Raw genomic sequence first — 72,089 nt, 5'->3', positions numbered from 1 at the left:
TGGAAAGAGCCAAATGTGCACGTGTGAAAGTGTACATTAATGTTTGTGCAAGTGTGGGTTGTCTGCTAATCAGAACTCCAATTAGCGAAGATGGATGATGTTTTGGCAACTTCTTCATTATTTTTTTTTTGATCAGCCAATCAATGGCACCTCAAGTATTTATTTTGCACATAAACAGGGATAAACATGTAATTCTATAAATGCACATGTTAAAACTAGACGTATGTTTCATTATTTTCTCAAACAAAAACATTTTAATAAAATTCTATATTAATTTGTGGGAGAAAAAACAGCCATTGATTTTACAATGTACATGATATTCCCTAATGTACAGTACATTATACCACTTCCACATATTTATTGGTATCTTCACATTATTTTACCCAATTTTTTTACAGAAGTTTTTGGTCCTGTTTGCTGTTCAGAAAACAGTTTGCACCTTCAATCAGAGAAAAAGCAGACACTTTTTGACTTGTGGTTTCATCACATGTCGCTGTGTGGCTACAGTACTGGGACTCGTGTCTGAGATCTCATGAATGAAAGAGTTTCAGTGAACTGGGACATGCACCAATAGACTGCAAATGCTTTAAAAAAAACCCCTGGTCTTCTTATTTCACATTCAATAATGGACCTTTTCTCTATTTGTCTGCACTGTGGCCTCTTCTGTTGGAGTTTTTTTTCTAATCAATCCCACTGGGGCTCCACCTGTCAGTGATCAGTGTGTGAGGACATGACAGTGGGTGTTTAAAGCTATGAAAAAAGACTTACGTCTCTCACATTTATGTCTGACTGGGTATGATGCAACAATGACATCACTTTATACTTCTGCTTATCGCTAGATTTACAAGAAAACTTCTCTTTTATATATTGAATGACTTCCGGTCTTCTGTTCCTGCTGATGAAATTTTACACCATTTTGCATTTGCGATACGAGCTTTGGCACATGACACTCTAGTAAACACAACACACAGATTTAGAAGATGGAGAAGCTGTCACACATCGAGGCAATGTAGAATATTTTTCAGAGACTGAAACCCCAGAATAAATTAAAGTGACTCACACAACTTGACCTGTATAGACTAAAACAGCTCTCCCAGCACAAACAAGGGGAAAATATGCAAAGTCTGCACAGAAATGGATGCAAACCCGGAACCGCCTTGCTGTGTACCACAAGCACCACAAGCCATCTTGCTTGCCCCCTCGCCACCTACGCACACTCTGTTTATATAAAATTTACAAGAGCTCTAAAGCATTTAGCTACAGTTAAATTATGTTTAACAGATTGGATTTCAAAGTCAATGATATAAACTCCTTTTGCTCCCAGTAAAGAACTTCACAAATGAAACTCTAGCAAAACAAAAGCTTTGGAGACTGCCATTATGATCTGACCTAACGAAATTGTTCTCAACTGTTCTATCCAATAGCACCTTCATCGTCAGCATATAAACTTGCTGCGTGTTCTTAAATATGTCTTTCTCCATTCCTGTTGTTCTTTTTTAGTGCTGTTTTATGGACCGTCCACCTCCCTGTTAACACCGAGTCTTCCCTGATTTGAAAACGTTATCTTTTACCACAGCCACCATGAATCAGTCTGCAGGGACTTGGCTTGGGAACTGGAAGGTGGCCAGTTCAAAACTGTATCAAGTGTGGACTTGTATCTAGAGAGGTGCCCTTGAGCAAGACACCTGGAACCCTTAACTCCTCTCATGGCACTGCCGCCATCCTTTCTATCACTTCATATATCTTTTGACCTACAGCTTTTAGCCTATATGTGTATAAAATTATACTAGGGTGGAAAAAAAAGCAATTTCTCCACTGAGAAAATGGGTAAAACATCCATCCACCTATGACTTATTATCAATTGTTATTGGATGTAATATACAGTACAAGTTACTAGTCTCCCCTTATTGAAATATTTGTAAGAGAGGCAATGAATAGGAAGGGAGATGGTGATTGTGGGGGTTTTCTTCTTGATTTCTATCTTTCATGCTTGTATTTTAGTAGCGAGTACTTCTTACAGTTACTTGTACCATGATTCATAAAAGCACGCTAACATATAGACAAAAGTTTGATTCTGTATCAAAGTTTTATTTGTGCATTGATTACATCCATTAGAAGTTTAGGTAGGACATAAGGTTTAAAGGTTTAAACTGTGGTACTCAATTACAGAAGTTGTAGAGGGGATGTTTCATTATATGTAAGTCAAGAGGAAACAACATTAATAACCCCGGGCCTTGTGTAGAAGTGATAGAAGTTTCAGACCCCACTCTGCACCCCATTAATTTTTCTATAGTCCCTTGTAATCAATATCAAATTGTGTCTACAGACCATGCTGCAGCACAGCCTTTGATATAATGAATTACATAAAGATGAAAAAACTGCCTTGTCTTACAGTGTTGATTCTTTTTTGTATTCATTCCAATAATCTACAAAAATCTCAACTGTCATTAAGATTTTATATAATGTTAATCCTTGAGAGGAGGAAAGAGATGATTAAATTTGAGAAAGGGACATAGTTGTTTGAGTGACTACTATCCATTTCTCCATTTAAAAGTCTTTTGGGATCCTTTTGGGGAGGTTGGTCAATCAATAACCTGTCAGATGAAAAGCCCTTTCACTTTTTGGCCTCTACACCTGCTCCTTCTCAACTCAACTCAATCCAGCTCTCGGCTTGTTTTCGGCTTTTCTCTGAAACCCATGTTATTACCTTGGCTCTATTGAGTGGGCCTGCCAGCTCAAAGAAACATTGTTCTCTCTTACACTGCTCAGACTCTTAATAAAAGATGGGTCACAATGTCAGAGATGCTCAGCAAATTGGATGGTGGAAAAACCTCACATTACAAAGTATTAAGTAACTCCTGTAAAAACAAACCTCCTCCATGCCTCTTTCTACGTGTCACTTCCTAACAGCATTTCCTGCAGTTTTGACTTTTGATGAGACTGATGAGATTTTATTGCTTTAAAATTGACTGCTTGACCACTGAAATGATTTGTGAGCCTATAAACTGCAAAGGTTTAGAAACATTTAGGCAATATCTAAAAATATGAGCTAATTTTTCATATTCGACTTTAACATAGTAAAGAGTTTTCATAAATCATAAATCCCTTGCGCATTCGCGCATCAACACGCGCAGCTTCACCTCATCGCAGATTTTTAGTAGGTAATCACGTGATGCCGTACGCACATTCTATTGGCTGATGGCACCTTGAAGTGCGCTGCGTTAGTGAGTCTCGGAACGCGGCGCACTTCCGTGAGACATAAAAGTGCTTTAAATAGTCTATAAGAGTGTGGAAAAAGGTAATACAGATAGAAGGTGGTTTAATATCATTATAGGGAGTGTTCATAAATGTTTATATCACCGTAAATAATAAGATAAATAGTTTGTCGCTATATTGCGGAATTTTATGTTTGGAGGTGGTTCCTGGAACGCATTAACCGCGAGTAATGAGGAATCACTGAAATATCAAATACCAAATTACAGGTGCTTCAAACAAATGTATACCACCTGCAAATTGCAGAAAAATCATGGGTACATTATCATGGGTTTATCGGGCCTTTTGCAGTTGCAATCATCAACATAAAAAGCATGGCCAGAGCTGCTTTTTTTTTTAGTAGTCTAGGTGGTGCTGTGGAGACAACTTGCCACAATCAATCCTGTAACCCCTATGAGGTTGGGAGAAAATAATAATAATAATAATGGATTCAGAGTAAGTGCTTTTTAGGAGCTCAAAGCACTGTTACACTGAATCCATTATTCATTGAGGGTAAACTAGATCCACAGTTGCCCGGGAGCACAATGACAGAAACATGGCTGCTCTCCGACCTTCAGCAGACATACATTCACATTCATACAATGTGAGCGATAATGGAGGCAAAGTGGGTGAAGTGGAACTATATTACTTCCTGCTTCCACTGGGTTGTGCTGTGACTTCTATCAAATTTTGCTGTTGAGTCGTGATCAGGGTGTGATGTTTAGGGCAGAAAGGGTGAATGGACATAAATTGTGATATTTTCTGTTGCAAGTATGTGCTGCTTTGAATGTTTGCCAAAGTGTGATCCATGGATGTCTTCAGGGCAGTTTGGTAAAGATTAGGGTATACAGAGTTCAGTTATGACAACTTCCTGTTTCATGGCAAACATCAAACATTCAGCGCATGGCCACAACCCCTACATTCAATTAAAACCTTGCTGTTTGAGGTTAAGATTAGTCTTAAAATTTCAATTTGATAGGGTAACAACTCTGTGATTAGTTGTTATTGTTTGGAGGTTGCAGCAAATAGAAAATAAGCACCTAAGCAAAAAATCTTTTAACCTGGCTTAATTCTCGGCTGGCCTAACACACCTGATTACAGTCTTTGACTAACATCTCTAATATGCTATTCTTCTAAGGTCTCTCTGTAGCTGTTTACAACGGGCCATTCCTAAATATTCTATACCAAATAGTGGCAGGCACAAAAGAGTTAATTGAATTTACTGCATGAGTCATTTTCAAACAAATGGCCAAGTTGTCTGATGGGCATCAATATTTCTGTTTTCCCCCTGCCAGGCATGCTCCTGGATTTTTCCATTTTGAGTTGTTTTTCTTGTGGTTTTTCTTTGTTCATGTGCATTTTGGGCTCTACTTTTTTGATTTTGCGGTGCGGATTTACTGTTTGGATTCCTGTATTGGGCTTGGGTTTTTTTTGTACTTTTTCCTAGCTCTCATTATGTTTGCATTTGAATCCTGTGTTTTGAATCTAACTTGCTACTGATTCAAAAACTTTGCCACAAAATGAAAAATCCAGCAAGTACAACCACTCTTTCCAAGCGACAAGGCTACCTCTCGAAAACCAATTAAAACCTTCTTGAAATTTAATCTTTTCTCTTAATTCACTGTCTTCTCTTATCATAATAAATGCAGTCTATCCAAAGACAACAAAACCTATTGAATTAAAAATATTCAAATAAAAGACATATTTGCAAAAATGTAAATTATATACCTCATGTTTACTTGATTTCCTGAAAGACCTAACTAGACCTTAAACTCTGGTGAGTTATTTCAACTTAATTTGGAAATATCAATAAAGACAGTAAATGAATGAACAATAAATAAAACTGTTACTGAAATATCACTGAGACCAGTTAATGAAAGGTCAGAGGATTGCAAAGCACTAAGATGCATAATTATAATTTTAATATTCACTGATTAACCTTAAATACTAGGTAAAAGCTACGGTTTAATTATAAGCTTATCTGATCATTTCAAAACACATTGCAAAAAAAAAAAAAAAGAGAGTCAATATTTAAACAAAGCTTGAGAAAAATTCAGTCAGAAAGACAATTAGTTAGGGCATAAATTATTTCAGATTCATAAATTTTGATCATATTCAGTCTTGATTTTCTAATACACTTAAAGCCTGCATATTTGCCATGAATTCTATTGTAGCTAATTAGCTGCAATTCATCTAGAGGATGTCCTCAATCAATGGGAGTGAATGGAGCTGAAAAACTAAACTTGTTTTCATCTACTTCTAGACAAAAGGTAAGCATTCATTTAAGTTTGTACAATTAGAGTAATTATATCAGAACTCAAATGAAAGTGCTCCTATGTCCTTTTGTTTTCCTTGCAAGGAATATAATTCTGCTCACAATCTAAGAGCATTCTGCAACTGAATGCTGATTGGTCACTTAATGGTTTATGACGGTTTGTGATCCAGCACCCTTTATCAAAAGTTGCAAAGAGTCTCCTCAAGTAGGAATTAAATTAAATGAACATCTAAACAAAGACCAGACGGACTCTTGTTTTTGACAACCAGATACAGAGCTTACGTTTCTTTTAGCAGAGACATTCCATCATATGTTAATGCTGGGCAGCACGGTCGTGCAGTGCGTAGCGCTTCTGCCTGACAGCAAGATGGTTCTGGGTCCAAGTCCCATTCTTGTATGTTCTCGACATGGATTCTCTGGGTTGTCCGGCTTTCTCCCACCTCCAAAAACATGCACCTTAGGGGAATTGATCATTCCAAATTGCCTGTAGGCGTAAGTGTGTGTGTGAGTGGTTCTTTGTCTAGACTGTGGCTCCACATTGCCCTGGCATCATGCTCGGAGTGACCCCCCTCTCACCGGTCAGTCGGCTGGGAGAGGCTCCAGCAATCCCTGTGATCCAAGAAAGCAGAACAAGGGGTGGGAAATGAATGTTAATGCTGTAAAGCGGCTTGTAGTGCCGTGCTGTAAAGCGGCTTGTAGTGCCAGAGACAACTACCAATGCAACAACAACGCCTGGCAAGAGATTATGGAATTATAATTATATTTTGCCACTCTTGGAGGATGTTCCTTCAGTTGTTTGATTTTGAAAAAAAAAAAAAAACGTAACACAGATATGCCACAAAACCTTTACTATCAAAAATGACAACCTTTTGGATGTAAGACACAATTTTCAAAAATTGTGGAAATCAGTTAAACCATTTTTTTTTTAGATCAAGCAGATGAAAAAAATATACAGTGTATAGAATCATTCAATTATGGAACCATTATGTACTGTTCAGTTCAAAAATAAATACCTGCATGAGATTCAATCTGCTCATTTGTCTGCAGTTTTTACAACTTCTTCATGGAATGTTGCAACAGGTGTGGGTTGTTCCCAGTAAGTTGTAAAATAAAAGTTTTAAAATTTCAAAAGAGGCATACTGGTGGAGGAAGGGAGACACCAAAACATTAAAGCAGAAAATTTGAAGTAATACGTCTTGAAAACAGAAAATGAACAATCAAACAAATGGACAGAAACGGGAGTCAGTGACAGAATTGTAATACATTGCCTGAAGGAAATGGGATTTCAATACAAAAAAGCCAAACAAAACTCATCATTAACACCTAGACAGAAAAAAGCAAGACTACAGTGGGTCAAGAAAATCAATCATGGCCTATGGCTGACTGGATGAAAGCGGTATTCAGTGATGAATCTTAAATCTGCAAGGTGATGCTGGAAATTGTATTTGGTAATGTTCCAATGAAATTGATTAAAATGACTTCCTCATGAAAACATGTAAATTGCTGCCTGTCAGGTCAAAATTGGGGGGGGGGGGCTGTCAATAAATGCACAATTTTGGATAAGTTTCTTATTCCATTAATTGAAAGTACTTTTAGTGGTGAAGTCATCATTTTTCAACATGTTAATCGATCTTGCAATAGTGTAACAGACGTGACAGCTGTCCTCCAAGAAATACATATAATGTCAATGGCATGGCCTCCAAATGGTATAACTCTATATTTGACTGAGAAACCTATGGTGGAAATTGAGGGAACTGATGTATGACAATGCTCCAACCTACAAAGCTGATCTGACAGCAATACGAGATAGCTGGAGCCGGATTGATGAAGAATACTGTCTGCCAATAGTTAAGTTCAATCAGAGAATTCAAGCTGTTCGAAAAGCCAGAGGTGAAGTAACAAAGTGCATTTGGTACAGTGTTTTCCCTCGTGCTTCCATAATATTTCAGTCAGAATAGAGTGTTTCCGTATATTTTTCCTCTGCTTGATGTAAAAACAAAAAAAAAGCAGTTTAACAGACTGCAACAGTTTTTCTATCTTTTTATCGCAGATCTTAAAACATTGGAGCATAATTGTTCCTAGAAGATGTTTGTAAGCTCAATTGTTTGTGTTTTGTTGTTTACTAAATTTCAATCTATAATCGCCATTTGAGGTCATTTAAATGTCGTTAATACTCTAAATATAAAAGTAGTATTTCTTAAGTTACCAGAAAAATTACAGAACTGTAAAAACAACGCAAAAATGAAACAAAATGTCTACATCTACTGAATACATTTTATTCTCAGGGATGTAGAGGCCAAGCTTTAAACCACTGAGGTATTCCACCACACTTAAATAAATTATGAGCTGATGTCCTTCCTAGTCATCAAAAGTCTGACACGACCGTTTATTTTTGATTACGCTGTTTTATTCATTTATTCATCTTCTTGAACCCGGAACCGCCTTGCTGTGCGGCGACAGCACTACCCACTGCGCCACCATGCCGCCTACTCTGTTTTATTTCCATTGAATTTCTCAGTTAACTCAACCAATAGTTAACATCAAATAGCAACACATTCAGAGTTCAGCGTTCAGCAGTTAATGCTCTCAGGCAGAAAACTAACGTGGCCAATATTGGTTCCTGCATCATTCAGCACCTACAGCGTGACGACCCCATCAATAATTAAAAAATATATATATATGAAACAACAGGTCAGTTGTTACAGAGTTTTTTTTAAAGGAAGTTTATAGTCTACATTCCTGGCTCTAATTCCGGCCCAAACTGTCGGCTGCCTCGATGCTCGTGAACGTCCCCATGAACATAAATACATTACACGTTCATTTCCTGCTCAGGACATTGAGATATAGATAAAAGGACGAAACAGATGAAAACCACATGAAGCCCAACATCAGAGCATGTGACGTGTGAAATCTTAATCTATGGGGTGTTCATGTTGTGCTTTTGGTCATGGGTTGCAGCAGAAAGGGGAACTACAGAAGTCGGACATATCGGCGCATGGTTGTTCAAATCTATGAATGTTCGTACGTCGGAAGTTTGTATTATGAGGACTACCTGTGTGTACTCCTCATAATGTGTGTGTGAGTGAGTGTGTGTGTGTGTGTGTGTGTGTGTGTGTGTGTATAGATTTATTTTTGTATATTTTGTATACATATTTACACACACAGCCTTTGTCTTATATAGTATATACATAATATAATGTGTGTATAACATTATGTAATATAATATAATATATATAATATAATACAGAAAATATTTTATCCTTATATATTCATTTTAATGTTTTATAATGCATCTTTCATTTTGGACTGAGATTTGATATTTGCAGTTCATTTCAGCTTTTCTTATCTATCCAGCGATACAGCAACACACCTTAATCAGCTGATCAATAACATGGTGACATGCTGCTTTTGTTGATCAATCATATTGCTGCTGTCTTGAACGAGAATTCTCTCTGTATTTGTAGATACTTCATCCCCCCTTCACTACCCAGTCTTCAATTTTACCAACCTCATCTGTTCATCAGCCTCATCTTCATCTCCACATCCATCATCACCACAGCTACCACCATTGTCTGGGCTCCTGGGGGACTTATCATGTTTTTATTGCTTAGATTCTTCACCCCGAAGAATCTAAGCAATAAAGATTTTCTGACAAACTAATGTTTTAACTGACACAAATGACTCTATTTCATTAAGGAATTAATAAATTAATGATTTGTTTGTGTTTTTGTTTGTTTGGTTGTTAGTTTTTTGTGTTTGTTTTTCTTTGTTTGTACGTTTTACTATAATATTAGTTGTACACTTCACCGTGCTCATCCAGGATTAACAGCTAACAACACGAGCTACTGAAATAAAGAACTGCTGCACGCAGTCGATCATTTTGACAACTGAGTTTTATATATTTATTATCATTTATTTTCCTCTGTCCATCTAAGGTCATCTTGCAATCTGAGCGAACAGAGAAAAACCCCAGGGATGTTTACCCTCAAGAAGAGAAACGCCCCTCATCTCAGGTAATCATCAGCTGTCAATCATCCATCACTCGTAGCCTGTCACCAGTGTAAGGCATCACATCATTTAGATGATTGATGACCACTTGGGTTGAAAAAACACAATCTGTCCTACAATCTATTTGTTAGAAAAATATACCGGGTAACCCTGTACAGTTCATGCAGATACAAAGATGGTAATGCATGAAAATAAACTTGCAGCAGTGCAACATAGCAGCTATTACACAGCACTGACACAATTAGTCATAAACAAAACCTGTTTATCTGTAGTGTTCCTACTATTTATATGAGAATGAAAGATGAAAACAAGGTTTTTCTTGTCATTTGCAAACAGAGAAAAATATGAAGAACTCTAGGACTGCGTGCAATTACTCCTTCCTCTCTGTGGTTTTGGTTCATTTGTCTCTTTCTTTCAGTATGTGAATCAATTCCTGTTAAATCTGTAAAATTCTCTTCTTTTGTTGTGAACTCATCAGTGGTCAATGTAATGTTACTCCGCTTTTTTTCTTATTTGTGTATTTAGATCTGTGGTCTGCTGTTATCTACATCAGAAAGGAAAGGAGAGGAAAGGAAAGGAAAGGAAAGGAAAGGAAAGGAAAGGAGAGGAAAGGAAAGGAAAGGAAAGGAAAGGAAAGGAAAGGAAAGGAAAGGAAAGGAAAGGAAAGGAAAGGAAAGGAAAGGAGAGGAAAGGAAAGGAAAGGAGAGGAAAGGAAAGGAAAGGAAAGGAAAGGAAAGGAAAGGAAAGGAAAGGAAAGGAAAGGAAAGGAAAGGAAAGGAAAGGAAAGGAAAGGAAAGGAAGGACACTAACAGAGTAACATCTTTGGTGTATACAGTCTGCTACAGTGTGTATGTGTGTGTGTGTGTGTGTGTGTGTGTGTGTGTGTGTGTGTGTGTGTGTGTGTGTGTGTGTGTGTGTGTGTGTGTGTGTGTGTGTGTGTGTGTGTGTGTGTGTGTGTGTGTGTGTGTGCGTGCGTGCATGCGTGTGTGTCTGTGATTCATAAACATCAGCCCAGAAGCTGCTGATCACCATCATTTGTGTAGATGATGAATTCCAACGAATGAATGTTTGAAGGTATTTGAAGGTATAATAAAATGATGGACCCTGCAATGATTGGACCAAAATGCAATTTGATTTGCTTTAGTCTTAGGTTGGTTCATTTTTTTCAAAAGAGTTGGACAGAAGAAAAGATGTTTCTGGAGACAGAAACATCTTTTCTAAATAAGATTTGATGTAACGACAATTTACGGTATCTCAAGTGCTTGATCTCACATTGCAGCCCTGAGAGAAACATTACATTACATTAACATTAATTAAGTATTAAACATGCATCTGGTTATATCTGGTTATACTAGCATTAGGTAAGCTATGGCTACATTATATAATTTTATTCGAATGTCAGATCACATATTTGAAGCTATTAAAAAACTATGAGTGTAGAATAGAGCGATGATTACTAAATCAAAGCCATCAAAATAATAGTTTCCTGACATCAGATTGACACAAACGTAAACTAATATCTTAAATAGACATTTATATTGATGTAACATTTGTAATTAAGTGGAGTTTTTTATTATACAACACCATGCATCTTGTAAGGTGGGCCAATGCCAACTTTGTGGTTTTTGGGAAGCTGCCACTGAACACAATTTGGCAATTCAGCTAGATCAATTTTGTGAAAGATTTAAATCATCACAAATTATGATGCTGAGTGGCTTCATGGTGTCATCGTTAATTTTATCTTTTTGATTTTTGTGTTGTAACCAGTATTGACTAATAATACACTGATGGATACGCATTCAATGTGGTATATGTTTGCGATAACCTGATAAACTCTGTATGAAACCCAACTAATGTATTACACAAACACACAAATATATCCCCGGAAAAGGTGACTGTTAAGCCAAGCACGCTCTTTCATCGACCCACACAAATGCCTGAAAGCACATTGACCACAGTAACCCAGTGGGACTGCAGAGTCAATATAAACCAACAGGCGCGATGATTGATTGATCTTTGCCACCCTACTCTCTGTCTCATCATGCTTTTTTCCAGTGCCCCACCTCCCTCCCCCTGTAGTCTCTGAGGGCTTGTTCAGATGTGGTAACTTCATTTCAAATAAATCCAAAGTGGTTCAAGATCCAGTGGAATAGAGATTACAATTCACATCTGATGTTTGGAGACCTCTATGACCACACCAATGCTAAAACTCACTCATTGTTGGACTTCCATCTATGAGCCACTGGACTCATGGATGGAATATGATATGAATTTTTTTTTAAATATTATACTGCTACATGGCAGTTAGATCACAAAAAATTATACTAAATCGTATGTAAATAAGCACTAATTTAACCATTCATCTTCAGTGTGTGACCCTGAAGAGCATGATGGGAGTGCTACCACAGCTGAGTAACAATGTAGTGCTTGTCATTATGGCTACGTGTTGGTTGTGATGCACAGTTTGACTTTTTTCTGACAGAACAGGAAGACGGAGAGCTCATCTGACATTTCAGTGAGGGTGAAAACCTTTGTAAAAGCATCCTTTATATCTTACGTGAGGCCAACATCTCTGCACAGAACATTCATATCAATCTCAGAGTGGCCATGGTCAAACTACGGTACCTTATTAGAATTAATTTTCCTGATTAAATTTGATTTCTTGATATCAGTTACAACAAACAGAAGAAAATGCAACTGTCCCATTTTCAAATCAGATGTCAGTGGCTATGTTGTGTCTTTCCTCAATATATGAAAAGATATTTTGTGAAATTTGGAATCATTTTCACACTTTCTAAATGTATTTTGAAAGTGTGAAATAATTATTTATTTAAATAACTATTTATCTTATTATTTACGGTAATTTAAACATTTATGATCCTCCGCATACTGATATTAAACCATTTTCAGTCTGTATTACCTTTTCCCACACTCTTATCGACTGTTTGAAGCAGTTTTGTGTCTCACGTTAGTCCGAGACTCACAGAACCGAGAGCACTTCCGGATTCCGTCAGCCAATCGAATGCGTGTACGATATCACGTGACTGCCTACCAAAAATCGGCAATGAGGTCAAGTCACGAGCGGTAATGCGCAAATGCTCGAGGGCGCACCGTATATATACAGTATATATAGATGCATGCATACTAACCTGTGTGTAGAGTGGACTCTTAATTTCCCTTCGGAGATTATAACAGCTAATAAAATTTAAAAAATTTAAATTAAATTTTTTTAAAAATTGCCAGCATGGGGCCAATAACTGGAACTGACATAGAAATCGTGGTTCATGGTGAACTCCCATCTGGACCTATTTTGTCAGGATACATATTTTGATGAGCCAAACACAGAAAGAGACACAGGAAGAGAGGTCAGCTTTAAACACAGTGATTAACACTTCAAAGTAAACAACCAGGGTTTCATCTACCATTCTCCCCATTGGCTAGGCTGTCCCTCCTCTTACTCCCACGTCGCTCATCTTCAAACAGCCCCAGTAGAGGGTAGTGGGAGAGGGATGGCCTCTCCTGGTTTAACCTACAGGGTGCATTGATGGCAGGAGGATGGAAGGTTGGAGGGCATCTTTGTTGCCTGCTTGGCCTCTCCCCTTGCTGGGCAGTGATTAAATCATGGCACTGTGTGGGGCCCTTTTCCGGGGCATCAGTGGGATTCTTTGTCCCATGAGCTCTGATGTGTTCTTGAAATGAGATGCTACAAAGTGTCTGCTATTTGTTTTCTGAATTTATACTCATTGTAGTTACCTCCCTCAGAGAATGCTGATGTGGTAAACCTTCTGGATGATTTAATGATTTTGATGCTCTGAAGAGATTTGTTATAGATATTACACAAAAAGTTACAAGTCTGGAGTGACACAAACCACATTTGACTGAGAAATTATGAATTTTTTACGTCATGTTGAAACAACAGAGCTTTGGTTCTTTGTAAAAGTAGCCTAAAGATTAGAAAGTACAGTTCATGTATAATTTTACACTAAAAAATAGTTGTGGGGAAAACTGCTTCCCTTCTTTCATTCTTTCTTTTCTCTGTTCACAAAATCGCAAAAATTTCAAAACAATCTCCCATGATTTGCAAAAAATCTTGAAAATGCTGGAGTACGCATGCCAGGTCATTAATGGTACGTAGTTGTGTAGAACAAACAGTTGTGTTCTTCTTTTTTGTTTATTTATTTCTCTGTTCATGATGGTCTGTATGCATATGCAAATTACAATCCAAATTAAACTGGGAACATAATAGGCATGCACTAAGATAGGCATGACTATTTCCAGAGGAAATACCAACTTCCCTTTCAAACAGTGACAGTAGAGTGACAATTTCAGGCCGCTAGGACACTGTTGTTGTGTTAAAAACTGCCAAAAATGTTACAAAAATTTACTGTTTTTTTGAACTGTCATGTAAATTGCCCTGGAGACTTCAGGGCAGGATTTGTAAATCATAGTTGGGTTTAAATTAGCTGTCCCTCTGCAGCCACCAGCAGCATTTTTCACACAAAGATTGCATTATAACTATGCAGCAAAGACCCTTGGCTACAACATTTTTATTTACTCTGAACAAAACAATAGAGTAACACATCTCCAATGTATGCTGGAGTTGCACAAGCAAAAGAAGCATGATCATGAGGGTCCACTGTGTCATTTTACATATGCATTGAGCAGCATTTTGTAAAAAAAAAAAGAAAAAATAATCATAATAATAGCATGTAATATACCATTTTGTTATTTATTTATCCCTCCCTATTTGTATCTCATCCTCCTCTGGGAGGGTTAGAAGCTCCTGGACATGCTGTCTCCTCAGATTAAAGCTTTATTGATCTTTTTTTCTTCTTCTTCTTCTTCTTTGAATAATCTGCTGACTGCTGCTTGGTGCATTTTAAATCTGTAATATGTGGGATGCATAATTAATCAATTATCAAAATGGTACACCTACCACCTTACTATCACTGGATGGTAAAATCTGTGTTTTTAATATCTCTGCTGCTAAACAACAACGTCCCCTGTATGCATTTGCAGAGTTTCCACAGAATGATGACACACAATACGATTCCACCTTGAACAGACTGTTGAAAAGGCACTATTGAAGTACATATAAGGCAGCACAGAGGAGCAGTGGGTAGCGTTGTTGCCTCACAGTAAGAAGGTCCTGGGTTCAATTCTACCTGGGGCCTTTCCGTACAGAGTTTGTATGTTCTCCCTGTGTCTGCATGAGTTCTTTATAGGTTCTTTGGCTTCCTACCACCTCCAAAAACTTGCAGCTTAGGTGAACTGGCCAATCTAATTTAACCATAGGTGTGAGTGTGTGCATGAGTGGATCTTTGTCTCGCTATGTGGCCTTGCAATAAACTGTCCGAAGTATCCGATGTCAGCTCTGTGAGGCTCCAGCAACTAGCTAAAGATGAGACAATTACGGATTGTCTCCTCTTTAATGAACACATGAATGAAATACCAAGTGGCACAGTGGCACAGTTGATAGCGCTGTTGCCTCACAGCAAGAAGATTCCGAGATGTATACCTTTCTGTGCAGTTTGTAGTTTTTCCTTGTGTCTGTGTGGGCTCTCCCAATGTTCTCCAGCTTCCTCCCACTACCTAAAATTTGAAATTTAGGTGAATAAATCATTCAAAATTATCTGAGGTGTGAGTGGGAATGTGAGTGATTGCTTGTCTTTCATGTGTCCCCTCGATGCCCTGGCGGATCGTCCAGGACGTATACCTCCTCTCTCCTCCAGGACTTGTATGTCCTCTGGGATACGGTCCAGCAACACCAGTGACCAGAAAAGCGGCTGAAGGCGACACAGATTACAGTTGCAAGATGGATGGATGGATGGATGGATGGACAGACGGACGAACGGATGGATAAATGACATATCTTTAAAGGTCCCATATTAAACTGTTTTTAATCAATCTCACACAGCTGTCAGACATCCAGCTACACTGTATTCATAATGTTTTGCCCCAAACTGATCCGTGGTCCTGAATTTCAGCTGTCTAAAAGTCACTCAAATCATCTCGACTCAGAACAGACTGTTTCGGTACCTGCACCATTAAATGCTAATGAGCTCCGTCTGTCAACTCCTACCTTGCCTGTTACACACCACTCTCACAAAGAGGATGTGGCTATTGATAACATGGCTAATGTTTATGGAGGGTGTATCACTATGGCTTGCAGTCATGGATGCTGTTGTTCAACCAGTTTGAACCCGAATCGGTACCAGAAGAAGAGGCTCCTAAAGAGACAGGCTCTGCAGCTGCAGCAGGACGTTTCAGAATGGTTAGTTTGTCTGAATGTAAAGTGGTTCTCACGCACAAACAAACTCGTAGGCAACATAGTCAGCATGTTGTTATCAAAAATGAAATGCAGTCACGGTCTCTTCTGTTCTTCCTTGGCTGGGACAGTTGATTTGTACAACCAACAACTGAGAATCTTGCGTGTCTAACTCTGAGCGACGACATTGCGACACATCACTACCGTACCGTTAAACACACCTGACTTTACTTCGGAGATTAACTCCCCTTATCTGGAACAGGGGAGTGTTTTCATGCAGATTTGGCTGGGCTATGTCAATCACTCCTTTCATTACATCACCAAAGGAGTCTGATTAGTGTGTTGGAACACTGTTTTCAGGAGTTCACAAGTTGAACATGCAGTTCCTTTTCTCATGCCTGTCAACTGCAATAAACCTTCAAAGAAGAAGAAGACTCAATAATTGACCAATCACAGTGCATGCTGATTTTGGAGGTATTGTTTGGAGGTCCTAACAATAGACCTCCCAAACAAGTGTTCTGTGATCAGAACACCTGTTCTGATCACAGAACACCTGTTTGGTGTTGATGGAAATTAATGTAACTGTATGAATGTGAGACTATGGTGCTGAAAAAAATCAGGTATGTTCAGATAATTCCCCTGCTCTTAAAAAAAGATATGTGCTCTGAAAGAAAAATGTGAGTATTTTATATACAGTAATGCCTCGCATATTAACGCTTCAAGATGCCCATTTTCACCTCATCGCAGATATGTAGTAGGTATTCATGTGATACCGTACGCGCATTCTATTGGCTGACAGCAAAAGTGCGCTGCGTTCCAAGAGTCCCGGAACGCAGCGCACTTCTGTGTATTAAAGAAATAATCTATAAAAGTGGTTTAATATCAGTATGGGGAAGGTTAATAAAGGTTTAAATTACCATAAATAGTAAAATATTGGTAAATTTTGTCATTTGTGGGTGGTCCTGGAACGCATTAACCGTGAGTAACGAAGGATCACTGTATTGATACTTTATCGGTGATTGATTGCTGCACCCCAGGTCTTGTTCTGTTGCCTGTTGGATTGAGTGAAAGAAGGTGGAATTAATTCAATAAAAGCATTCCTTTGTAATTCGTCTAAAAATTCAAAAACATCTTCATCTTGAATGTTAACTTTTGGGACATTCTAAATCCCTCCCGGCGAACAATAGCAGCATTGATTGCTGTGCCCCAGGTTCTGTTTCTGATGGCTTGACAGAGAGCATGGAGATACGCATTTAGAGAGACTCATCATTTATCCCTGTGTAATTACTCTGAAATCAAGGTGCTGAAATAGCTGTACTAAGGCTGACAGAAGCCCCCGAAGGACTCTTTGAAACTTACACTGCCATAGAAATGAAGAGAAGGTGAAGAGGAGCAAATTGGAGAAAGAAAAGTGGAACAAAGAGGGAGGGATAAGGAGGAATGATGAATAAAAGTCAACACAAGGTCAAACAGTTTTAAAAGACATGGTCTATTAAGCAGTAAGATACAATGATTACTCAACAGACTAATGAAGAGTGGAGTATAACAAAGTGTAAGAGAATGTATACTTTCATTAAGATTGAGCAATTTCTTGGATGAAAACTGAGAATGTATTTCTTTATGACTTTGTGAAACTGAAAACTGATGTTTCTTCCTTAACAATGATTAAAACAATCTTATATATACTGTATATGAGTTTATTTTACCTCAAGAAAGTTGTGAATCTCTGGGATGCGCATCAAGAAAAATTTGTGCATCCCAACATAACATAAATGCATCCCAAAAGTAATAACAGAATATACGGTAGAAGCATACACAAGGATTGAGTTTTGGCAATACTGCAATATAAAAGCTAAACAAACTGTTAATTTTAATGTTTTTATTAAGAACATAACTGTTTAAGCAAAAAGAAAACAAAAAAAACTATATACAGTATTACTTTCCAAATGTTTTGGTCCAACCGGGTCTTTGGTCCAACCCAGTCCAAGATTTATTTATTTTTTAATCACCCGTGCAAGTAAATTCAAAATAACTTTCAAGTGAATGAAGTTTCTGAAAATGAATATGGTTGTAAAAAAAAATGGCTGTGAAGCACCCTAATTCTGAATAATGACACCAAGACAATGAAAATGTTAAATTATTGTAATTGAAATACAGGATACAGACATTGTCTTTCACATTAGACAACATTACATATTTCATTATGGCATCAATAAACAATTCCATTATGGTTGTTACTTTTAAAAATCATGGAAATTTGGAGAATGCCACATCGTAAAAGAATCTGAAGCGGATCTCAGTCAAAATCTGATTATTTGGATTTATCTACCCAGAGTGAAATCTTCAATGTCATCATGATTTATCTGGTATGTTTATTTTTTTATTAGTATAGATATCATATATTGTCTATTGAGTTGTAATTGGATATTAATGCAGCGTCTGTACAGAAAATATGCACATTCGATTAATTTAGTGCTGTTTGGCCCTCAAAAGGTTGGAATGGGTGCTGCTGAAAGTGTGTATATTTTTGAATATGTGCAATTGGATACATTGATGTGCTTATTACTTTGGTTTTTACCAAAATGTTGCAGAAATTCCTCTCTGAATTAGCTCCCCTTTCATCTTCTTAGCATCCGCATTGAAAATTCTCTTTTTTCATTTTTCCTGCAGTAATTCTCTCAAACAGGATTCCCCCCATCCACCCACCCATCCTCCTTATGCCAAATGAGAAGTTTAGTGAACACTTCCAGCACTAATCTCAGGACCATTATGAGCATTGCAGGGATGAAAGAATGGTAAGGGAGCAGATGAAAAGCGGGGAGGGTTTTTCACTTCTCCGCTTTGCTGTCCACTGATTAGGGAGTTTTGAGGATTTTTGAGTAGATCATTAAGGAAAAAAATAAATCCTTAATTGTCTCTCTTTGTGAGCAACATTTCTAATTCAACATGTATCTTTAAACATGCACGTAAACTCGCACTTAGAAGCATGCAATCAGATGTGTGTGACTTCGACAGGAAATGAATATTTAAGCAGTCAACCTCACGTGTACGATCTGTTTCGTGAGTCTTCTTGAGTGCATTATTTATTTACTGGTTTTACGCTTCAAAGTGAGTTTAAATATCACAATTTCCTCACATTCCTTTTTTAATTAGGCACATCATCCACCCTGCCCTCACCCCTTGCTTGAACTCTATGCTGCATTGCTCACAGGTTGCCATGAAAAGGTTCTCAGTGCAGTCTCTGAAAGCATGATTCCCTACTTGTCAGGGTCACAGATAAGACTGTGCTGGTTTCTTAAATCCATCCGTCTTGCACAGAGAAACAATCAGACCTGCCAAGCATATGCTATGATAGGCTTTGCTATTGTATAAATTGCACATTCAGATTATATAAATTACAAAATTTGCGGTGTTGCTTATTGGGTTGTGTAGTATAGCTTTAATTAAATAGAAATGTATTAATTGAGACATATTTGTATAGTTATAGGTTTGATTTACAATCTCTTGGACAGCAGAATTTAAGTTCCTAGGGGTTAGTTGTCATGAATGTAGCCGCAAGAGGGCACAAGCCAGTGTTGCCAATGGAAATTGGATTACTATTGGTCGAAGAAGGAGAGGTGGAAAGTGCGTTCACGCGAAGAAAGAGAAGAGGAGCGCCAAGAGTATAGGACTGACGTTGAATGTTGGAACTATGACAGGAAAGGTAGAGAGTTGGTTGACATGATACAGAGGAGGAAGGTAGACATACTGTGTGTCCAGGAGACCAGGTGGAAAGGTAGCAAGGCTAGAAGTTTAGGAGCAGGGTTCAAGTTGTTCTATCATGGTGTAGATGGGAAGAGAAAGGGAGTAGGAGTTATTTGAAGGAGGAGTTTGTTAGGAATGTCCTGGAGGTAAAAAGAGTGTTGGATAGAGTGATGAGTCTGAAGCTAGAAATAGAAGGTGTGATGTTCAATGTTGTTAGTGTGTATGCTCCACAGGTAGGATGTGAGCTGGAGGAGAAGGAGAAATTCTGGTTGGACTTTGAAGAAGTGATGCAGAGCATACCTAGAAGTGAGAGAGTTGTCATTGGTGCAGACTTCAATGGACATGTTAGTGCAGGAAACATAGGTGATGAGGAAGTGATGGGCAGGTTTGGTATCCAGGAGAGGAACGCAGAAGGACAGATGGCATTTGACTTTGCAAAAAGGATGGAAATGGATGTAGTGAATACTTTCTTCCAGAAGAGGCAGGAACATAGGGTGACCTATACGAGTGGTTGTAGGAGCACACAGATGGACTACATCTTGTGTAGACGGTGTAACCTGAAGGAGATCAGTGACTGCAAAGTAGTGGTAGGTGAGAGTGTAGCCAAACAGCATAGGATGGTGGTGTGTAGGATGACTCTGGTGGTGAGGAAGATGAAGAGGGCAAAGGCAGAGCAGAAGATGAAATGGTGGAAGCTAAAAAAGGAAGAGTGTTGCATGACTTTTAGGAAGGAGTTAAGACAGGCTCTGGGTGGCAAGGAGGTGCTTCCAGGTGACTGGTAAACTACAGCTAATGTGATCAGGGAGACAGGTAGGAGAGTACTTCGTGCGTCATGTGGAAGGAAAGTACATAAGGAGACTTGGTGGTGGAATGAGGAGGTACAGGAGTGTATAGAGAGAAAGAGGTTAGCTAAGAGGAAGTGGGACACTGAGAGGACTGAGGAGAGTAGACAGGAGTACAGGGAGATGCAGCGTAAGGTGAAGGTAGAGGTAGCAAAGGCCAAACAAGGGGCTTATGATGACTTGTATGCTAGGTTGGACAGTAAGGAGGGAGAGCCTGATCTATACAGGTTGGCAAGACAGAGAGACAGAGATGGGAAGGATGTGCAGCAGGTTAGGGTGATTAAGGATAGGGATGGAAGTCTATTGACAGGTGCCAGTAGTGTGATGGGAAGATGGAAAGAGTACTTTGAAGAGTTGATGAACGTGGAAAATGAGAGGGAACAAAGACTAGAAGAGGTGACTGTTGTGGACCAGGATGTAGCAAAGATTAGTCAGGATGAAGTGAGGAGGGCACTGAGGAGGATGAAGAGTGGAAAGGCAGTCGGTCTTGATGATACTGTATACCTGTAGAGGTTTGGAAGTGTCTAGGAGAGGTGGCAGTAGAGTTTCTGACTGGCTTGTTCAACAGGATCTTAGATAGTGAGAAGATGCCTGACGAATGGATGAGAAGTGTGCTGGTGCCCATTTTTAAGAACAAGGGAGATGTGCAGAGTTGTGGTAACTACAGAGGAATAAAGCTGATGAGCCATACAATGAAGTTATGGGAAAGAGTAGTGGAAGCTAGACTAAGGGCAGAAGTGAACATTTGTGAGCAGCAGTATGGTTTCATGCCAAAAAAGAGTACTACAGATGCAGTATTTGCTTTGAGGATGTTGATAGAGAAGTACAGAGAAGGCCAAACGGAGCTGCATTGTATTTTTGTAGATCTGGAGAAAGCTTATAACAGGGTGTCCAGAGAGGAACTGTGGTATTGTATGAGGAAGTCTGGAGTGGCAGAGAAGTATGTTAGAGCGGTGCAGGACATGTATGAGGACTGTAAGACAGTGGTGAGGTGTGCTGTAAGTGTGACAGAGGAGTTCAAGGTGGAGGTGGGACTGCATCAGGGATCAGCTCTGAGCCCCTTCTTGTTTGCTATGGTGATGGACAGGCTGACAGACGAGGTTAGACAGGAATCTCCATGGACTATGATGTTTACAGATGACATCGTGATCTGTAGTGAGAGCAGGGAACAGGTGGAGGAGAAGCTAGAGAGGTGGAGGTTTGTCCTGGAAAGGAGAGAAATGAAGGTTAGCCGCAGTAAGACAGAGTACATGTGTGTGAATGAGAGGGACCCAAGTGGAAGAGTGAGGCTACAGGGAGAAGAGATCAAGAAGGTGGAGGATTTTCTAACCCCTTCTTCTTCTTCTTTTCCTTTCGGCTTTTCCCTTCAAGGGTCGCCACAGTGAATCAATTGCCTCCATCTAACCCTGTCCTTTGCATCCTCTTCTCTCACACCAACTACCTTCATGTCCTCCCTCATTACATCCATAAACCTCCTCTTTGGTCTTCCTCTAGGCCTCCTGCCTGGCAGTTCAAAACTCAGCATCCTTCTACCAATATATTCACTACCTCTCCTCTGGACATGTCCAAACCATCTCAGTCTGGCCTCTCTGACTTTATCTCCAAAACCTCTAACATGTGCTGTCCCACTGATGTACTCATTCCTGATCCTATCCTTCCTGGTCACTCCCAGAGAGAACCTCAGTATCTTCATCTCTGCTACCTCCAGCTCTGTCTCCTGTCTTTTCTTCAGTGACACTGTCTCTAGACCAAACAACATCGCTGGTCTCACCACAGTTTTGTACACCTTTCCTTTCATTTTAGCTGAAACTCTTCTATCACACATCACACCTGACACTTTTCTCCACCCGTTCCATCCTGCCTGGACACGCTTCTTCACCTCTTTTCCAGACTCTCTATTGCTCTGGACTGTTGACCCTAATTGTCATGTTTTTTCTGACATACTGTTGTTTGTGTTGTCCTACTGAGTCAATCGTAAATTAATGAACTCAAGACAAATTGTAACCCGCTTATTACCATAGCCTGAGAAACTGACAAACTATATCCTCACTGAGAAACTAGGGTTACACTATGTAAGGCCAGGTATCCACGTGATCTCTGGGCTTTTATATTACCTTGAGTGACAGATGAGAGAGATGGAGGTGGGATGGTGAAAAAGAAAGGTGATGGTGCTGATACAGCACTTCCAGACATCTTTTCTTCTCCATTCTTTTTTTCCCCCCTCTAAGTCTTTGACACTTCTGTCTGCACTCCTAAAACTTGGCATGAAAAACAACTGCCACTTAAAAGATGGGAAGCATATAAACTGAAAAAAAAGGGGGTGGAAGGATGGCGGTCGAAAGGAAAGGGAATAATGTCTGAAGCCAATTATGCCAATTATTCTAATACATGAAGGAGGAAGTCAGAGGTCACCGCAGTAGGCACAAGTGTGGGTTAACATCCAACGCAAACACACCCCTGCACCATATCCTACTCAGGCTGCCACTGCGTACTGTAAGCTGATATTGTGACACAAGCAGAAAGAGGGGACAGGGGGAGCCAACAGAGCCCCCTCACACACACAGACACACATGCACACACACACACACACATACACACACACACACACACACACACACATACACACACTCACACACACACACACACACACACACACACACACACATACACACACACACACACATATAACACACATAAATGGATGATACACATGCACATGAAAAACAGAGGCCAGATTGTGAGCATCAGTAGTACATTTTTGTTCTCTTTTTAAATATCTTTGGATTCAGACTGCACAACTGTGTTTTCAATATGTGCTGTTTATTGGCGCTGTTGAGTCGTTTTGAGCTCAAACAGCTTGCATCTTTGCTAACAGGGACAACCATTTCATTGATTTCAACTTCTCGATTAATAATAAGAATGGCATGAGCTCAACATGTGCTTATAGTCTTCCTGTGCTGCAGCAGGAATCGTGTCTCGAGTCCAAACAGAAATGTCTCAGAGAATCTTGATCTTAGATATAAACATAATTAGTAGAAGTAGTGCAGCTCCTTGTTCATCTGTGAGCATATGTGTTTGTCCCATAACATTAATCTTGCATTCAGAGGATGCCATTACCAGAGCATACTGTGACATATGAATAGATAATTCAAAAAATTCATTTATTTCCTTAGAGATTCCATTAGGTCCTCTTTTTTCATTCTCATTCCATCTTCATTACCTCTTGACACACACACTTGGAATTTAATAAACCAGGTTATTCAACCTTGGTGTTTGCTCCATCTGTGCAAATGAAACCTTGGCTCCTATAACTTGTGCTTTTACAGTTACAGTATCCTGAAGGGGTAATATAAAGCAGCATCACATCTGCTGTGACACTTAAAGAGGAGAGACATAGCCCCTCGTGCCATGCTTCCCTGCACTCACACCACAACTGAATAATGAAATATCTGTCATATGATATAAATGCATTTTATCATACAAATGATTTCCTGAAATGCTCACATAGCCACGGCTCCCTCTTAGCAAAGAGAGATGTGATCAGATGAGCCTTATGAACCTTTGAGCAGCAATATTGATGCCATCTACATTTTTCTGACTTGTTTCAGATACATTCAGTGGATCAGGAAATGTCAATGCATGTCATTACCATTTATACATGTGTGAAGTACCAGCGTACCCTTGTCACTTCGAAGCCTTTCACCTACATGGGCCTACAGTGCCTCCAAGTGGTGTTTGGATTAAGTTCATGTTGCTGCTGCTTGAAGTGATGAAGAAATTACTTTAAAGACATTCACTTTGAATAATTAGCTAAAGTGGGCGCTGTTTTGTTTCCTTATATCTAACACTACACAAAAATCTTGTTGGATTTTTATTAAACTATGTAGGAGAGTGGAGCATGTACCTGGGAATGGTCTATTATATTTAATTATTAGAATTTAATTATATATAAGTTAATCCAGATGAAAGGGATGACTCTTACTATTCATAAACTATTTCATGGCTTATAGCAGTGATTCTTACACTGAGTTCAATTGAACCCCAGGGGTTCGGTGAGTCGGTCTCGGGGTTCGACGGAGGTCAAGACACTCACCTGACTCATTGATTCCTGATGACATGCCCCTCTTGGACATTGCTTGGGCTTTCTCTGGGCTCTGCTGCTTCCTCCCACCTCCAACAACATGCACGTACTGTAGGTGTGAGTGTATGCGTAAGTGGTTGTTAGTCTTTCATATGGCTCCGCAGTGCACCGGCGTCATTCCAGGAGTGTCCCCTGGAATGTAAAACTGTGGATCCTAATTTTCAAATCATACATTTCTTATTTCACAACAATATTTAATGATTCCAAAACAGTATCTTGTCAAAACTTACTAGAATTAAGTATATTTATTGATGTACTCGGCATCAGGAGAATTCTGCACTACTTTAGTGTACTGCAGACTCAAAATTTTTACAATTGGATTTGTGCCTATTTATGAAGTCAGACATAGCAAATTCCAACTGGCATTTGTCACATTTGTCACTGCAACTTTAAAAGAATATGCTTACTCATTCAATGAGTAGAATCTCAAATGTAATATAATAATCTGAAATAGGCAATTAATGATATTTTGATGCTAATTATTTCATACTTAACCTAAAGTAAATTTTTGACATATTTCCATACTGTGGTACTGCTAGATGTCTGTGAAGATTCTCAGTCATCCAGGTCATATTAGAGCTCTGTGTCAAATAAAGTGAGTCCATCCATCCACGGTTGCTTTTTGAAAGATCTGTGTTCAAGATTAATTGTTTGAATTTCAGGAAAGGTGCATCTCCACATTTTGAGTGATTCAGTTATCATAGGGAAAAGAGGGGAATGTCACAGTTATGGTTATGGTGATGCGTTGCAATATGTTATCTGTTAATGATGTAAACAAAAAAATTGTGCCAGGCTGTCTATAATGTAATTCAGAATAATTATTTATGAGGGTGAACAGCTACATATCCAGATAAGTTGTACATTCATAAGCACACGAAGGCCATTCCATCTTTCTTCATCATTCTCACGATTCATTTATTTTATATGCATTTAGAAATAGGTTTCTGAGATTAAAAAAAAGATAAAAAGAAAGTAACAGTAGGAAACAGTTGGTTCCAGCGTGCTTTTCTACTACATCACAATAAGGTGAGATTAGTGTTCTAATGATGAACATATAAAGGAGAGGAAAGGGACTCTGAGACTTTAAAATGTAATTGCTATGGGAAGATGTTTATCTCCAATTATTGTTTTAATGATAACGGGTCATATTGATGTTAATTAATCACAACTTATCACTTCAGCTTTACCGTGGTGACACTTTAATTTTAGAAGTTATTATAACTACCATAGTGTACTCTAGGCTGTGTCAGGTAATAGCTCTGTAATGAACCTCACATTTATTAAAGGAAGTGCATGCTGTCAAAGTCCAGAATGCATATTATCTGCTCCTATCAGGGGAGACATATGTTCCTTGAAGCTCTTGCATCCCTCATAATGAGTTTAATGTGCCACCGCACATAATGTGACAATCAGGAGCAATTTTCAAGCTATATATTTTTCGAAAGCTGTTTGTCAGATGAGAAGCAAAATGAGATGAATGACTCATAGATACTGAGGGACAGCTGAAAGTGAGTGGAAGCTGATGGTGGAAAGAGTTTTGTGAAGTTCTACAGGTACAACAGACAGCACCTGTTTATTGTCCATTTTGATTTTTAATCACAAGATAAGCATTAATGTGCGCTGCCAATAACATTATTGATGGATTTGCTCCATCAATAATGCGTACATGAATACCATCATGAAAGGGAAGCTAAATGAAATTTTCTGATTATTGCACACTGCCATATTGATTTGATTTTACCATGGCTCTATAATTCAATCCATTACACTATATTATGATGTCATTGATTGTTCCCTTGAGCTTGAGTACGGTGCTTAATTTGTGACAGCACATACAAATGAAAGTAAGTGTTTTTTAAACTGTTAGGTCACATACCTGACCAGTGTTCCCAGGCGACCTAACCCCCCTACCCATTCACTAGGGTGCAGCACTTCCAGTAGCAGACACTTGAGTGCTCTTGCCATTCTCTCCTAATACCATGCTGCTGTTTGCTTTCGTCTTTTGCCTTATATTTTAGTTTAGTATATGTCTTGTTAGTGCTGCATGTGTCTGTTGGTGTAGTGTATGTCTTGTGGTATGTCCCGTGTTATCAGTGTTTCTTTTTCTCCTGGTGTTTATCCAGTATTTATTCATTATTATGTATGCCTGAGCAGTGGAGATGTGCAATTTACTCCAGGATTAATAAAGTATATATCTATCTATCCTGAAGCGCATATTTTTTTGGAGGTGGGAGGAAGCCCACGCAGACACAGGAAGAACATGCAAACTCCACACAGAGCGGGACTCGAACCCGGAACCGCCTTGCTGTGTGGCGACAGCGCTACCCACTGTGACATCAGGCCAATGACCATAAATAACATTTTCTGAATTAAGTATCAATTTATTATCAAAATCCATACTATTTTATTTCTCTTTCTGTCTGTATTTAGAATTCATTCATGTATATTCATTAGTTGCAGTATGGGTCTAATTGATATATGTACAATTGATGAGCAGAGGTGTGGGAGGTGTTAAAAAGCAAAGGGAGGGAAGGTGGAGGAGTTACCCAAGTCTGACAGATGGAAATTAGTATGCTGTGACAAATAAGAAGAAGGCAGAGAGTTGGCAAACACTTTTGTCGTGATGGGTAGCTCTAGGGATTTGTCTGAGGAAGGAACAAGAGAAAGAGAAGGAACAACATCTGAAAACCTGGAGGCTTGGAGAAACAAAAGCTAATGTTCGTGGGATGAGCAAAATGTCCCTTTCAGCATGGGGTAATTAAGGATGTACATGATTTGACAGAAAAGACTATGCCTGGTAAAGCTATAATGTGTTATGCGTTTAAAAAATTTAAGTGTAGAAGGTTTGGTGAAATGTCTGCTACTGCATAACAAAATGTGTAATGAGGGAAGAATACAAAGGAGCTGGCAAGAATCAACAACCATTCCGTTGAGGAAAGGAGGAAATGATGCCAGCAGACCTAGATAATACAGACCGATTGCTCTGACTTTACATATCTGTTAATGTATGGATCCTATTACAAAATAAAATGCAGAACTTCGCAGGCTACAATTGAAATGGAGTACAGGAGAGGAAATACTAAAAATATATCCATTAAGGCTGTCCTCAAAGGGCAAGATGTAACTAAATGTAACTCAATGTAATGTCAGTTAAACGTAACTACTCCTTAATGTTAAGTAACTCTGAATTTATTACTTATTCAAGTTACAAACATTACAGTTTTACAGAAAAAATGTTTGCTTCTTGCTCTGTTAAAACATAACTTCCTCTTACTTCGTCAGGTTATGAAACCCACAGAATCCTGTCATTGAAGGATCAAATTATCCAAGTGAATGAAGAAAAATAACATCAAACACAAGTTAAGACATTAACTTTGTTCAAAAGATTTTTTGCAAAGTTAAAATGGGTTAAATTACTGCATTGTGGTAAATGTAGTATCTGGTCAAAGCACACTTTTGACCTATTTCTTTTTAGACACTGATCTTTTACGCTCTGGCGAGCCACATAAAATGATGTGGAAGGCAACATTTGGCCCCCAGACCTTGAGTATGACACATGTGCAATAGAAGAACCTTTCAAGATTAAGAGTTAACAAGCAAAATACAATATTGTGCAAAAAGGGGCACCTCAGTGACATGTCATTTCCAACTGTATTTTCCATCACGAGGCATTTGTAAAGTTGTAAATGATGATATGGGGATGTGTTGTCACTGTTTGCAGGTGTCCATGATTTGAAGAAAATAAAAAATGTTGACTAGTGAAGGTGCTGTTTGAGATCTTAGAGAATGTAACTTGAATCTGTAGGGGGGTGTATTTCTCCAATAATTACATTAGAACAGATTAAAATAGAGAAAGGATATTAGACATGTAGTCAATAAAATTAAAAAACATGAAGGATTCGAGTGGGGAGCTGACTTTGCATCTCTAAAATATTTACACATATTTTCTTTATTAATTCATGGTTAGAAAAGAGAAGTGTTGAATGTAGATCAGGGGCAAAATCAGTGCTGGCAGACCTGGACATTATTACAACCCAGACTCTATGTGTGTTTAGGAGCAGAAAGGTCTCAGTGTTTGTGGTTATTATGGGAGCGTCTGCTGGCCAGTTAATTATGGGGTCAATTTAGGGGAAACACAAATAACACCTACACAAAACAGCGCAACAATAAGTTGGGAGAAACAGGAAATACAAAGCATTTTTTGGAGAAATAATGTGACAAAAGCTGGTAGAATATGATCAAATATTTGGCACAGATTTTGATCCTACTGCATATTTGAAAATCTTGGTGAAAATCTAGACTTACAGTACTTGAAATTATACAGAGTAAAAAAAAACCAGGGATTTTCAACAGTCCTGCAGCTGTAAATATGAAGATAGTTTTCAGATTTGTCCTGCCGGATTAAACCCTTGGCAAGGTCTGCAGTGACTTTGCCAGTTAGCAAGTAAGATTTTTTGAGAGAATAGTTGATTGTTTTTATGTATATGATGAAGTTTGGAGAGATGTGAATTCACAGGACAGGAGCATATGGATGAAACAAAATGGAGAGACTTACATTCAGTCTAAAAGAGTATAGATATTTTGAAATATGGGGCAGTTCAACAGAAGGAAAAACATAATAAGCAAGCTGGAAGCTGGGCACAGAAACCATTTAAATACTCCTATCATCTTAGGAAAACATCCAAGAAATCTTTGCAGGCAGTGTCATGAGGTTGAGACGGACGAGAAAATGCTTTCATCATGTGGAAAATTTACACATAAAAGACAAAAAACTGTGACTCACAGAAAAAAGGGTGGGCGGAGGACAACATTTAAAGTACTGTATATTAAAATGTAGAGACAGAGATTTTTTTAAGGGATTACTGAACTGAGAGACGGCATTAAGTCAAGGATACAAGGCTGACACTTTGGATCAGCGTCACGGTTTTCAAACAAGAAACTTTTCTCTCGTTTGAAGTCGGTGGTATTGCAGTTCTTTTTGATAGGGCAGGCTTTGTGATTGTTTTTCAACATATAAGAATGAGTATTGCTTGAATAATTTGTGTGAGACACCCAAAAACAAATTTAGATAAATAGGCATGATGCTTTTTTTCCCGCTAAACTAACCCCCATAAAACGGCGTGAGGGTTGGGGATAAAATGGCATTTGAAGGAATAATAGAGCTGAGGTAAATTGGGATTGGGCTATTGGTATGCTGGAGGTGGGGCAGGCATATTGCCACATGTTTGCATTCTACAATCATGCATTTATGCCGGTGTTATGTAGACAGAGAAATAATGTCAGGCTTTGTTTGCACCAGTTGAGCATTTATAATGAGTCAGAATCTAATCATTCACCTCTAACCATGACTCTGATTGTCACCACTGAGAGACCACTGGCAGCCAAACATGATAAAACAGTAAAGGATTGAATGAAATGATAGACATATGGCTCAATGACAAGTCACTGGTTTTGTGCTCAGTTTTTGAAGGAAACCCCCGACCTAAAGCTTGCTGAAAACCTGTGGGTTGGGTGAATGATTGAGTGTAGCAGCTTGAATATCCTCCATAGACTCAACAGCAACTTCACAGAACTCTGACTGAAGAGAGGACCACCAGAGATGACCACCATCCAACAGGATGATTCAGTTCCGGTTGTGACCAGCTGGGGGCAGTAATGTCTGGGAGTCGTGTGTCGTCGGCTCCAAATGTAGACGACGAAGAAGAAACATAGCGCTAAAAGAAAATGGCCGTTTCCAAATGTGGAGGTAATGTCAACCAACCCCAAACGCTGTTTTGAAGTATCCTACATTTAGGCACATATAAGAGTGTTTAGTGGGGACGCACAATGTTTAAAAAGGCGAAGCGAGCCAACTTTCGACGGAGGAATGAGTCTGACGAGGACGACCAGGAAGAGAATCGGCAGCCGTCGCTGGCGCCGACATCGTTTGGGCCTGTCGTGGAGGAAATCCCGTTCATGGAGACCTCCAGTGTCGTTACCGCTGCAGCCAGTACGACGGATAGTTTCAATGGCAACGCTTTTCAGGCTAACCTCAACAGCATAAGAGCTGTCAAGAAAGATAAAAAATGCAAAGAATTAGTAGCTGTGCCGGTACCGACGAAAGCCAGTTTGCTGAGCTTCGACGACGACGAAGGTAAACCAATGCTTAAATAAGCTAGCATGTTAAAGTTAACTAGCTGGAGGAAACCCATTTCTCCTACCTGTAATTCGGAACGTGTGAGCACAATTTTATAAATGCTTATGAATGCAGGCTTTCATTAACCAGTAGCTGAACCGGTATGACGTGAATTGACGTGATCCCGTTGACTTTCTCACGTGGCGTGTTTGTAAACAGAAGGATCGGAGGTGTTCAGAGTGAAGAAGTCCACACACAGCAAGAAGATTGTCAAACAGCTGAAGAAGGAATATAAGGAGGATTTGGAGAGGTCTGGATGCTTCAAACATGAGATCAAATCAGGTGGGTTAGCTAGAGTTACTGTGACACCTCACCATCTCGACTGTCATGTTTGCAATGACAATCTATGTAGTTAGTTTTATAGATACATGTCACAGGATTAATCCAATTTTTAAATGGACCACAAGATTGATATGTATTAAAGTAATGGGAGTTTATGTCAAAATTGGATTTAACTAATGCTTTATTTTGTTTAATAATGTATGAATTTGTCAACATCTCCAATATGGCATCGACAGGAAACTAATTTCTAGTAAAGAGTTTGTCTCCCAAATTGATTTTAAATGAGATAACTCCTTTTCGGAGACTGAAGACACATGGCTTAGCATGATATTCACTTATCACTCCACCAGCATTGATTAAATAAACAAGCAGAAATCAAAGGGTTTAATTTGTCTCTGATGTCATATGTGGAAACGTTTACCTGCTTAAAATGATACAAGATTCTATGTATGCCAATGCAGTGGTAGATATAAATGAATCACAATAAACTTTCACTCATCCTGTAGAATTTGCTAAATATCTACAATGTACATTTAAAATAAGTTTATGAACTCTGTTATCCTGTTAGCTCATAGACCTCTACCTCCCGTTTTTCTAGATGCCCCTTCTCAACTATCAGCTGCCATCAAAGAGGAGGTAACTAGCGGAGCAGGCAGTGAGCAGGGGGAAGAAGAAATGGAGGTGGACAGTACTGAGGAACAACAAGAAGAAGAAATGAAGAATCAAAGTGGCCAGGCTCATAGTCAAATCTCCAAGAGCAACAATACTGGAGTATCGTTCAACACACTTTCTTCCCTAAGCAGTTTAAGGCCAGGTATTACACACACATTCAAATTTTCAAAAAATTTCCAATTTCTCTTCACTGCTGTGGCTACTATCCCTGGCATTACCAGTCCAGAACACGAGTGTTTTTTAGATATTGGAATAACTCTTGGGACATAATTTATAAAGAAAACACATACAAAAGAAGGCATATGCCACTTTCCCAACAAATGCAGGGATTTAAAAATACACACTTTCATTAAAACAATGATCCATGCATTCCAGTGTTACTCCTGGAAATATTTGGGTGACAAGAGCTGATGATGCTATTTAATATTAATACGTGTTTCAGCTTTTGTTAAAATTTGAGGGAAACTGCAGGTTTCTTTTTTTGGGGGAAATGTTTTTTGATATCTCATCTGTCTAGTATGAGTGCAAAGCTACATTTGTGTCCCCTGCTGCCTCAATTCAACGCTGTTCTCGGGTGTTCCTCCTAGTTTCTCATCAATAGGTGATGAGAGACATGACCGGTTCCCCGTGCCTGTGGTGCTGAAAAAACGTTGGCAATGAGCTCTTTGCATCCACTATTTGTCAGGCCCTTTGTATTTTATCTAGGTCTGACCCTCTGAAGCAGCGTCATTTACAGAGTCATGTATGTAATCAGAGACCACAGATTCAGTTTTTTGTGTGACAAAACCTGAAAACTCTTGATATTATTTTGCAAAATAATGTCCAAGGACTCAAATCTAAGTTCAAGATCTATTTCTCTCTTTAAAACTAGGAGAGATCCCTGATGCAGCATTCATCCATGCTGCCAGAAAACGCCGGCAAATGGCAAGAGAGCTAGGAGGTGATGCCCCACTGGTAGAGACAGAGACTCCCAAGAAGCGTATGATCGGAGAAGACCAAGATGCAAGTGATGATGAGGATGAGGAAGAGAAAAGGATCCGCTTCAGTGGCGTCAAGAACAAAAGCCAGAGACAAAAGATTGCTGAAGAGATAGGTATGGGGGGGGGGGTTGGTGTACTGACAAACACGTTGGTCATAAATTATTTGTAATCATATGACGCTCTTAAAATTAACATCCTCTTCATTTGTGCAGGCATTGAGGGCAGTGATGATGAAGCACTGGACACAGGTCAGGATGAGGAGGTGAGCCGTTGGGAGCAGGAGCAGATTAGAAAAGGAATCAGCATTCCCCAGGTAAGATGTCTTATGTCTAAATATCTCGCTTTCTTACCAAGTTTTATTCAGTTATCAAGAATGCAATTTGTTACAGTAAATAATCATTAATTGCAGTCCTGTTAACTTAGTGGTAGACAGCAGCACCAGAATTAGTTGTAACGGCAAAAGCATTGTTTGTCTTGTTTTGATTGTCCAGGTCCAAAGCAATCAGCCAGAGGACAACACAGTCTATTACCAGAACAGCTACGACAGCCAGCCCTACGGCTCCTCCTATAGCATGCCGTTCACCTACAGCAGCGTGACTCCACAGATGGGCAAGGCAGCTAGCCGAGCAGACAATGGCTCCATTCACTATGGGGCAACCATTAGCGATCTAACCCCGGTATCCATTGATCTTGTAAAGAAACGCCTGCAAGACAGGTAGGTTCAGTGGAAGACTGCTGCAACATCTACATCTACATCTTCAGCTGTGCTCTGGTCCTGAAGACCCATCAAATCTGACCAGTCACCTAAGGGCCAGAGTATTTGAGGGGGTCAGGGTTATTTGTCCCCCTAACCACAAGTCCTGTTTGACTAGGGTGCATTATTTTACTGTTGTCTGCTGTAAATCAGATTTTGACAGTTTAAATCTGTGGCTTAGATCAGTGCATGTCGGTGCATATCAGAAAGTAAAATCGGTGGAACATTTGCTGCCCTAAGTCATCCTTACTGTCTTTCCCCATATGTTGTGTGTGTGTGTGTAGGCTCAGCCAAATGCATGCAAGCAACAACGCAAATATCAAGCGCTTCAAACAAATTGAAGAAGACCTGTCTGCCTCTGAGAATACCATACAGCAGCTGGAGGGCTCGTCCAATGACAATGCAGAGCAATATAAATTCTTGCAAGAGATGCGAGGGTATGTTGGAGACTTGCTTGAGTGTTTCAGTGAAAAGGTAAGGGAGAATTTATGTGCTACCTGATTAGCTGTTTTCTGTTTTGTGTCCATGTGATTTTAATGGCATACAATCCGAGATACTATTATTGTTAGGAGCTGTGGTGATGGGTCAGCGCAGCCGCTCATTAGTGCCAGAGTGTCCATAAATTTCCATGCTTGCTTCAGAACTGTTTTATTCTAGTGACAAATATGACTTTGGCCTATTTTCTCAACAAAGATGTTTTTTTCATATTGCGTTTGTATGGAGAGGAAATCTCACTTCATAATGAATCATAATTGTACTTGTTATTACTCCTGAAATTATTTAAGTTATTATAAGGTGAGTTTGTGTTAGAGAATGTAAACGTTGGTATGGCCAAGAACATATTTAAAGTCCAGACTTATAAAATCAGATGAATGCATTTTAACAAGTGGTGCAGGGATAACTCAAACAATTGTTATAAACTGCTTATGAAATGCCTATTGACACCTGTTGAGAACGTAACATTACAACACTAAAGCAGCATTACAGGCAACTTCAAAGCCAGTGTTACCTCATCAATGCTTATATCTGTTTTTATTAATCTTGTTATTCGTTTCTCAGAGCACAGAACGCGATGGAACTGTTACACCAGTCAGTACGACTTGGTATTAGTCCTTAGGTACAATGTTAACATCAAGACTGGAACTGTTTACTGTCAGTGTTGGGTAAAAACCTTCAGCCTAAATTTTCAGAATTCAAGTTATTGGAAAGACAGTAATTACAAACAGGAGATTTTCCACCATAAACCGCAGACTGAATTCAAGATGTTAGTTCTCAAACGTTCCTTCATAAATAAAATGTATTTAAGACATACCAAGTTTTCACCCGACAACAGTGACAAGTTGGTTCCAGCATTATGTCGTCCATCTTGCTCTTCTTGTCCCTCCAGCAAGGCATCCCCTGTGACTCCGAGCCCCACTTCTGTTTGGGTCAGAGGTCACAGAAGTCATCATATCTTTCAGGTGCCTGCTGTCCTGGAGCTGGAGGCTGCCATGCACCAGTTACTAAGGCAACGGGCCTCACGACTTGTCCAGAGAAGACAGGATGATATTAAAGATGAATCATCGGAGTTTGCAAGCCTTTCAAGTCAGTCCATCTTGAAGGTTTTTATGATTTATTTGAACAGACCTCGTTAGGTGTGTGTCTGCGTGTGCGTGACATTCACATTCTTGCCTCCCACTTCCCTGTTACGTTTCCTTCATTTGTCCGATTTAGTGGTTTGGAGTGAGTGAGTATGTATGGACATGGGGGAGGTTTTATTGGAGGAGCATTTTCAGCTTCTCTTTAATGGCTCACAGCCTACTGGGTCATTTTACCTTGACTCTAGAAAAGAGTCAATAAGTAAAGAATAGTCTGTTAGTGACTTGTCTTCTGTCACTTTCCTTGTGACATGTGGGAAATTAAAGTCAGGTAAGTGGCTAAAATATGGGTACCATTACTATATATAAACAAATATGGTACAATGTGTTATTAAAGACCACAGACTCTTAAAAGTACAACAGGCAAGGAGGTCAAGGAGGGTTGGGTCCATATTTTTGACTTGTTTCACAAGTTTAATTTTATCCTTCTGCCTATCTCATCTTATTGATTTATAAATAGTCGGAATTATTTTATGTTTGAGTACTCTTAGTGTTAAATGAATTAAATAAATAAATGAAAAACAATGAGGTTATGGATTGTCTGACTTTTTCATTTCTGGTGCTGACATGACTCCTGTCTCTTGCAGATAAAGCTGTCATGGCTCCTAGTCTAGACTCGTTTGGACGAGACCGCACAGCATACCAAGAGCACAGTCGTCAGAGGAGGATAGCGGAAAGAGAAGCACGGCGGTACGAGGCTCTTTTGTTCTCACATACAAACTCCTAGGATTTGATATTGATTTTCCCTTTAGGCATTTTTTGTATTTGCTTCATATCATGTGATACCAGAAACTTTTTCCTAAACTTTTCTGTCTGTGTTTGCATCCACAAAAATACCCCTTTAATTGTAGCTTGGTTTGTAAAGCATAAGTTTACTATGAAGAGATCTCGAGGTCTGACTTTTTGAGAGTCGTCCACATGCCAGGACTGTTTGCTGAAAATTTTCGCCGTTGGTTTTCATTGTTGGCCTTTGTGTTGTGGGTTGGTGCAGAACCCGTCGGCGGCAGGCTAGAGAGCAGAATGGAAAGAGAGCTGAGCACAAAGAAGGCCTGTCATCTGATGATGAGGAAACCTCTACTGACATCACCAGCTTCAACACGGAGAAAGGTGCATCATTATTTTGCTGCAAACAAATGAGATGTGAGGAAAATCACATCCTGAAATGTGATTTAATATAGACGTTACTCAAATTGTACGTTCTATATGCCTGTGCCTTTTTTTCCATCCAGATCGTATCTTCAGGGAATGCAAGAAGATATTTGAGGATGTTTTGGAGGACTTTCATTCTCTTGACTGTATCAAATCCCATTTTGAAGTGTGGAGAAGACACTATGCCGACTGCTACAGAGATGCTTACATCGGCCTCTGTCTGCCAAAACTGTTTAACCCTTTAGTCCGTTTGCAGCTGATCACGTGGAACCCTCTTGAGGTAAGGCACGAGTGTTTGATTTAATGGAGTTTATTTGTTTTAAGTGGGAGCAATGGATTCTGAAATCAGTTTCTCTCTTATTTTCCTCCATTCAGGGACAGTGTCCTAATTTTGAGTACATGCTCTGGTTCGAGTCACTGCTGTTTTACGGCTTTGAAGAGAACAGCACGTTGGAGATTGGAGATGGAGACATTAGCTTGCTGCCTGCTATTGTGGAGAAGGTCATCCTATCCAAACTGAAAGGTAAAGAAACCCACGCAGCTACACTCTGCAGGATGGTACAAACTACAAACTGCTCTGTGTATTTATGCATTGGTTTGTGTGTCAGTGTTGGCAGAGCAAGCGTGGGACCCGCTGTCCGGCAGCCAGACGGCACGTCTGGTGAGCTTCACCCGCAGACTAATGAAGGGTTACCCCACGGTGCTGCATGGAGAAAACAAATACACACAGGTATCATTTGCTCGCTCAATACTCCCAATATGTAGCATATTTAATTGCAAAACCACAGATCGTTGTGGCACATGTGATGGAATTCATATTTGCTTTTTTTTTGCTTTTTTCTGTCAGGAGCTTTTAAGAGCCATTGTTTTGAGAACCCGGCGTACTCTGGATGAAGATGTCTTCCTTCCACTCTACCCGAAAAAGTTTGTTTAACTACTATTTCTGATGCTGGTTGATAAATCTACTTTGACAGATCATGATATTTAAAGGTTGTTGGTTTTTTTTGTTCAGTGTGTTGGAGAACAAGAACGGCAGTCCCTACTTATTCTACCAGAGGCAGTTCTGGTCCTGTGTGAAGGTTTGTGTGATGGAGACGAGATGACCTTTCTTTTTGCATTAAATTAACATGAAGAAGCACAACTTTGGATTGTTCTCTGTTCATAGCTGCTCAGCAACATCCTGCAGTGGGAAAGCATTTTGTCTAATTCCTGTCTGAGGGATCTGGCTTTGGACAGCACTCTGAACAGATACATCCTCTCTGCACTACAGACCGCTGAGGCTGGGGAAGAAAATGTTCGAAAGTGCGAAAAGGTAGGACACCGACACACTGTTTATTGGTATTTACACAATTAGCAGAGCCGAGGAAAGTGGATCATTGTAATTTTACACAGTGATCAGTGTGTGTAACACCAACAACTCACAGTAATACAGTGGGGAAAATATTTAATACACCACTGATTTTTCAAGTTTTCTCTCTTACAGAGATTGAAGAGGTTTGTAATTTTCATCGTAGGTGGACTTCAACTGTGATCAACAGAATCGAAAAACAAATCCAGAAAATCACATTGTAAAATGTTAAACACGGCAATATAGTTTATACCAAAAAGGTTCTATTTTGGTCTCATTTGACGACATGACCTTCTCTCAAGCATCCTCCAGATAATCATAGACAAATTTGAGACTGTCCGGGACATGTACTGGCTCAGCAGGGGGTGTTGGCTCATGCTGCAGGATTTTAATCCCTGTCAGATGCCAGTTGGAACCTTTGAAACTGTGGTCCCATCTCTCTTGAGGTCATTAACCAGATCCTCCCATGTAGTTCTTGGCTGATTTCTCACCTTTTTCATCATCATTCATGTCCCACGAGGTGAGATCTTGCATGAAGCCCCAGTCCGAGGGAGATTGACGGTCATCTAGAATTTCTTTTTTCTAAACTTGCACCAACATTGGTTGCCTTCTCACCAAGCTGCTTGCTGATTGTCCTGTAGCCCATCCCATCCATGTGCACATCTACAATTCTGTCCCAGGTGTCCTTACACAACTCTTTGGTCTTACCGTTGATGGAGAGGTTGGACTCTGATTGATTGAATGTGAGGACAGGTGTCTTTTATATGGGTAATAACTTCAAACAGGCAATTAATACATTTAATGAGTGGAGGATTGGAGAGCTTTTTTCAGGTCTGTGAGAGCCAGAATTCTTGCTGGTTGGTGGGCGATTACTTATTTCATGTAACAAGATGAAAATTAATCATTTAAAAATTTGTGTGATTTTTTTTGTTTAAGATTCTGTGTGTCATGGTTGAAGTGTATCCACAATAAAAATTAGACCTCTAGACTCTTTGTAAGTGGGAAACCTTACAAAATCAGTGGTCTTTCATTCAAATTGTTATTTCCCCACTGTAGATGCTATCTTTAGCATTAATTTTATGCCTGGATGAATCACGCATATGTCTGTGTGGAAAACAAATGGCTTGCTTGTGCTCCCAAGAGAGCAAGAAGGGGGTTCACAGCCCCCCACCACACAAAGAAAGCGGCAGCTCTCACCTTCCCTGTATTTATTTTCTCGCAGCTAAGAAAACTTCACAGCTCGTTGGTTACCTCTTGTTTCATGATTCACCAAACAGACTCACTAGATAATTATACAGTAGATCTTTTTTTTTTTTGTCTTGTACCGTTTTCAGGTAGTGGAGTGTTTTCCATCCCAGTGGTTCTCTGGGCTGAAGGGCCAGCAGACATTGCCTCAGTTGGAGCCACTATGCCGCTACCTCACCCACTTAGCCAACTCGTTGTACCGCAGCAGTTTGTGCTCGTCTGACGTCGAACGACGTACTTCAAAGTAAGAGTCTCCCCTTGACTCTGCATATGTAACAATGAATCCATTAAGTAGTTCAGATTTTAAATTATGTTCTGTTGGAATATAAATGAAGGTCCTTTTAAATGGATAAAATGGGGTTTTTTCCCCTCTTTGGTTCAATTGCATAACATTTTATTAACCCATTACCCCTCCCTCTGTCATGACCGTAGGTATTTGAGTTATGCGGCTTCTAATATCACCTTTATGTTCCAACAGGGACCTTGTGAAAGATGTTGTTAAGATGTTGGGCCATGTGAATGGCCTGGACCACATCATCACCGTGGCAGCAGAGCAAGGCATTAAAGATATCAAGCTATTTTTGGAATCCAATTCGTAAAGGATAATGAGGCAGAAGCACCTTTTCTTTCATCACTTTCTTGCTTCAATACCTTTGATGCCAGAGGGATCACAAAGTGGGATTCCTGGAGAAAAATGTGGATAAATAGCTGCTACCTTTTTCTCAAAAGAGAAGGTTAAGAAAAACTGTAAATATTGTAAAATACTGTACAGAAACGTGTGTCCATGCACTTGCTTACTTATAATACCAATGCTGAGATGAGGCCTTGTATTGCTCGTGAAAAAAACTTCTCATCAAGACTCCACCCTGGCAAAATTTTTAATGTATTATTTATTACGAGTAAGCAGTTATTACATGGATTACTGGCATCTCTTCAGAAAATATCGGATCATTAAATTAACACTCATTAAAGTTGGATACACAAACGACTGTTGCTTTTTTTTCTTGCATATACCTTAACCCCCTCAAAACACACACACACACACACCTTCTGAAGGTAGATCTTCTGGTAAAGAGGGAGACCACCCACCTCCCAGTCAGCTGTGGGACAGTTGATGTGGTTGTGGGGTTCCATCCTGTCTGGATTACTCTGATCAACCTATCAAGACTGAGAGCTTTATATTCACACCTGCATAACTTTCCATAAAAATAAAATATCCATGTGTTGGTGGAATTATGTAAAATCTGAGGCAAGAACTCACAAATTCATTCCAAAAAATGTTAATGCTAGAAATTTACTTTTAATTTCTTAATTTTTTTTTTTTTTTTCCTCGAAATGACAAATTCACCGAAATATCTTCTTTCGGTTCTGGTCAAAAGTCAGTTGACATGAGATGTTTGCTCTTCGTCAGCTCCTACTAGTTCGGTTGGACACTGATGAAGCAGGCGGGGCCGTGGATAATCGGTATCCCCTCCTCCATCCGAACTCGCAAAAAAAAAAAAAAACGTGTAACACGAAACCTTCAATGTGTCCCCGTCCACCTGTGAAGACGCGACACGGCGGGGCAGACCACCAGAGTCCGACCTAAGAAGGAACCGTGTCATTTCTCCCGGGCGACAGCTCCATGCGCTCCCGTAGGAAGACGTCATCCCAGGTACGGTGCGTGGGCTCGGGCTGCGTGAGCACACGTGGTTATGTAACGCAAAACTTTTGTTTTGTTTTTTCTCTCCTCCACGCGCTTTTCAGCATGCGTGAAATTTAAACGGCATCGAACGCGCCCACGCTGTGATTTAAGAAAAAACAAAAAACAAAAACCACGATCATGTCTGCCAGATCGCATTTTAACAGCGTCAGGTCCGCTCTTTCCTTCAACGCGCATGTGCGGCAAAGTATTGCAATTGATTGCGTAATTTAATTTTGATGCAACCAGCATAAAATCAATGTGTTAGGCGATTCTCCGTCCAGGAGCCGAGTTTAACCACGGGCTTGTAATATGAGAGGAGGTGAATCCTGACTGGGTGGACTGGAGCTTCCCCCCGTGGGGCTGATACTGGGGGGGGGGGGGGGGTGGCTCTGTCTGTGTTGGAGTGAAAAATCCACTGGTAACACATTCAGAGAAAGGGCGCCTACTAAAGTATCAGTACCACAAACCCCAGAGCGACCCTCAGAATAGCGAAGAGCATCTCTTAATGGTTTAATTATTGATAAAGTGTCTTTGGATAGACTGTGAAATTGGCTTAAAAAATGGTTAGAAAACAAACAGCAAAAAAAACTTTTCAAAGAATTTAGATCATACAGTAGTTTGCATGACTTGGACGTGACCTTTTGAACATAAGTTCAGATCCATTCCAGTCATTAAGCTGGTCTAAAAGTGGGTCAGCTTGTGTCAGGCCTGCATGGAACCAACACGGAACACGCTGGAGGGCATCTGGTGTACCTTCAGGTTCACTGAGACTCAGGAGATGACTTCCCTGAGTCACAACAGCATTCTTCTTGACCTGCACGCTCTGGAATGCCACGAGCAACCTACAGGCTTCCCAAAAAGTGTGTTACTCCCAAAATAAGTTTGTGTTTGTTTAAATGTAATTTCCAGAGTAGTTCCTGCGTGTGATTTAACAGATTCTACATAGAAACCGTTCAGTCCCGATTACAGTACTTCCCTTGTACTGGAAGGTTCAAGAGGTCGCTCAATAAATAGTGATTAGAGTAAAAACGGTAAAAAAGTACTTTGCGCTCGTGTTTTATACGTAGTCTCTTAGATCAGGTTTGGAACTTATATCTGCATCTGGATCTTTCCTAGATTAAAAAAAGTGGTCAGTTTAAGAGTAACTCTTAGGTGGGCATTCCAAGAGGTGCGTTAAAATTGTTGCTCTGTACACATGACCTTTTATGCGTATCATACCATGATTTTTAAATTGTTCATTTTATCTTATTACATGAAATAAGTATTTGATCACCCACCAACCAGCAAGAATTCTGGCTCTCACAGACGAGATAGTGCATCTTTAAGAAATATATATATATTTTAACCTACTTGTGGACATAAATGGCCAAAATTGATTTTTGATTGTGTAAATGTTGTATTTAATAATGAAATTCTTTCCTTTTCCCACCAACTGCTAGCATTCTGCTAAAACCATTCTAATCAGCCTGTTAAGTATTTGTAACTTAACGCCCTTCCTGGAAGTCGCCCAAAGCTTTTATGTAAATCAGGTTCATATAATTGCAGAGATATTCTATTAAACTCCACACTCAATTGCTTCATGGTGTGGAGTTACAGATAATTAAATTTTGTCACAACGACTGAAGCTGCATCAAATCTTATCGAACAAACTATTATTGTTTTCCAATTTTTTAAAAACAAAATAAAAGTTGAAAATTATTTTATCGCTGATTAACATCAGATTTTGGGGCTTCATCTACAAACACCCCCATTCATTTAGTCCGTCTCTCTAGCACCCCCTGTTCAACCAGGAAATTCTCGGAATGGTCTATCTCTATTTTTTCATTGGTTCTGAAGGACTATACCCCTTTCCCATCCGTCCACTCCCACCCACTGACTACTTTATTCTCATCTGTCATATTATGTTGAAACTAATGGCAGGTTGTGTGTCTAAGATACACTTAATGACGACAGAACATGCTTTGTAAAGGCTAAAATTTTGCAACCATTGCTTGTGCAAAGGTATTAAAGAATACATAATTTGTTTTGAGAGAATTCAAGCAAAGCAGGCACATTTGAATGCTTTCCACACACGCAGTGGTGGAAAGTAGTGCGGAATACTTAATGAAAATTCAAGGTAATTGTTTGTTCCATTGTTTTAAAAATTTATGCATCTCCAATGCAAACAGAGCACTTTTAATTACATCTGTGGTTATACATGCATCTAGAGTTATGACTTTTGAACTACGTTAAGATTTCCACTGTCAGTCAACTCCTGCTACATTTTGTCTGCGTTGGTTTCTGCATGCTGCTTGGAATAGCCAAGGCATGTGATTCCTCTAGATTCTATTTCAGAACGGCGGCTGCTAAACTCTGTGTGTGTGTGTGTGTGTGTGTGTGTGTGTGTGTGTGTGTGTGTGTGTGTGTGTGTGTGTGTGTGTGTGCTCTTCACTGCAGACTGATGAAGTCAAAAATCTTTTAATCACTCAGACTGCACAATCAGATTGACAAGTGATTGTTTCCATAGCCAGTTAAAAGTAAGTACTTGCGTGTATTTCCCACATCCTGCTATTTCAGATAACGCTTGTTCTCTATTGGCATTGACCTGCAACATTGGCGAGGTATTTCATCATGCACCGTTTTTTTCTTTGCTTTAGCAGGTCATTATTTGGGATGATGATTTTTCCTTTTTTTATTTTATTGATAGAAGATTTTTATTGCATAAACCACAGTACTCACCTCAGGCGGGGGTCACAGTGTTCATAAAGACTTCTTTACTCTGTTTGCATTCATGCATGCGGTGTTTGTTTACTTTTTGTGCTTTATGATGGCATTCCGTTATTTGAACAGAAGGCTTTTAGTAACAAACTTTCTAGGTTTCACCCTAATGTGGTGCACTAGCTGATGTAATAATCATCTGCCTGTTAGTCTGGGCTGAATATAATATATCCGTATGGGCTCGGTATTCTAGCTGCAGCTGGTCTGGTCCTGAAATTGAATGTATTATTTGTGTAACAGCCGTTAGCGTTATTTTTATTTATTTATTTTCTTGTGATTGCCATGGAAATGGGTGAGGCTGACTCTAATGAGACTGTTGAATATTTATTGACATCTTTTAATACGCTAGGCAGTGGGGATGGTTGCTGGATGAGACAACTGTACTAAGAAAGCAACAGTTCTGGATAATACTTACAATTTATGTCAAAAATTATATTCTGACATCTCCAATGAGATCTACTCTGTTTCAAAGTCTAATCTGGATAAGAGTAATAATCCCATATCTGGAGATCTAGAATGTTAAATTTACCATTTTAGTTATTGTTTGTGGGGGCAGTGATATATTGAGGATGTTAACCTGCATTGGTGGAGGTTTGCTCTAGGGTTTTATCAAGTTTGGAAGTTGTATTTGGGTTTGGATCTTTCCTGAATTAAGAAAAAGGTGATCAGTTTAGGTTACTCTTATGTGGATATTTCCATGAGGTGTGTCATAACCGCTGCCCTGTACACCTGACCTTTTATGTGTTTGCTGTGTCAATGGGTTCTGGAATCATACCAGACATTATCCAGAAGTGGGACAGAGTGTTCCTCTCCTGCTAGTCCCTATCAGACTTGACTGAGTTCATATCTCTGGATTACTGTTCACCCAAAGTAAAACCCATTGCTCCAGAGCATATTTTAATTCACTCTATTCTTCCAAATTTCAAGTATTCCCTATCAGTACATGGGCTCGGTAATGGGGAATATGCATATGCAAGATGTTCGCCCCAGGGAAGCTTCTCTGCAATCAGTTGGGAAAGTCATTTGTGTTTGGCCCATGGAGGGTGGGAATTGTTCCCAAGTGCATCAGCTCTTCGTTCCTTCTCGTCTTTTTATAAATTTGTATTATTGGCTACTATTTAAATGTGATCCTGTGTCTGGTTAATCAAAGTAATGGCTGAATGGGACAGTGTACTGGGTTTACAGAGTCAGAATCCTTGTGGCTGTAAATGAGTTTTAGAAAGCCACAGTTTTTGAGCTTGATATACACCTGTATATCATACTGATGTTTTAAAGGAAGGTTTATGGGCTTCTGTAGCTTCACTTTTGACCCTTTTTTAAAAATCTGTCCATGTGACCCCCCCACACTATATGGAAGCACAATATTACCAATATCAGTGCGGGCTGTCCATTTCACACTTAGGCCTTCAGTGATGTTCTACTTAGTCAAACTTGCATACATACATCCCATAATACTTAAGCGGCTCCCACCGCTGCCACTAATGGAGTGTTCAGGACTGAGGCGTTTATAACGTCTCTCAAATGGGACAAAAACCATCACTTCTGAAGAGGTGTCAGGCGTATTCCTTTTATTGTCACTTGCACAGAAGAACACGCGGCCACACCTTTATAGACGTCACAGAACAAAACCGGCTGAGATGACCATCATTTGACACCACAGCTAGAGAAACAAACACAGAAATACACTAACACACTACTACATGATGTTGCATCACCGCTATCATGTATAAAACAGGCTATTTTCCAGCAGTGATGGCATTCTAAAAATGAAATAAAATTCTTGTACTCACAAAGCAGCTGTTCAAAAAGCTTATCTAAACACAAAATCCATTCTCCTTTCTTTACTCAAGAACACTTTGATGACTTGGTTGTACATTTTATCTGTGAGTTTTAATTCCAGCAGCAAATCATTTTCTATTGGCATTGAGGCCAATGCTGAAAGCACATCTGTCCAGTCTCTCTTTTCTCACAAGAGCTAGTTTCTCTTCAAATGTGCGTCTTGAAGATGGCATTTTGAGTATATCTGCAACCAAATCTTCGTTTTGTCCTCCTTCAGCTATTGTGGGAGCAAAAAGCAAGTAGATTTTCCACGTTCAAAATGCTTGCAGATTTCTCCTAAAGCTCTACGCTCCAACCCAGTGGTTCTTAACCTGGGTTTGATCGAACCCTAGGGGTTCGGTGAGTCAGTCTCAGGGGTTCTGGCCGAATTTTGGGCCGGGTCGGGCTTGGACTCGGGCTCGGGATTAAGATTTTACCTCTGCTGTCATGATGGTACATCATCTGATTGCTTTCTTAATATTCTAATTCATAGTAACTATGTTGAGCAAAAAAAGAAAGTGGTCAGACGAATATGTGCAACGTGAATTTACATGTACTGTACAGTATAACAGAACGTGATGGGAGTCAGCGTTCTGAATGATTTGCAATGTCAAATTGAGCAACTCTAGTCTTGCTCTGGCAAAAATAAAGGGACACTTCCTTAAGCTGCATTGAAAACAAAAGAAACAGACTTTGCTGTGAAAATGACATAAGAGTAGCACTTGCCAAGGTGAAGCCACTCATATCTGAACTGGTCTCTCTATAACAACAGCAGAAAACACACTGATTTGCAGATAGGTCATTTCATGTGAGTCCATCAACTGTCTTGGTTTTGTTCTTTGAAAAAGGTGATATTAATGCACAAATCATTAAATACACCAGTAAAACATATACTTATGTCTTAAATTTGAAAAAAAAAAAAAAAAATTACTAAAGAAGGGTTCGGTAAGTGAGCATATGAAACCGGCAGGGTTCAATTCCTCCAACAAGGTTAAGAACCACTGCTCTAACTCGACTCTTGTGATCTGCATAACACTGCCTTCTCCGAGTGAGTATCCGATCACAGGACAGGTACATGTCAGGACAACGTGGGGCCAGCTGGCAGGCCTTTGCAAGCCAACTTCTGATCTGATTGGCTATCACATCCGTCCATTAACTATGTTTTCTCACATTGCAGAGAGTCCTGCATTCTAAATTCTGAAGTCCCTGGGCAGATTTAATTCAACCTGGCAAAATAAGCCAGCTGAATTTTGATTGGATAAAACCTCTATAATCTAAAGATGGAACACTGTCTTAGTGTTTGCATTAAAATATAATTTACTGTTATTGTCAGGGCATAGTGGTGGGCCCTGACCGCCCACCACTGGTCCAGTATGATTTCAGTTGAATTTGGTCATTTGCAGGAGCTGTTGGATAATGCAGGTGGCCTCTGTTTTTCTGTTGTAAGAGATGTGTTTAATCTCTGTGGAGACTTGAAAATGCAGAAAATCTGTACATATTGTTCTGTAAGAACTGTAAGTGTAGCTCAGATAATTTCCATCTTTTTTGTCCGTTTGTTGTTGTTGTTGTTGTTGTTGTTTAGTTTCACTCACACAGTGTCGTTGTAGTGTAGGTCCTGTGTATTGGAGGAACACAAAGGGAGCCTCCACAGCATGTTTCAAGAAAAAGTTTCTGTGTCATGAGTTATGATTCTCTTCGCATTGAACATTCAGTTCATTCTAGTTCCTCTCCCATGATTTACATTGCATTATGTAATATATGTCAGCAAGTTGTCAAGTGACATGAAAAGATTATCCCTATAGGCCCTGCGTCTGTTCTTTGCCTAGTTTGATTCCATTATGTAATGCTCCATGAAACCGTGTCTTACTTATAAAACTGTGAAGCATGAGTAAAACCCCTTAGAATAGAAATAATCTTTGAGTCTTTAGGTTGCAAGTTTTAGGGTTGTTGTTTTTTTAGTCCATCACATATCAGCATTGATTTAACATCCAATTGATCATTTTCTGAATATACAAAGTAAAATCTTGAAAATGATCAGGGGTACCCAAAGTTTTTCATACCACTGTATGTAGCTGATACTGAGCTAAACACAGTTGCTAACCCTTCATAAGACATTGACAATAAGTTTCACATTGCAACTGATGCACCTATTCATGAAGATTGCTGTGGTTAATCCAGTGTCATCCACTGTAATATTACAAACATCACCTTCATCTTTTTGGCTTCTGTTGCAAAGGTATTCTAACTGATGTTCAAGAAAAGCATCTCAGCACGTTCAGGTGTTCTTACCGGTATAAGAAATAGTGAAATATTGCTGTTCTTGAGTAACTATGAAACTTATAATGAAAGCAATTTGATTTGAAATACTAGTGTTTGGATTTCGTATTGGAATAATGTTGAGACATAAAGGAAACGATTGACGGCCGGTGGCAATAAAAAGTTCTCATTTTAAAAGGCTGTAGTCAACTATATTCTGTTGTTATCTTTACCTCCCTGTAGGGTGTATGTGACCTCTTTCCTTCTCCCTTGTGACCTTGGAACCCTGGTACACCTCCTACCCTTCCCCTCTCCTCTGTGAGGGAGATCCATGGCACTGAAAAAGCTTGTGGGGTTTGGGAAGCAACTGCTGAGGCTGAAAGTGGTGGACTGTAACTCAGAAGACTCCCGTCTGTCCCGATGCCTCAACACTTTTGACCTGGTGGCTCTGGGTGTGGGCAGCACGTTGGGTGCTGGTGTCTATGTGCTAGCTGGCGCTGTAGCTCGAGAAAATTCAGGTACATTGAGTCAATCTAAATGATTAAAAAAAAGTGTATGACTATGCCTAAAGCCTAAAATCAAATTTTATCCTCCATCCCCATAGGTCCTGCTATCGTTCTGTCTTTCCTGATAGCAGCCTTAGCCTCTGTCTTGGCCGGTCTGTGCTATGCAGAATTTGGAGCTCGAGTTCCCAAGACAGGTTCAGCTTATCTTTACTCCTATGTGACTGTAGGGGAACTCTGGGCCTTCATCACTGGATGGAACCTCATCCTCTCCTATATCATTGGTAAGAATGTCCAAGCACTATTTTTAATTGTGTGAGTCGAATGGGAAGATACAACAACAGAATCATGAGCTTGGTGACAAAATTGGAAAGAGCAGAAAGTTTTTTCCTGAAGTGATCTTTATTTCAGGTACGTCCAGCGTGGCCCGTGCATGGAGCGCTACCTTTGATGAGTTGATAGGGAAGCACATAGAGCAGTTCTGCAGAACGTACATGACTATGAGGGCACCGGGCATTTTAGCAGAGTACCCTGACATGTTTGCTGTTCTCATCATAATCACCCTAACAGGTACGCACCCTTATTTCTTTTTTTTCCTTTCCCTATCTTGAAACATATTCAGAAAGGCCATGCTTAACTCACTCACCAGAGTTAATCAAACATGACCTTTAAATGTTTTTCAAACTTTTAAAATAATAGTTGATTCATTGCAAATGTTTACAATAGATCATCAATTTCAGAACAATTTTTTTTTTTTTATCTTTTTTTCAAGGTCTTCTTGCATTTGGGGTCAAAGAGTCAGCAATGGTGAACAAGGTTTTTACCTGCATCAACATCCTAGTTTTGCTGTTCATGGTGATTTCTGGACTTGTCAAAGGTACACTAAAGAACTGGCAAATAGATCCCGACGAAATCCTACGCAGTAACTACACTAGTAACTCCAGTCTCAAGTAAGAATTTGCATTTGAATCATATTTTATTTGAAATTCTGTATTTGATCAAATCTACAGGACATGCCTCAGCTGAGAAGGTCTCAAGTTGTTTCTGAATAATTAGTTCTTTCTTTGCTGTTCAGTCTAACAGACATCCTGTTAACCAAAGAGAGTTTGGGATTGGGCGGCTTCATGCCATTTGGTGTCACAGGGGTCCTTTCAGGAGCTGCTACTTGCTTTTACGCCTTTGTTGGATTTGACTGCATCGCCACCACAGGTCAGTCCTATAAAGAAAACACTTTCTACTGGCCTCTTTTTTTCCCCCCACTCTTCGAATCATTTCCCCTTTGTAATGGGTATGTTTCGTTTAGGGGTGTAACTGAATCTGGAGTTGGAACAGTTTCAATCCCACACCTATCTAAACATCCAGGAATATTACATAAGAGGTGGAGTCTGAGGGTTTGTGAGTAATCAGTGCATGCAGCCTAAATGTGCTGCGATACAGGTTAAGGATATATATACCGTATTTTCCGCACTGTAAGACACACCTAAAAGCCTAAAATTTCCTCATAGATCCGTAGTGCGCCTTATAATCTGGTGCGTCTTATATATGGATTAATATTCATGTTAATATTGGTTAAAAACATGATCGCTGAAAAAAAGCCGGCAGTCTGGCCGCCAGTCATGCCGCACTCCGCCACCAGAGGAGCCCCCTCAAGGCACTCGGGCCCACGGCCCCTAATAACGGTAGTCGAGGGGCGTCACCGAAGTCCCGGCTCTGACTGACCTGCTCTCAGACGGTAGAGCAGACCGTAGGAGCACCGGTGATTACGTAGCAAAACATAAGGAACTTTCAACAATTCTATTAATAAAGTTTGACTGACTGACCTAAGTATTTCCTAACTATTTGGCGTCGGAAATAACCCCCTTTAAACTTAATTGGTTTAAAAAATGCCATTGTGCTGTCATCTGGAATCTAGTGACGGTCCATTCTATTAGTCTGTGGAAACACACGGAGAAACTGGCTTAAAGGTGAATGAAAGACCCTCAAAACTGAACTTCCAGCCTTTTCAAGAGCAGTCACTGCTAGACAAAGGTGTCTACTGTACTGTAATTGATCTACAAATGTAGTTGATAGCTCTGGGGGGCGGTGGAGGGGCGCATTCAGGCTTGTGTATTCTGTCTACAGCAACATGCGGTGAGATTCACGGCGGTGAGACACCGACGTTAAAGTCAGTTCTAGGAGTAAAACAGCGTCATATTTGCCAGTAAACTAGCAGCCTGACATTAAAAACTAGTTAAAAAATTGTTTAGGACACACATCAGCAAATAGCTGCACCTCACCTCCAACTGGACTACCGATCGATCCAAGCAATATTTAATTAATAAACAAAGACGAACGTCGGAGCTTAAATATCTGCTTCGAACTTCAGATCAGGAAATAATCCGCTCTGTTCGCACTGACTGCACTCGTAATGAATTTAACCAGTTTTTAATGTCAGGTTTTTTAATATGCGTGTTGACTTCTTTCTAAGATGGCAAAGTGATCAAGGGATCAGGTTTCCTTGATGAGGCTCAGAATGGCTTATCGACATAACAATAGGGGCCATTCAAAGGTAGTCAGGAAGTCATGAATGCAATCATGACCGCCTGAGCATCGTGGCTCTATCTAGTGGACGGATTGCACAACTACATCCGCTGCAGTTTATCAAATAAATTTTATTTATTTTTTATTGTGTGCGCCTTATAATCCGGTGCACCTTATAGTGCGGAAAATACTGTAACGGACTTGAAGGGGAACATTCTTTACCCAAACAGGTTTGTGCAAAATGTAGAGTTACAAATGAGGGAGTCTTGAAGTAGTTCTACATAAGGCTGTTATAGGGTTCTACTCCCTGGCCAGCAGCCATTCCCACCTCTTTTTCCAGAATTCCTTAACTTCCTGCTTTAGTTAGACATGCTGGGACATTCTATTAATCTGTTGAACCAAATCTGTATCTGAAGACGTTGTACCGTATGTGCATGTCTGTGCATTTGAAAAAAGCTAGATTGAAGTTGGCGTAGGGCCAATATCCCACCCCCCTTCACATGTATAGATATAGGCACACACACATCCACACAGCTGTTGCTAGTGTTACCCTGTTGACTTCAGCCTTCTACAAATATGGGCAGATCAGCGGAGCTTGCCATTGCAAATGAAATACACTCCATCATCACAATGTTCTTTCACCACTGAGCAATTTGTGTTTGCGTAAGTAGCCGTGTTACATAACCGTCTGCAGCTGAACAGTCGGGTGTTTCAGTCTTGCGGATGTAAAGGGAAAAATAAATGTTGTTCAAATTTTGAAAAATAACCAAGTTTCCATTTGTTTACCCAGTTGTCATTATTAACTAGAATTCTGATGATACAACCGTAATTATTAAATGAATGTAGTTAAATGATCTATAATCTGCTCAGATCTTAAATTATGAGTGATTAATAATCAACAATAAGTGATACGGCAGCTGACTTTGAGATATATCAGTGAAACAGCTGATAATGAAATATTTTTGGGTTTTTTTCATCAAAATGGTGAGGACTTATCAATCACACAGCAGATGATAAAACCAAGGAAGATGCCATTCGATTGTTGAAAGCTCACATTAAAATCGCAAAAAGAGACCATAAAGATTTCAAAAATGTCAAAAAAGCGAAATCCAAACAGTCCAAACATATTTTCAAAATTCCATGTGAAGTAATAAAGGGGAAGGGAAGTTGTACTTTTGCCACTTTTTTTTTTTTTATTAACTGTGATCACCGTCTCTGCCCTAGGTGAAGAAGTGAAAAATCCCCAGAGAGCCATTCCCATCGGCATCGTGTCGTCGCTGCTCATCTGCTTCGTAGCGTACTTTGGCGTTTCTGCAGCGCTGACCCTCATGATGCCGTACTACCTGCTGGACAACAAAAGCCCTTTGCCAGCAGCATTTAAATACGTTGGCTGGGATGGAGCTAAATTTGCCGTGGCTGTTGGCTCCCTCTGTGCTTTGTCTACTAGGTACACACACACACACACACACACCTGTATAAATTTTTTATCAGTTTAACAAAATATGCCCATGTCATGTTGTTCCTCGCGTCCGATTCACTTGAATTCCTGCAAGTGAGACTGACAGGTTTGTTGTTTTTTTTAATCTCAGAAGCGACTTGACCCCTCAACTAAAAATAAAATCATTGCTAAAAATATTTGACCATCAGCGTTAAGTATGTATGTCATTGTGTAACATTAGTTTGTCTCACAAATGGTCAACATCTAAATCAGCTTTCAGGTTTCTAATGGTTTTGTGGTATTACTGTACATGCATGTTTCTGTTAATGTGTGTTAAAATGCGGTCTTTTGGGTGTGTTAGGGTTTTGCTCTGAACAAAACCCTCTTCGGTTCTTTAGCCCTGTTGAGAGGTGTATATTCAATAATGAGACAAACTGTACAAAAAAGAGTTTACTGGAGAAGTTCAGCAGTTTACAAGTTGATGAGGATACAGCGCTGGGCTCTTCAACAGACACAGCAACAAATCTCTGGAGGAGAGCCCCGAATGTTTATTGGCTGTGATCTTTATAGTGTTTTGGATGAGACTGTCCTTGAGGCACCAGCCGCCTGACTCAGCCTAACATGTATCAGTTATCTATGTGCTGTACTTATACTGTACTCTTGTGTTCAGAAAATTATGTGATAGACAAGAACTAGATGGACAAGTGCTGTGCTATTTATGTTTGTGTAAGCAAATGCGTTTTGTGGTCGTTTCCATTGTTATATGGAAATTCCCAACAGGTGTATGTGTTTATATTATATCCTGTCTCCGTGTGATCTGGGCTATGGCTGACTGTGGGCTGCTAATTAAGCTCATGGCCAACATCGGCCCCCACAGCAAAACACCGCTAACCGCCACCCTCACCTCTGGCATAGGGGCAGGTGAGATACTAACATGCATGTGTTCACTAAGAATTTCTTTCCAGTAGGTGGGCCTAGCCGTGCCAGGTTATTGCTATTATTGTTATTATAATTATAGTTTTTTTAATATAATTCTCCAAGATTGTGCAGATTATTTTAACTCTTTTTTTTAAAAAAATTTTATTATGTTAAAATCAGCTCTACAGCATGACAAGGCATTACCTACTGTCTGTCGTCCAGTCTCATACAGCCTGGAGGCATTGTAGTTGGTTGATGCTATTAGTTTGGATGAATTATTACTTTTTGCATGGCCCATTGTTTAGAATTACTGAAAATTTCCTAACTACAGCTCAAAAGACAAGGATAGTAAATTCAAAATAAAATTGCATGCTGTTATAATAAGTAAAAGAACTGTAAATGCATGTGAAACATTTACTTTTTAAAAGGGAATTGTGCATGCTGGTAACAGAATTCTGTTGGTCCAACATCATGTTCCTGCTGCTCTACATACTGACAACCTTCTGTCCTGTTCTCCCACCACAAATCTTAAACTATATTGTTGTCACGCATATTGTCGTCCTTTTTCTACTTCTTTGCCCTGACTTGATTTTACTTTCATTTTTGGAACTGTCAATCGCATCTAACGCTTTCCACGCTTGCCATCAGTCTGTTGGGTTCCATGTTCCCGCTACCCCGTGTCATCTTTGCCATGGCCCGCGATGGTCTGCTCTTCTCCTTTCTGGCCCGTGTCAGTGAGAGGAAATCTCCCATAACATCCACCCTGAGCGCCGGGGTCTTGTCTGGTAAGATGACACAGTGAGGAATAAAATAGATATAAATTGATGTTAGATGAGATGGATGGAGGACTGCCTTCAAAAAGGAAGGAAAAAGTGCATATAGATGTGTACACACATACACATTTGACACTTTTTTTAATTACGCTTTTGACACTTTAGTACAATTCTCACTTTGATTTGCTCTTCTTCTTGTCTGCTTGAAGCTATCATGGCCTTCCTCTTTGACCTGAAGGATCTGGTAGACCTCATGTCAATAGGGACGCTCCTGGCCTACACATTAGTGGCTGCCTGCGTCCTGGTGCTCAGGTTAGTGGGCAGACAGCACATGTCTTATTATATATATTTTTTTCAGTTAAATTAATGTGTATCTCATTGCCCATTACTTAGACTAATGTGCACTAGCATTGCACAATGCACTTCTTATCGTTGCCAAACCACTAAAGCAAACAATTTAATGAAGTAACAATGGTTAGTATTATTGGTTAATGCAGCTCATTCTTTGTGTTTTGGTGCATCAGGTACCAACCGGAGCAGCCCAGTGTGGTATATCAGATGGCAGACACCCAGGAAGAAGCAGAGCTCAGTGACAACATCAGTACCCCCAGTATAGGTATTCTTCCCGGTGTGGAGGAGAGGTTCGGCTTCAAGAACGTCCTGTTTCCAGACAACCCTGAGCCTTCCAAACTGTCAGGTTTCACCGTCAACATCTGTGTCTCTATCATGGGTAGGTGATCATTATAGTGACGGTATATTATAAATGCTTACTGAAGAGTTATGGTGTTGGTGCTTCAGTAAAGAATCCAGATGAATGTTTCATGAGTCCTGAGTGTTAACTTGTACACATTAACTAATAAGGAATGCATGCATTTCTGCAGGAGTGTTGATCCTGGTATTCAGTATCCTGGCAGTGCAGGGGGGCACAGCTGTGTGGAATGTCATAGCCCTCACCATCATCGCTGTGGTGTGTCTGCTGCTCACTTTTATCATCTGGAGACAACCTGAGAGCAAGATAAAACTTTCCTTCAAGGTTTGATTCCACAAACTCAGTCTGTGTAGGACATTGTAAATTTGAAGGACTGTTTTGGGTCTTTTTCAGCAACATTTGTGATCCTTTCATGAAATGCATGTATTTGTAATGTCTTAACACAGGCCATCATAATTGCTTTCTGTGTTATTGCACTTTTTAGGTTCCGCTGCTGCCCTTTATTCCAGTGATCAGCATGTTTGTCAATGTTTACCTCATGATGCAGCTGGACAGAGGGACTTGGATACGGTTTTGTATCTGGATGGTAATAGGTATGGGGCCATTTTCTATTGTCATAAATGTTTTTGTCCAAGCTTTAAACTCATCGTCACATTTCAGATAGTATATTGATACCTAAAGATCAAATCCTTAAGGCAGGGGTGTCAAACTCATTTTCACCGAGGGACACATCAGCATCATGGCTGTCCTCAAAGGGCCAGATGTAGCTTAAAAATGTAACTAAGTGTCATTCAATGCCACATAAAATGATATAGCAGGCCACATTTGGCTCCTGGGCCTTGAGTTTGACACATGTGCAGGTACAAATGGCAATAAATAAATGCAGTGACTTATTTATTGCCATTTGTGCCAACTTCTCACTAAGTTTCATAAATATCTCTCAAGTTTGTTTTTTCTTTTCTTTTTTTTTTGTTTACAATTATGCTAACTGAGGACAGCAAAGATCTGAAAGCTGATCAGTCAGTATCCTTTGTGGAGGTAGAAAATAAACCTAAGTCAATTGTAGGGTCATTAAAGTGGTTCATCAAATTTTTTTGTAATTGAAGTGTGAGTAACACGTGAGAGGGAAACTTGGAAACTTTCCTTCCTCCATTTTTATTCAGTGGTGTTTTTACATTCTTTTTTCTGAGGTACTGGACAATGATGAGACAAGATGTCAAAATTTTATACTGATTTTAATTATATTTCTTTTCAGCGATTCCTATTTAAAGAGGTCCCTTTAAAAAAATGTACAAATGTTTTTACCCCTGTGTACTAAGTCTCATAAAAATGTGACGATTTTTTTTCAGTTTTATCTCATCAGATCTTTTCAATAACATTTTATTATATACTGTTTCATTTTTATTAATTTATTATGTTTTTATGGCCATTTTGTAATAAGAACACTAAATTTCTTTAAAAGGGAAAATGATGTAAGGGCCCTCACGTCAGTGGTGACGGTGTGACCCGTTCAGGTCATCAATGAGTTTAGTACCGCCTACACCTTCCTGTGTTCCCTGTGTGGAACCTTCATGCATACAAGGTCTGCATGTCACAGGAAGCCCAAATTGTGAGCCAATATTTTACAGACACACTGTCGGAATGAGCAGCGGCCTTTCAAAGGGGCCAGCTGCAGGACGTCCTGAGGGGAACAATGGGGGAATCCAGTCTCAGGGCTTCCGAACCCCGCAAATGTGAAGGACTTCAGCTCTGAGGTCAAGAGAGGAGCTGGAAAAGATTGACAGGGACTCGTTATGTGTGACCACAGGAATGTGCCTGGCAGGAATACCTCCCCTGCTCTCTCCTAGGTCTTAGGTGAGGGTTCACTGCTCGTAACATCCTCCTCAGTGATGCACTGCTCATTTTCAGACGACTGCAGAAAAAGCTGGTTTCAGGCTTTCTGCTGGAGTACCAGCTGGAGTACCAGCCAGACAAGGCTGCAAACTGCATAAAATAGTCTCACAGACTTTATAAATGCACCTGAATGCACAACCAATCGGAGAGAGGAGGATGTCTCCGGACCACATTCACACTACTCTTTAATATCAATACAAATTTTGTTGATGGCAGTTGAGTATAATTAAATCTTAAATCCGTAAAGCTCTTTGTTGAATAAATGCAACTGGACTTGTAATGAAAGCTTGAAGACATTTCACCTACAACCAAAGAGGCTTCTTCAGTCCATAAACCTGAATTTAATCTAGTAACCATCTTTCACACACTGAAGCTGTGTCTTGGTTTGCATTCTCAGGTTTTGTGATCTACTTCGGCTACGGCATCCATCATAGCGCTGAAGCAAATGCGGCACGCACCTCTCCTGAAACGGAGATGAACAGCTTCAAGCGTGAACATGAGTCGGAGGCCACGTCACCCGAGAAGGAGGCCTTTCTGCACTACGACATTAACAACGGGGATGAGGACGACGGAGATTTGTAGGAAGCGTTAGAACATGCGGCATGCCTTTCAGCCTGTCTGTCTGAGTTTCTTTGACTCAGCTCCCAGTCTCTCACTGGTGTTAATCCCTTCCTGGGGAAAGTAATAAAATAAATCACACCGTCCTTGAAAACCTGTAGTGTTGCAGGGAGGATTTATGAAGCCATAATTGACATTATTCCTTTTATTTTATTTTTTTTGTGTTACCCTAGTTTGGTTGCCGTGAGCTTGGGCTACTCATAGGCTGTCTGGTGTCAGGGCTCGTTTTGCAGACAGGAAGCGTGTTGGTGTTTCAGAAGACTCGTACTGGGTGACCAGTTGTTTCTGCTTGTGCTGGTTCATAACTGCTGCTTTAGGGGACTGTCTTGGTTACATTCCTGGCAGCTTGACTATGTGCACTTGTGATAACAGCCTTCATCTGTGTGTCTCCACAGCAGTGAAATCTTTCTTTTTTCTTTTTATTTCATGTTTTGTGACGATCGCATAAATTGGTATCGAATTCAAGTTAGTACTGTTAACTTTGCATACGCCACCTCCTGATGTATCGAAAGTTGACGTCCTGCTCTGTCAGTCCTCCCTGTCATGAGAGAGCTTTAAAAATAGTAATGTGAATGTAAATTATATGTAGAATTTCCCTACTTCATTGGCAGAAAAGAGTGACCAGACCTAAGCTGTAGCGTTCAGTCTGTGCAAGGTCGATGGAATGTTGAAAGCATCGTGCAAGGCACCATTTTGTTGTTTTAGTGAAATCCTATGCTGGTGTCATTCTTGGATTATACAGTATCACTTTCTGGATTGCAGATGTTTTAAGAGGACAAGATTTGGCTGACTTGATGATGCAGAATCTGTTACTCCCTTCTGGAGAGCCTTACTTTGAAAAATGCATGCAGAGCCTCACATTTAATTTAAATTTTAATTTTATATACTGTTTTGATCCCCGAAGGGAAATTAAGAATGCACACTCTAGCTACTGATTCAAACGCATGCATATATATATTAGTGTGTACAGGCCCCTGTAGCACACACACACATACACAAGGGGGCCTGTAGGCATGCAGGGGAGGTAGAGTGGCAGGCAGCTCCATCTTGGTGCGCCTTAAATGAGCAATTTGTAAAGGGGACGGCACCTTGCTCAAGGGCGCCTCGGCAGTGCTCCAGAGGTGAGCTGACACCTCCCACTGTCAGCTCACCTCCGGGTATTTTTTTTGGGCGGGAGCGGGAATCGAACCGCCGATCTTGAAATCATAGGACGACCCGCTCTACCGCCTGCTTTACCACTGAGCCACTGCCGCCCCATAAACTATGAACATGAACTAAAGGAGTCCAAATTTTTTTCAGGAATATTTTAAATTGTCCATTTGTCATCCCCTGCAGTTTTATGAAACAGTCTTTATTTTGAGGATGCTTTTTAACTCATGGTAAATATATGTAATTTGATATGTGTATTCTGATGCACGAGTATCAGGTGAAGACGGTCAAAGTTTCTAAATGTTTGTTAATGTCATTTTAAATTTGGACGATAATGCATTTTCACAGTGCTGGCTGCTGTGGGGTTTTTTTTGCATCTTTAGCTCCAAGTACTTGAGTTTTTCTTTTCAAAATAAAGTACTGGCCAATTTTTTTTGTCCTTTATGCTCAATGAATGTTATTTCACTCTTTTTCTCATGTTTAATCATGTCTTATTGCATTAACCTCATTCTAAAATGCAGTTGCAGTTCCAGCCTGCAGTACATGTCTTATCAATATTGCCAATTAAGTAAAAGATTACACATCAGTAATAATGTTATTTTTGCTGACCCTTTCAGAGACAGAGGACCCACATAGTATTCTTCTATTTCATCTAATCTGTGATTTATTTTGCAGCTATTAATGTATGTTTATTTTGAAACTTGTCACTGAATGTCAGACACATATATGATGTGGCCACATGTGAGTCACACAACTTCTTTTTGGCTAAACTAACCTCTAAACAATGGCACTGAAATCAAAAAGCATGTCTTGACACATTGATTACAGGGAACACCTGTAGACACACTGAAGTGTAGAAAGTACATTGTGCAGTGTCAGTATTTGATGACCAGGGAATAAAACTTGTGTTGATCCTTTTAAAGAAAAGCTCATTCTCCTTTTAAATGCAGAATCTTTATGTATATAGTTATTTGGTAATAATGCTCCTATTACCGGTAGTTTTAACATTTCAAAGTATAAGGGGGTGGGGCCTATCAAACTTGGCTGCACGTCAAGAGCATAATGGTTGAGAGGCGACGCACATCAGACAGAAAGAAGAGAGGGAGCAGCAGTCGGTGTAGCTCAGATTGACATCAAGACAGTCGTGTTGGTCATGATGTCTTTGTAGAGTTCTGACCTTGCTTGATTGTCTGATGTTTTTTTTGGTACAACATGATTGTCACCCAGAAACATCCCAACACAGCAAAGTTCAAATACATATTTTTCTTTTACAGGTCTGGACCTATGGGTAAAAAAAATGTTCTGAATTATTTTTTCATTAACAAACTAGGAATAATCACATTTATGTTTTAGATATAGAACGTGATTGAAAAGTTCTGTTTTTTTCTGGCTGCCGTACACGAGACAGTGACAATTACAGTTTGTACCGCACCATTAAATACAAATAAATCCTACAAACTGGGCCTTTCAATGCATTCACTGTTTACAGCAAATGGAAGAAATGTGCATTCAAGATTATATAAAATAATGTTTATATTTCTTGCAGTAAGTGATTTGTGAATTGGACAAAATATATTTTTATTATGCCTTGTTTGTGTCTTACATTGTGTTCCACATGTTGAGTTTGTGTGATCAGTGAAATGAAAACGTTGATGTGGGAAGAAACAATGCCCCACGTTACTTGATCCATGAATGCCTCTCTCAAATTAAAAGTGCATTTATTATGACCCCCTTCACGTCAGTGTGATAAAAATAATGCTACTTTTTGTCAAGTTGGTGAATGCAGCATTTCACAGTAGTACGTTTGTCATCATATTATGTGACATTTGCATTACTACTTCATGAACTCCATCTATAACTTGCCCACCATGCATCACTTCTCAGATCTTAATCTGTGAACATGTTGAGAAACTATTTTGATTTGTTATATGAAGAAGTCATTACTCAAAGTCAAAAATTTTAGTGTTTTTTTTTTTTTTCAAACTTTCTTAGTTACAAACCATCTATGTTTAACATTATATGTGTGTTGGCAGTTGTGAGCATCCATGTCAGTCTTTTTCCTCCATTAAATTTGGTTGTACTGTCAAATCAATGCAAAGGAATATGCATTCTTGAAATTCTGTCTCCTGTTACAAGTTATATTTCATTCATTAGATGCCTGCGCATTTACTTTTGAAACAAAAACAGAATAGTTTTACAGGTACAGTAAAACTTCATTTCCTTGTGTAAAACTTCCTTTCCTTTAACCTGTCACAATATTAAACTTTATCACTGGTGTGGATTACCAGTGAACACATAGTAAAACGTCTTATGGACTGTGATAGAATAGAAAGAAAAAATTTTTTTAACTCCATGACGACTGCGGGATGTAACATGTGTCTTTGGCGCCACCTGTTGGTCGCGTCAGGAACACAGACTAGCGCTGAAATCAACTCCCAACATCACATCCATTTTCTGTCTTTCTCTTAATTAGGACGGCATTGCAATGAAAAAAAACCTTAACGCAAAGTAATATATTAATGAGTAGGATGAAGTAAAATATTCAAAAATGCCTGAAGTGAGATTTTTGGCCAATTATTCCGCATTTCACTCCACCCCTGTCAAATCGGCTTCCCAGGAGCCTGATTCTACTGGTGTCTATTTGCAGCATGGACATATCTTCCTGAACTCATCCGGCAGAGAGCGCAAATGTGTTGAGACTAAATGAAGCCCAGCGTGCTCCACCAGGTGTCGGCTGCAACATCAGCACCACTCCTCCTCCTGCTCCTCCAATCCGCAGCATCCTTCTCTCTCCTTGTACTGTTTCTGTCCGGGGGAGACGGAGGAGAGACGTGTGTTGGTTTGGGGAACTCCTGCGTATGACCAACATTATTAGATGAAAACGGAAGACCTGGAGGTGAGTCGCACCGCAGAGGGTTGTTTTTGGGGGTTTTTTCGCCCACAACACTCTTTGTTAACACGTGACGTGGGGATTTTATTTATCTAGATAATTTATTTATGTGGAATTCGGGTGTTGATGCCGGGTCAGTTCGCCCATAGCTCAAACATGGATCCGATCGGTTATTTTTGCAGCTAAAATGCGGTGCAGTTTTGAGGAGTTAATTTGTCAATATAAAGGAACCCGCATCATGTGCGTCGCTCCGCAGATCGTCCTGTAAGACAGGCGTCAGGTCAGACGAGGAGGAGCAGCTGGGGGTGATGGATGGAGCGGGTCAGGTCTCTGTGGGTGATGTTAACGATCACACAGATTATCCAGGATTTGCACCTGACTGCTCAGATGATCCACTGCTATGAGGAGTGGATACTTCCACACTTTTTTTTTTCTTCATAAGAACAATTATTTTACTCATGTGTTTGTGCTTAATAAGACTTCCAAGAAGTTTGTATTCTAATAATCTCTTGCAAATGACTAAAAGCAGAAACTTTTTTTTTTTTTTTGCCCCAAAGAAAAACAAATTAGTGTTTCAGGTGTGTAATGGTGCAATTATGCTGACTCAAATTTTAGCAATAATGATGTGTTATCAGTAGGCACTGTTTACCTCTATTTAACTGGAAGCTTGTACTCTACTAATTCCTTCAGAAATAAGGGAATAATATATAAATATAAGTATTCCCACAGAGTTACAGATACTTCAACATTTATAATCCCAGCCTCTCCTTCACACCTATTAAGAAGATGGAGGAGAAGAAAGGTGGGTCATAATGGAGCAAATAAAAATGAGCAGTGAGAGTCTGTCTTTCACACTCAGCAGCTTCTTGTCCTGACTGCGTGGTGTGTGATGGAGAAGTTTCATTTGACACTTTATGGACACTTTTTCTGTCTTTGTGTGCATCTTCAAACCCATTTCGCAGCATCTTGCCAATGGCTCCGGGTCATGTTTCTGTCGAGGGTGACACTGCATCAAAGCAGGGCAGCAGAGCCGGTGGCCTTGTGACTCTACGCTGTCTGCTGTAGCTGCTGTTTCAGATGCTGATGCATGTGTGATTGATTCATTACATCTGACCTCTGCAACGTCTGAACACCGATCAATTTAGCAGACCTCTGCCAGGAAAATCAGCCCGCAGCATTGTGTGTGTGTGTGTTTGTGCGTGTGTGTGCATGTGTGTGCGTGCGTGTGCGTGTGTGCGTGTGTGTGTGTGTGCGTGTGTGTGCATGCATGTGTGTTTTTGAACTGCTTATGTATGTTTTTTTATGCAGGTAAGACAGTTTGTCACCGAGCCCATGGGTGCAGTGCTCTGTTGCAACCTTGAAGGTCATTTTATAGGACAGAATAGAGGAGAAGAATGACAAAGAAGGGGAGACGTGGATTACAAGTGAAGTGAAGGGAGGAGAAAGACGAGAGAAATAATGTTTTATGTCCTCCAATTTCATTTGAATGTGTGCATTTCCAGTTTTTGTTTTTTTTTAATTTGCTTTGTGCATTGCATTTTTGATATTGTTTGAACTTACATGATAAAAGCATGTGCCCAGAGAAAAAAGAGAATGACTGAAATAGGAGATGGCTCACTATAACCTGTGTAGTTATTTCTCATAGCTTGTTAATTTAGAGGCTTCCCTTTGCTCAGGATGAGGATGTGTTTGTTGTCCGTGTCCGTCGTTGTCTAGACAGCGTAGTCTCAGGAGTGCTGTTTTCCTGTTTTTGAGACGCTAATTAGATGAACAGTCATTGATCCCGTTTTGTTAGGGTCCTGTTTTAGTTCTGCTATCTTCTTTCACTGAAACTGCATCTGTTTGGCATCTTTTCTCTATTTAGTTCAGCATATTTGGTTTTTTTCCCTTCATCACATCTCAAAATAATAATAGATGTAAGAACACCTACCCGTCCTCACATGAGCCGGGTCACGACAATGAGTTTGTATGTGTGTGTCTGTGACTGATGAATAAAACACATGCAAATACACTTACTCAGTTCCACTCTGTCTTTTGTCTGCAAGGTGGCGATGAGCTTGTCGTAGCTCCTCCCCTGCAGTCACAGGGTGAACAGAAAGACACGCCTCCTTGGAATCACACACAAACACACACACAAAAAACACACACACACTTCTCTGTCCGTTGGGAGTAAACATAGAGGACTTTTGTCCACGTGTGTGTCAGCGTGTTCTTCCATTTGGGGAACATTTGCCATTAGTTTGAAGGAAGTGTTATAGATGTTTCATTTTTAATGCATTTCAAGATGTATTAGTGACCAAATCACGGCTGTTATAAGCAGATTTATGCTACGCTGCATGAACTGGACTGTGCAGAGACAGACATGTGACGGCTTTACTTTACTTTACTGCAAAAAGTCACAGAAACATTACTTGAGTCTACATCATCCATTTTTCATGACACATCTCAGCACTGCATAGCTACACTCTTTTCCAGGCTTGCTCATTTTCCACCCAAAAAAAAAGATTTTTTTTTTTTTTTGGAAAAACAGCAGCAGCACAAGAGAATCCTCAAAAAAAAGAGGAGCGTTCCGTTTTGCTCTGACCCAGTCGCTGCTCACAGTCTTTCTTTTATTTACTTGTATTTGTCTAAACTCTTGGTATTCCTTGCTCACCTCTCCCTGATCCTTTGCAAGTCATCCCTCCCCCACACTCATGGGGTTTGTTACCTGCGCATAACACATGCACACACACTCCAACACACTACAACACTAACTAAAATTCCTCCATATCCGTACTCCTCCTCTGCACCATTATTTACTTCTCCTCTCACGCACTACTTTGATATGCACAAGTGACTCAGTACATCGAAGTTGCATTCAGCTTTTCTTTTGTCTGGGTTGTCGTCACCGTCGCCAGCTTTGTGTCTGTCTGTGTGATTTATTTATTTTTTTGCTGTTGTTTGAGTAAAACTCACAAACTTTCTCATAGCAAATTGTTTCATTTACAACTGTAGTGCATTTCTAGTCAACTCCTCTCCCCGACTACCTGTCCTTCTCTTTGTCCCTTCACACAGTCTTACCTACCAGCCATGCAAGAGTTAACCTTTTTCTCTGCGACAGGACTCAGGGTAGTGGGTGGAGGGGCTTTGCTAATAACAATGCAGTGCAACCAGCATGGACAGACACCCCTTTTTTCTCCTCTCCTTCATGCCACCCCCGTCTGGATCTGTGTCCGTGTGTGTGTTTTAGCTGCAGGCCTCTGACATCTTCCATCCTGTTAGTAGCTGCGTATTCTTTTCTCATCACGCTCATGTTCCCATCACTTCTCCTTTGTCTTTCATTCCCAATTTATCTTCCCATTTCTGCTGTGATTTCTCTTTTTATTTCCTGCGCATTTGTCTCGGCTTTATCCGTCTCAGCCATCATCATGGGCTGCATAGCACAGACAACGGAGAAGGAGCTTGTCTGACTGATCCGTTCTCACTATTTTAAACAGGCGATGCCGAAGAGTCATGATTAAGGATATGGATAATGTCATCAGCAAATGTGTTTCCTGTGGTGGACCTCTGTTTAGCAAGAGTTCCTTCAGGCGGGTTCTTTCTTTGTTTCTGCTCCGGCAGCTATAGGTAGCTACCGTCTGTGTAGGTGTGTGTGAGCAGGTGGTACGCTTCTCGTGTTAGAATATGTGCAACTTTGAATATGTGGTTAAAGTACATACTTTTATTTCCAATCATATTATTTGTTTGTTTTTTTTAAACAAAGAGACAAACCTTACGTGTGAGCATGTGTTGCTGGACGTGGGTTTTAAACACATGCATCCTTTTTTTTTTTAAATTTATTCAGATTTGGTAAATAAATCCTGTTATTTCCAATGGATGATTTTCCACCAATAGCAGACCGCCTACTGTTTGCAATAAGGGAAAAGAAATCAGCTTTTATTGCAGATGATCAGATTTTCTCATTCTACTTATTCAGTTATCTATGATTACCCATCCTGACCCGAGTTCCTGCAGAAATCCTGTTACAGTTCCCACTGCGATACAGAATGACTCCCCCTGAGGTACAAAAAGGCATCTGATGGTGTGTGGGGGGGTAGAGGTGAAAGACGCAGAGGGAAAGGATTATTTGGGCAGATGCATTATGCTGAAGTCCCACCTATAAAGCTGACAATGGGATTGATCTCTTTACCCCGCCCTCATTAACTCCATATTATTAAGGTGGAAGAGACTGGAGAGAGGGAAACAGACATGGCAAGATTTTTTTATTCATCTTTTAAATTTATTTTTCCAGAGAGGAGGGGAGTAGCTGACAATGACTGAGGAGCCAATGCTTATTGATATATATATATATATATATATATATATATATATATATATATATATATATATATATATATATATATATATATATATATATCCACCAAAAGTAGAGAACAGTCAAGCAACTGCAACTGTTTCTGGATATTATCTCAGTTTTGCTTCACTGTTCTCTGTGGTGATAATTCATTAGCTGTGCATATTGATTTATTGCTCAGTTCAGAAAAAGTGGAGTAGTTGCAGTTTAGTGAAGTATCACTTGTGAAATTCTGTCGACAGGTTGTCTCTTCTGTGAAAATGAAGCTTATTACAGAGCTATTTTGGTACGTGTTGTGCAGCTAACAAAAGATGGGAGGAGAAAGAATGGATGACTAAAGCTTGGCTTATTTTTCAAAAGATTTTCTCACTAAGCTTTAGGCTCCAGGACGATTGCTTGCGAACAGAATACAAAGTGTGCAGAGAAAGGAATGCTTTTCCAAAATGAACAAGAAGATAATTGTTACTGTGAATCTTCAGCATTTGCCGGTTCATTTGCCATATTATGTACAGAAGTCTCTGAAAATGTATTCACAAGTTCACACTTTCACACATATATTTTAACACAATTCGGCCTCGGGAAAATGTACAAGGACATGCAAGGATGATGTCATTTGAGACTAATTACATGTTCGCAAAAGCACAGTATGCATTCTATTAGTGGGGTTTCATCTTTGAGGATAACTGGTACACTGCAAATCCTGCACTAAATCTAATTATGCCATTTGCTCACTCACAAGAGTCATAAATTATGGTTACGCACAAGTCAGCGGCCCGTCCATTCATGTTCCTGCCAGGTCTTTGTTTCTATTTTGGTATGCCGGAATTCACACCTCTGCAGAAGTCTGTGTGTGTATACAGGGATACAGGGATAAAGGGATGGAGGGGTGTGTGTGTGTGTGTGTGTGTGTGTGCGCGAGGATGTGCATGTGTGTGAGAGAGAGAGAGAGTGAGAGAGAGAGAACGAGAGAGAGATTGGAGTTCCCCTGGGACCAGAGAGCTATAAAACCTGTCTGCTCTCCAGTGGGGGAGGAGAGGAATAAAGCAAAGTGCCAAAGACAAATGGCTTCTGTAATAGCCACATGTGCTGTCGAACCGACAACAAAGGCATCCAGAAAAGGTGTCTGCACATGTGTTGACTGTGTGTGTCTGTGTGTGTGTCTGTGCAGGTGCACTCACATGCATACAGTATTTGGTTCATGTGTTGCAGCATGCGTGCTTTTGCAAGACAAGCAAATGAGCGTTGTGTTACATGTCCTACCTGTTTGAACTTGACAGCCTTCCTTAGATTTAAAAAAAAACAACATAAACTTCTGTGACAGATTAAACTATTCTTGTCGTATGAAAGACTTATTTTTGATCGTCACAAATAATTATGATTCACAATATCTTCCAACTGATGTCTTATTTTGATCTCTTTCCTAAAAAGGAAGGGATACAACTTGTTGGAATTTAGAATTTACTGGGTAAAAGACAATGCAATATAAACTGAACCAACTGAAAGTCTATACCATGTATGAGTAAAATCTGATGATGCTAATGCCTGATATGAATGACATCAGATGTCAGATCATTTCCCAGATGCCTGGTTGGGTGTATTGAGATGTAATATCTAGGCAGCTGTTTAAAAAAAAAAAAAAAAAGGCAAAAGTGTTAAATAATTAAACAAAAGCCATCTTTGGAGTGTGAGTCTTTCAAGATTTTAAAATTCAGACTACTTTCTTAAAACATGTGAATTCTCTTCTAACCCAATTGCTTTCATTGGGTGAAAAAAAAAGGAAATAGAGTATGTGTTACCAGTTTCAGCAGTGGGACTAATAGTAGTAGATTTTCAATTATAGCATCTGTCTGCATACTTCAGTGTCTATCAGGAAGTCACTTTAGAAATGTGCTGTATTTGCTCATTCTATGGAGGTTTAAATGCAGTACTGCCTTCCATCAGCCTAATGAGAGAGGTGCAGTTCTACTGTGACAACTGTCGTCCTTTCTGCAGCCATCTGCATGTCACCCACTCCCACCTCTCGTTCTTTCACCCACACAGGCTCGTCCGCACTCGCCACGAAAAAGGAGCACTCCACATTTAATTTTTCTCTCCGCTGTCAGAGAGGCGGGATCTCAGTCAGTCATTTGTCACATTGTGAAACAAGCTTTTTGTGCTTTATTTCAGCTACTGATAGGATAGAAGCTCAAATGGCTCTATCTCGATGAATCTGATCGCTGACGAGATATCGCCTTATCCTCTCTCCAGCTCTCATCACTTCAATGACGTGTCTATCTACTCACACACACACACACGCACGTACGCATGCACGCACGCACACACACAAACACACACACACACACACACACACACACACACACACACACACACACACACACACACACACACACACACACACACACACACACACACATATAAGCAGCAAGACCTGAGGTTTCTGTCATTAGCAGCTTGTCTTCTGTGTTCACATCTCTCTATACAGTATATCTTTATCCATGGATGTGGTTTTAGATCTGAAAGTGATGCATTGATGTGAATGTGAGAGCCATAAGGCTAACCTTCACGATAACCCATGGCTTTCTATTGCTAAGCCAGTCCTCTGATAGAGGACTGAGAGGTCAGGATGTGTTTTCTTCCAGGGACATGGCATCGCCATGACAACTAAAACCACACTGTTCCATTGGTTTTGCCTCCTGCTGGTTTTTTGAAGGCGCTTATACCGATTTCTTACCTCAATTAGATCTCACAATTAAGTGGAGCAAAGCCCACCTTTATTACATGTTATAGCCTCTCTCCTTGAACATGTCTTCTCCTCTCTGGTATCTGAGTTCCATAAAAAAAAAGTCAGAGTGAAATGGAAATAATCTCATCTATTTATTGGGAGGTTAACTGGATGTGATGGGCCCACATGAGCAGGCATCCTCAGCAACACTATATTCTTTGGACTCTGAGACAGAGTAGTTACAACATAGATACTAGTTCAGGGGTTTAAAGGTCATAGCTTAACCTACAGGCAAGGGTCAAAACCAACAAGCACTGAAGACCTGAATAATGCCCAAGGGGGAAAAAACTGAAACAGGTTCAAGACCCAGGGAAATGATTGAAAAGAGGTGACAAACATCAGGTGCAAAAGACGGGCAGAACCAAAAACCAAGCAAACACGTGACGAAGCAAACTGGGAGCAGACAAGGACTCTCTGGAACATTTAACACAAAGGTTCAAATACAAACCAGCTCATGGGAGCAGGGAAATACATGGAATTCACTGGAAGGAATAATGAGACTCAGGTTCTATCAGTCAGTGTGGCAGACAATCAAAGTGGAGGGAAGACTCCGGAGAAAAAGAGAATGAGCAGAGAGAAAGTACAAAAGTGAAAACACTAGAGTCCAAACAGAGACAGGTGAACTAATAGGGCACTATAAATGGGAGGAAAAACAATCAGACAAAATATAAGGAGGAGGAAACAGCTGTACTTACTGTCTCAATTGCTGTTTTCTCTGTTCAAGCAGAGGGTGCGTGATAATCAATGTTTATCCACTTTTAACCCTCATAATTGCCTAATTGTTATTTCTGTCTAAGGAAACATCAGACCAACCCTAATGGTAGTCCAGCTTCCTCCAGTCCCATTTAATTTTTATTTTGCTTCCCGTGCACCAGGCAGAAGATGTTTTTTTGGGGTTTTTTAATAAATGGGTGTGTCCCAAAGCAGTCATATATAACGTTTTATGCTTTTAATCATGACAGTGGAATCTTTATGTGCACCGTCAGAGTCAGACAGGGTCTTTTGTTCTCTGTGTCATTGGGTTTAGTGTATTGTCTGCCTCACTGTGAAGTGATGAGCAGTTTATTCTGGTTCAGCCACTGTGACCAAGTTTAGATCTTTTCATCTCAACAGTGCTGTCATCAGCACAGCCTCCAGTGCTGCATCAGTGCCACAATCAATGTAGTACACACTCTGTAATACAACGCTGTCTCTTTGTCTCCCTCCCACTCTTCTATTTCCCCGCCTGTTTGTTTGTAATTATGATGTAATTGTTGGTACAATTTATAGTTACATATTATTAGTGGGTAAAGAGGTAGAATGAGGATGACAGTGGGGCTTACAGTGTGTTGTTATTGATCTAGGGCAGAATATGAGCAGAAAATCTTATTTTAATCAATATATTCTAGCAGTGTGTAACACATAGAAAACAGATATAAATAGGTATGGCGGTAGGTGAATATATACTTTTGATTGTTTTTGTTTATTACAGTTTGAATTACTTCTAGGATGATTTTCAGTAATACAAATGAAAAACCATCAAGCTATGAAAATATAGCTCGATGCCTGACTGGATGGCAACAGATATGCCAAAGGCAGTGAGCGCTGTCTTATCAGTTCATCCTCCCGCAGGACACACAGAGAAGACATCCACTAATGAAAGCGTCTCCAGCCACACGGAGCATATTGACAGAAGTTCAACTACAGCCATGCTACAAACAGCCTGTTCACTACCTACCTCATTACTAAAACAGACTGTTATTCACACAAAGGCGCTCACAAAGGCTGAAAGCGGAATGAGCTAAATGGCTAAAATTACTATTTCCTTCTGCTTCAAGAGAAAACAGTTTTTTTGTTCCATTTCTACAAATGTATTATTTATTTTTATGTCAGAAGAGAAATAAAAACACAACAAGGTTCACCTGTTTATTTGTTTGTTTGTTTGTTATTCAAATTAGATAATTTTGCCTACTAACTAGAAATCGGCTAATGAATGTTGATGTGGTCAGGATATATAAGTCATTGTGACCCAACACCATTCCTTCCCATGTCCACAGATTGTAATGAAATCAAAATATACAGTAAAGTGGTCCTTCATTCCTGACATGATATCAGAAATTAAATAATGAAAGCTGACAGATTTTTTGATTTATTTATTTTTTTCGGTTTAGTCTAGGTCTTCAGTTCCGTAGCGCAATTCGTTTTACAGTGTCATTCTACATTTATCATAATTAAAAGATTAAAAGACGCCGGAAGTATTTTCTCCATAATGCAAAACTGTATGAATCACTCAAGTTTTCTCGGGTGTGTCGTCAATTAATTTGTGTATTTAATGTCAAACTGTACTTAAACCATCCTACACATTGATTTGGTGTAACATCTTATCAGTTACATTGAGATGATATCTACCGAGTGATGTAACAATTTTCAGTCTTAGTTTTCTACCCATCCTGCAGACTTTGGCTGACAAGTGAAGCAGGATGTGGTGTTATCGTGACAGTGGCTTAAATATCCATATGGTGTGTTAGAAAAACCATGTTGAGTGTTAACCCTCCTGTTGCTATCAGGCCTACAGCACAGATTTATATCTCCTAAGCCCCAGGGCTGTTATACCCCTGACATATTAGTTTCATCATGGAGAAATCAGGCATACACTTACAGATTAGGCCATTTTACATTGGAATATATTCTGTGGAACCAAAATGGAAAAACTCTTTTTTTGAAGATATTTTTCATCTAGTGTAGAAAAAAAAATGTCATTAGGAGACACCCATTGCTCTATTCAGATATCTCTAGATGATTCCTTTGTTTAAAAGTCTGTAGCAATAGCTAGCTCATGTTTCTGTTCACTTGTCCCTTTTATTTATTTATCTAATCGACACTCATTCTGTCATCATAAAGCAATGAATGCATTCCTATTATTAATTCTGTACCTTTCTTTTGATTAGACAATAAAATAACATTTTTTTAGCCAGTGTTACATATTTTACTCTCAAATTGACTTAAGTTAATGTTTTAATTCAGCAGATGGTTGTAAAAAAAAAGGCCAGGGAGGGGCTCAGAAAAAAAATTAAGGGTACAGCTCCAGATAATGGGATGTACATTGCTGTTGCCAAGACCTGTTTATTGTAAATATAAAATAATTTAATGTATTTCCCTTTGTTAAACCTGCCTTTCTTGTCTTTTATTTCAGATTGAAGAGACCGACAGGATATCTCCCTGAAGAGCCATCAAACACAGCTTTCTTAGCTCACTTAATTAAAGATAAGGGCTGAGTTTAAGTTAAAAAAAAATAAAATTCATGAGATGACATTTTGTCCTTGGAATAACCAGCAAAAAGACCATTATTGCACAGACTCCGAAGAAGAGAGAGAAGAAGAGAATTTATAAGTCCTAGATGGCCTCAGTGTCTTGTATAAGTATTTGAGAACACCAACATAACTGGTTCAATATGAGCATCCCGACAGGTTACCAGGGAGTCAGAGTCAAAGTAGACAGAGGGGAAAAGATTTTAAACAAAACCCAGATTCAGTTCCCTGAATCTGGGGATGACAATGCCAATCAATTATCTTCAATTGCTGATCAAGAAGGTAGGGGACTGCTAGAGGATCCAGAGTACAGCACAAGCTCCATTCCTCCTTTGGTCTCTCAGAGTGAATCTCCTGAGAAGTTTGTAATCTGGGGGTCTGAGCAGCAATTAGTGGAGCCTGAACTCAGAGGGTTTGAGCTCTTGGAATGTCAGGAAGTACATACATTTCTGGGAAACAGAGATCAGGGGGATAATGGAGAGAATGAAGAAGATGATGGAGGAAGCATGAGAGATTGCAAAGATGAAGGTCCCATGTCTATATCCTCAAGCTCAACAGCCAGCTCTGCTTCAGTAAAAGGGAGGACAACTGACAATGAAAGCAACAAGATGGAGGGTAGAATAGAGAGAGACAAAGAGGTGAAGACAGTTAAGTGTCATAGTACCGAAGAGCTAGATGCATGTATCACTGGACCGGTAGAGCAAAAGCACATCAGGTCAAGCAGAGCAAGAGAAAGGGAACGGCGGATAGGAGGTCTGAAGGAGTCCAAGTCCGAAACAAATGTCTTTGTCTCAAGTCTGTCAGCTGTTTGCCTCAGTGGGAGCTTATCCAGTGCTCTGGATAGTGGTGGAGAAGTGGAATCTCTCACCAATCTGTGCACCTCAAAGACCAACCCATATTCCAATACAAACAACACTACCTCAGTCCAAACCAGAAGAAGGGCAACTCCTATAGATGCCAACCAGAACTTCCCAAAATTTTATCCTCAG

At 39.8% G+C, this 72,089-nt stretch overlaps 3 protein-coding genes across 4 annotated transcripts in view; all 3 read left to right on the top strand.

Annotated features, from left to right (window-relative positions):
- The first annotated feature begins 30,237 nt into the window (after window positions 1–30,237).
- Window positions 30,238–39,757, top strand: paxbp1 (PAX3 and PAX7 binding protein 1). The gene is made up of 18 exons (XM_068330334.1): window positions 30,238–30,663; window positions 30,865–30,987; window positions 31,586–31,801; window positions 32,531–32,752; window positions 32,852–32,952; window positions 33,131–33,354; window positions 33,678–33,867; window positions 34,854–34,977; window positions 35,618–35,720; window positions 36,022–36,137; window positions 36,260–36,459; window positions 36,555–36,702; window positions 36,788–36,909; window positions 37,027–37,103; window positions 37,192–37,258; window positions 37,345–37,491; window positions 38,862–39,016; window positions 39,251–39,757. Exons 1-18 carry the CDS (start codon window positions 30,357–30,359, stop codon window positions 39,369–39,371), a joined length of 2,763 nt encoding a protein of 920 aa, XP_068186435.1. The 5' UTR covers window positions 30,238–30,356; the 3' UTR covers window positions 39,372–39,757.
- Window positions 39,758–39,891: 134 nt separating this feature from the next.
- On the top strand, window positions 39,892–59,395 carry slc7a1a (solute carrier family 7 member 1a). Of its 2 annotated transcripts, none has more exons than XM_068330335.1 (13): window positions 39,892–40,426; window positions 47,531–47,805; window positions 47,892–48,074; window positions 48,202–48,360; window positions 48,563–48,740; window positions 48,866–48,999; window positions 51,535–51,757; window positions 53,315–53,451; window positions 53,649–53,751; window positions 53,964–54,169; window positions 54,321–54,472; window positions 54,633–54,741; window positions 56,439–59,395. In XM_068330335.1, the coding sequence occupies exons 2-13, from the start codon at window positions 47,619–47,621 to the stop codon at window positions 56,621–56,623; spliced, it is 1,956 nt and encodes a 651-aa protein (XP_068186436.1). In that variant the 5' UTR covers window positions 39,892–40,426; window positions 47,531–47,618; the 3' UTR covers window positions 56,624–59,395. The 2 variants fall into 2 exon arrangements, with proteins under 2 accessions (XP_068186436.1, XP_068186437.1); XM_068330336.1 differs by lacking the exon at window positions 39,892–40,426 and adding an exon at window positions 42,898–42,972.
- An 11,848-nt stretch (window positions 59,396–71,243) lies between these two features.
- Window positions 71,244–72,089, top strand: part of mtus2a (microtubule associated tumor suppressor candidate 2a) — a 28,985-nt gene continuing 28,139 nt past the window's right edge. Inside the window, exon 1 of the mRNA XM_068330447.1 lies at window positions 71,244–72,089. This exon is cut by the window's right edge and continues 1,218 nt beyond it. Within this exon, the coding sequence (XP_068186548.1) occupies window positions 71,244–72,089 (846 nt within the window).

This window comes from Antennarius striatus, chromosome 13 (genome assembly GCF_040054535.1).
Source record: "Antennarius striatus isolate MH-2024 chromosome 13, ASM4005453v1, whole genome shotgun sequence".
In the NCBI taxonomy this organism is placed as follows: Eukaryota; Metazoa; Chordata; class Actinopteri; order Lophiiformes; family Antennariidae; genus Antennarius; species Antennarius striatus.
The sequence above is the reverse complement of the archived record's forward strand: the minus strand, read 5'-3'. Positions and strand labels throughout refer to the sequence as shown.

Coding starts and splice junctions, on each gene's coding strand:
- paxbp1 (XM_068330334.1), top strand. CDS start 30,357: ATGTTTAAAAAGGCGAAGCGAGCCAACTTTCGACGGAGGAATGAGTCT. Junction 33,868..34,853: donor TTGAGTGTTTCAGTGAAAAG/GTAAGGGAGAAT, acceptor CATATCTTTCAG/GTGCCTGCTGTCCTGGAGCT. Junction 36,460..36,554: donor TCACGTGGAACCCTCTTGAG/GTAAGGCACGAG, acceptor TCCTCCATTCAG/GGACAGTGTCCTAATTTTGA.
- slc7a1a (XM_068330335.1), top strand. CDS start 47,619: ATGGCACTGAAAAAGCTTGTGGGGTTTGGGAAGCAACTGCTGAGGCTG. Junction 48,741..48,865: donor ACTAGTAACTCCAGTCTCAA/GTAAGAATTTGC, acceptor TTTGCTGTTCAG/TCTAACAGACATCCTGTTAA. Junction 51,758..53,314: donor CTCTGTGCTTTGTCTACTAG/GTACACACACAC, acceptor GCTTGCCATCAG/TCTGTTGGGTTCCATGTTCC.